The sequence below is a fragment of the Lycium barbarum genome, chromosome 2 (assembly GCF_019175385.1).
Source record: "Lycium barbarum isolate Lr01 chromosome 2, ASM1917538v2, whole genome shotgun sequence".
Taxonomy (NCBI): domain Eukaryota; kingdom Viridiplantae; phylum Streptophyta; class Magnoliopsida; order Solanales; family Solanaceae; genus Lycium; species Lycium barbarum.
In genome coordinates, this window is record NC_083338.1 from 150,335,731 (window position 1) to 150,407,819 (window position 72,089).

Sequence of the window (72,089 nt, forward strand, 5' to 3'; positions counted from 1 at the left end):
CTTATCCACCTAAAAAAGAAGAAAAAAATAAACTATCTTAAATATTCAAAAGAGGAAGGAATATGCTAAAAGAAATAAAGATAAGAATAAAGACTTAATTGGAGAAAAAAAAAAGAATAAACAGATAGACGAGTTAATGTCATTTCTCGTGATTCATTTGTTGTATGAGGTATTGGTGAACTACTTTTGATTTTTGAATACGTTTTGCGTCATTAAATATTGATTGTTTCATTTATTAATTTCTTTTTTGTCCCTGTTTTCATTTATTAATTTCTTCATTGTCCCTTTTCATTTATTCAACTGTATTCTACACTATTTCTTTCAAATCTAAACATTTACTCCCTCCGTCCACTTTTATTTGTCCAGTATGAACTTTACACATCCCTTAAGAAATCATAAATGAAGTGCATAATTGACTATAATACCCATATTAATTGGTGCATAGTTTTAATGAACTTGAACAATGATTTAAAATGAGTAATTAATACTATGGGTAAAATAAAAAAAAAAATTGTCTTCTCTTCTCTTGATATGCTAAAAGTGACAAGTAAAAGTGAAAATTCATTTTTAATATAGCGGACAAGTAAAAATAAACTGAGGGAGTAATACAATAAATAGAAAATTCATCTTCAACTCAATAGAGGTTATAGATGTGAATGTAATAAATAAAGGAATGACAAAACAGCTATAGCTCTGCATTTACCAATAACAATCTTGGTGAAGTGACAAATACTTCTTCTCGAGTTTTGACGCGAATCAAAATTTACTCTTCAATGCGAACTTTTGGCGCGAATACAAATTTAATTAAACCCCGCTACAAATATCAAAAACCGAATTAAAAAGAAAAATACAGGTCTAAAGTTGGATTTTTAAATGGGATAATTTTTGTCTTCAAGTCTCAACGGAAATATATATATATTCAATATCTTTTTCCCTTTAATTTTCGTTTATAAAGAGACTACTAATGGGACCTGTAAAAAAAGGAAAAGCAGAAGCTACGGACCTCAAACTGCAAAAGTAAGCTAGATTTTAGGAGAGTGTTGAGGTCCGTGTTCATTAAAAAAAAAATAAATTATTTTTCATTTTTCATTTTTTTTAACTTTTAATTTTTATTATTATCAGCTCATCTCAGGTACAATTTCCAACAAATATAGAATATCTACTACTACTAGCAACAACAGTGGAACAAGAAAGGCTATACAAGACTGGTCAATCAGCTGAGTGAAAGAAGAAAAAAGAATGGGAAAATCAACAGCTTCTTCTTGTTTCAAGATCATTACTTGTGGTAGTGATTCTGTTGATCATGATGAACTTGAAGTTCCTTCTGAGGTAAAAATGAAAAATCTACAACCCCTTCTTGTTAGATCAAACTTTTAGCTGTTTTTTTCCATTGCAAAATTGATATTGTATCTTGAAAATTGAATCTTTTTTGTGAGATAATGGTTTCAACTGAATCTTGGATCAACCCCTTCTTTTTTTTTTTTCTTTACAAATTTGTTAAGTTTTTGAGGTTATGGAGTTTTCTGTGAGTTGAGATAGTTATCTTCTTGAATAAAGGAGGTTTCTTTGTGGAAGGTATGTAGGGAAGTTTTAAACTTTAGCACTGGATCTTTATTAGGGGTGCAATATTGTTAAATGTAGAGTGATTAGGTTTGGATTTGATTTGTAGTTTGCTTGAAAACTTGTTAGATTTGTTCATATCAAGGTTAAATGTATTTGTGTGAATTATGTACTTTCATTTTGGATGTTGTTTTTTATTCAACACCAAGGAAAGGGTTGATGTTGGTTAGTGCATATAAACCATTTACTCCATGAAGCTGTTAGCTGCATACTGTATGGATTCAATGCGTCTCGAAAATGGAAATGAATTGAATTACTATTCTAAGTGGCTCTCTTTCATTTAGAGGGGAATGAAAAAAATATTGATGTAATTTACCAATCAAAAGGAAAAGAAAATTGATTCGATTTGTGACCGCCAATGAGGGCTCTGTTTTTCCTAAGGTAAATGCTAGCCTAAGTTCTCAATTCTGGTGTTCGTGCCTCTTGTGACGACCTGATATATAACTGACGCTGACAGTAAATTTTACATACGAGTTCGCTGGACCTGTCAATCAATCAACTTTGCCTACAACAACAACAACAACAAAACCTAGCGTGATCCCACAAGTGGGGTCTGGGAGGGTAGGATGTATGCAGACCTTACCTTTACCTTTTTGGGGATAGAGAGGCTGTCAGATTGTGTTGCATTGTTTGTCAAAATTTAGTTTCGCTATTGAGTTGTTATACTTGCTCTTAGTATTGTCTTTTCAAACATCTAGATTATAATGTCAAGTTGAGTACGTAAAATTATAACGTTAACTTAATCTTTTTGAGGACGCAACATGAAACCCCAATGCAAACGCTACTTGTTTCCAAATGCTTTATGCCAAATATATGATGTCTTCCTTCATACATCATTATGGCCTTGCTGCTGTTTTTTTTTCAGTAATATAGGTTTAGCTGATGATTCCAGCTATTAGACTTCACATTACCTACTCCCCCATTGGTGGAGCGCTTAAGTATGAAAAAAACACATCAAGTGCTAAACCACCAACATACCTGTGACAAAACATGATTATGAAGAGACGCTTGTTTATGATTTCATTTCTTATCTATGGCTTCTGCATGGGAGGTGGCTTTTTTTTTTTTTTTTTTTTTGGGGGGGGGGGGGGGGTGGGGGAGGGGTTGGGGGTTAAGAGGAAGGCAGAAAAAAGAAAAAAAACATCATTTCTTCCAAAAGTGAGTAGATATGATAAAGAAGATCTTGTTGTCAATGGTTTCGTATTCCTATCAGAGGCCTCTGGGCATATTAATTTTTCTTACTATTAGAAGCTTCATTTTCAGATCTTCCTACTATATGCATCATGACTCATCTACCTATGTGTGTAACTTGATTCTATAAATGCTCAATCTACAATCTGCACGTCGCCGTCTCTTTCTATGTATACTTTATGGGTAAAGAGAGAAATTGACAGAAATGTAGGGGTTGCTAAACTCTGCTACTTGCAATAAAACTTTATATCGTATTAGATATCCAGTTAAATATCTTACACAATTCTAATAAAAGTTTTTTTTTTTCAGAATTTTACTTCTGCTTTTACCATCGTCTTTATTCTTTGTTGGATGAATTATTTGATGCATTTTCCCAGAGTAAGAGCTCAAGCGACAAACGTGGATGGAGTTTCCGCAAGAAATCTGCCAGGCATCGTGTGTTAAGCAACACAGTAGTTTCAGAAACACCATCTGGGAACAAGGACTGGCCAGAATCTGCTAACGCCAACTCGCAAAGGCAATCTAACTCTACCATTCCAGAGAAGGCATCTGTCATCCAATGGGCAGATGAGAAACCCCAGTTTTCAACTATCGAGAAGTCCCAAGTCTCAGTAGACGAGAAACCCCAGGGCCAGGCAGACGAGAAGTCTCAGGTCCCGGAAGACGAGAAGCCCCAGGGATCGGAAGAGGAGAAGCCCCAGGGCCCGGAAGATGAGAAGCCCCAGGGCCTGGAAGATGCAAAGCCTCAGGTCTCCGCAGACGAGAAGCCACAGCTAGTGGAGGTCTCAGTGGATGAGAAGGCCTTGGTCTCCGAAGACGAGAAGCCCAGCATCTCTTCAGATGAGCAGGTCCACATCTCATCAGACGAGAAACCCATGGTCTCAGCCTTGGTGGAAACAAAGCTATCAGAGCCAGTAACAAATAGAGTCGATGATGGTAAAAGAGACATCATTCCGGATGAACGTATTGTTGTTATCCAGACTGCAGTCAGAGCATTTCTGGTACCTCAATTTTGTGTTCTCTTCTTTCAATTGACTTGAGTTTTTGGGAATTATAAAGTTAATTTTGTATTTAATGGTTTCTTCTCCTAGGCACGAAGAGCTCAACTGAAGCAAAAACATATAACTAAATTGCAAGCTGCTGTACGTGGACATTTAGTTCGCAGGCATGCAGTAGGAACTCTGCGATGTGTCCAAGCTATTGTCAAAATGCAAGCTCTTGTTCGAGAACGTCACGCTAATCGCACTGCAGAAGGATCTTATATCAAGGAGAAGCTAAATGTAAGTATTGGAAAGATGAAAAGCATGAAACTATATTGGTAATATTTCTTGCTCAAGCTTAAATCTGAAGGTTTTTTTCTTTCAGGGAAAGGAGAACTCAGGGACGAAATCAGAGTTCACATATACTTCTATTTCAAAGCTACTGAGCAATAGCTTTGCTCGACAGGTATATATCCGTTATTTTCCGCTAATATGAAATGAAATATGCGACAATCTTTTTGAAAGTGTATCACTTCCCATCCAAACTGATTTGTTATTTCTCCTTTGGTGCAAGCTCCTTGAATCAACTCCAAAGACCAAAAGTATTAATATTAAGTGTGACCCTTCCAAATCCGATTCTGCCTGGAAATGGTTAGAGAGGTGGATGTCTGTTTCATCACCAGGAAATCAACCGTCACCACAGTCAGAATTATCTGTGGAGCAGCAGGAAAAGGAAACTAGTGAACACCCCAGTAACCTTGTGGAAAGTAAAGTTCAGCTTGATTCTGAGCCAATGGAATCGTTATCTGCAGTGCCATCTGAAAGTGATGAAAATTTGATCACTTATGATGCAGACAGCTTAGAGTTGCAAACTGACAATCCATCACTATCTCCTCGGACTCAGAATGTTGATGATAAAATTTCAAGAGATGACATTTTCTATTCTCTTCCTACCAATTTTGAGGTCCCTGAGATGGAGCCCGATTCTTTTTCTGCAAAGACTGAAGTTGAGAGAGAGGATACACATTCTCTTGAACCTCTAGACACAGAGAGCAAGAAGGTTTTACATGGATCAAGAAAGGCAAGTAATCCTGCATTTATTGCTGCTCAGACAAAGTTTGAGGAACTCACTTCAGTAGCTAAACCAACCAAAGTGTCTGGTTTGTCCAATCATAAAGCTGAAGATGAATCTAAAGAAGATACGTTTTCTTCTATCACTGATCATTCATTTGGGGCAAGGGAAACTGCTCTGTCAGAAAAGTCCGTTCCTCATAGTACAAGAGCTCAAGTTGGTGGTTCTTCGGAATGTGGCACGGAGCTTTCTATTTCTTCTACCCTTGATTCACCAGATAGGTCTGAAGTCGGAGCTCATGTATTTGAAACTGAACATCATAAGAACAATGGATATCCTCACATTGAAGATGATAGCACAAATGACTTATCACAGTCCGACTATGTTCAGGCAGGGAGAGAGGATCCTACTGATGATGCTAAGCATGCAGATGTTATGGTCAGTTCAGATCTATCACCCGAAGAGCAGAAGCCTGAGAACAATTCAGTTAACGTTCAAATAGAGCAAGAAGCTAAGACGGATCGGCTATACAACGCATCACCAAACGCATCTCCAAGGAGCCATATAACTGTCCCTGAATCTGAAGGGACACCTTCTAGTCAAGTGTCAGTGAATCCTAAGAAGACAAAAAGTAGTGAAAAAAGTGGATCAATTCCCAAGTGCCGTTCTACTGCCCCTGCTGGCAAAAAGTCTCCTTCAAAATTAAACCATGCTCCAGGTACAACTAGTTTGGAACAATTACCTAAGGATCATAAAAATGGGAAACGACGGAACTCGTTCGGTTCAACAAAAGCTGGACAAGTTGATCAGGAGGCTAGAGATAGCAGTAGTAGCAGTACTCTCCCAAGTTACATGCAAGCAACAGAGTCTGCAAGAGCCAAAGCAGCTATCCCAAATAGCTCTCCAAGATCTAGTCCAGATGTCCACAATAAAGATGAATACATCAAAAAGAGACACTCTCTCCCTGGTTCAAATGGTAGGCAGGGTTCACCTCGTATCCAGCGGTCTCTCTCAAATGCACAGCAGGGTCCAAAGGGAAATGGAACTCAATCTCCACAGGGTATTTCCTAAACCTTCATACGCCTTGCATACATTCTATTGCTATTGGATAATGCAAGAGAACTAACATGAGCTTCTGACTGGAGTTATGACCCCACACTCCCAACTCATGTCCTACCTAGTACCTCCTTCCCCCAGGATAGAATCAAGTATGATATCCATAGTCACCTGAAAACTATTAACACTCTGCTGATATGGCGTCACAATGATATAGATGAGTAAATGACCTCAGGGGTTGTTTGGTTGCTGGTTAGAGTTTTTCAAGTATTAGTAAGTATTAGTAATGCAGGGTTAGTTATTCCATCTTCTACCCTGCATAAAATAATGCATAAATTTCCTCATAATTTATACATGTATTAGTTATGAGGGATTGTAAACTGGTAACCAAACACCGTACTTTGTGTTGAATATACATAGCCAACTAAAATGCTACCAAGCATGGTATTAGTTTTGCTGGTTTTACTACATGAATAATTATTCCTAACCAGCAACCAAAAGACTCGTAAGTGTTTTGACCACTAACAAATGGTATGAACTACCTTTTTGAACCCGGCATGTTCGTCAATTGCAGCACTGTTTGTGCAAACCAAATCTTTCATATCACACATCAATCACCTGGCATTTATTCTTCCCCTTGAACTCTGGCATTTCTGGTTTTATATGATACCAAAATTAGACTACTTTCATCGACGCCAAAATTGATAATTGTGAACCATGCTTGTGTGTCCCCTAGAGGTCCTCTTATCCGTGAGCTTTTTCGCGCAAAATTTCGTGAAAATTTATTGGCATTTTATATGATGACAATTTTGGCTCACCAAGAATCCTTAACACTTGAGCTGGTTTTTTTTCTTTCTTCCAATTCTGAGCTTTATGTAATTCTCATGTGTGTAATGTTTTGTCGATCTCTAATGTGTTTTTTCAGAGAGGAAATGGCAGAGATGAGTAGAGTTCCTCTGTGACACTACTAACGGATGGCGTATGATGGGTGTGGCTTATCGGCACTTCCTTTGGATGAATGATGATCATCTGCTCTTAGGAATTCCACAGCAAAGCCATGCCCTGGACTATTATTTATTTGTGAAGAGAAATGTAGAAAGAGATATTTTTCTTGTAAATTTACTATATGCTCATGCCTACTCAAACCCCCCTTTTCTTTTTCAAGGATTTTGTTTGGGATGCTTGTTTCTTCTTTTTCCTTTACATCACCATTTGTGTGTATCTTTATATTGTGTGCTTTTCTGGCTGATGTATTTCTGACTGCTAATGAGAAGTTTGGGAGAGTTTCTTTCAGCTGAAGGTGCTGGTATCCAAGTTTATTTGATTCTTTTGATATTAGGTGAAATTTGCCTTTAATAATATTGAATCAGAGTTAAGTACCCTTTAGCAAGGATCTTGAACAATAAATGTAACCACAGAATATTGTAAAAATGGGTTAAAGGGTATAAACTGTTAGATTAAAGATGTAATCTTCTTTTGAGAATAAAAGAATGACTTGAAAGTAAATTGCCTTGCCTCTCTTCTTTAAACTAATATTATCGCTGTATAGAGAATACTACTCTTGTCCCTCACGAGCAAGTGAAAAACTACTCGGTTCTTCTTCGTTTTCACCGAGTTTTTGCTTCATCCATTTAAGGCATTCTTTAGCAGTACCAGAAGGAAGATGTTCAAGCTGCCACACTAGCAATCTTTGTTGCCATTCTTTAACAACTGATCCTCCACTTCTAATCTTCAAAACCTCCATAATTTCCTTTCCATCAACCTGTGGTTTCATTTCCCAATCCTTCTCCGAACATAGAGTAGTTGTAATTGCATCCTCTACTGTCTTAAATAAACCGCTTCTCTTGTCGATGTTTTCAACAGAATGCATCAAAAGCATAGATAGAAGAAGAGCGACAGGCCAAAATTCTTTAATTTCTCGAATTAGTAGTCCAACTTCTACAACTACAAGTAATGGAATTAAGGTAACAAACCTGTTAGCTGCATTATGCAAGCTTATGATTGTTTGTGCGTCACTGGCCTTCAACTTGAGAGAATCGCGAACAATATAATTGACGATTGGAATCTCTCTCTTTGGCTCGGTTATTCTTCTCTTTGTAAATGTAAATTCCCTCTCTCAATGGCAGAAATAAAGCAGCATACTGGCAAAGTCTCTTTTGATCATTAGAAAATGAAGAAGATCCAATTAAATCCAAAAGTCTCAAAGCTGAATGCAAGTAAGCAACACACTGCCTTACAAATCCCTCAGAATTTGATGGTTTTGCATCACATGGAACACTAAATACATTCCAAAATAATTTCAAGTCAGCAATATAAGCCATTGCTTGTATTGGATTTTTCGCTTGTTTTCCAGATATCATAAGATCAATTTCATGTCCAACGCGTTCTCTGCTAATTTTATCAATAAGAGCAGTTCTCACATCCTTATCTTTAGCTGCCTTCTTTAATTCTTCATCTAACATAAACCCAAACCTTGCACCAAAATGAATAGCTCGAAGGACTCTTAAAGGATCATCCATAAAAGTTTGCTTTGGATTTAATGGAGTGGCAATTCTTTTAGACTTCAAATCTTCCAAACCCCTTTTTGTAAAATCTTCGATTGAATTTGTTTGAATGTTGTAAAACAAGCTATTAATTGTCAAGTCCCTACGATATGCATCCTCTAATGCAGTGCCAAGTTGTTGTAGCCTTGTAGGAATACGACTATTGTTGTTACTATAATCTTCTGATCTTAAGTTGACAAAATCAATCAATACGTAACGTCCAGATTTAAGGTGCATGCGCATCTTTGTTGTTTCCAAGTGTTTTGACTGATCAAGTTTGGACTTTATGACAGTAACTTTGTTAGGATCATAACATAGTTCTTCGTTTTTTTTTTTTTTTTATACTGCTCCACTTTCTCGTAGAATTGTTGTCCTGTCATATTGTCTATAGCAATATCGATATCGTTGGACTGTAAGCCTAGAAGCTTATCGCGAACCCAGCCACCAGCAACACGAAGATGTGTATCGAGATTAAAATGCTTGACAACTTTGAGAAGAAGATCGAATATCTCCTTCTCGTCTCGAGTCAGATCAATAAGGATTGACGACGATGAAGGTGGAGATGCTGACTCCGCCATTGTTGAAACTTCGCCAAAAAAACGCTAGCTTGAGTATCATGCTATTTTATAGAGGAGATATAAGCTTTGTACACATTCTATAAGAGTGTTCTAAGTAATGTTTGGTTGTTGGTTAAAATTTTATGCAAGTCTTGATAGGATTTAGTTATACAAAAATATTTTTAGAATAATCGATCGGGTTGTCGGTTTTATTTAAAAATAAAAATAAATTATTTTTGAGAAACTCACCAGTTCAATCCGATTTTGGTCAAAACTCCATTTAAACTATGTAAATAAATCGACAGAGTTTAGTCGATTTTTTATTTTTCTCCTTTTTGGCGCAAAAAGAGACCGAGCTCAATCAATTTTATTTAAAGAAAGTTGGGATCAAATCGATTGAGTCGGTCGTTCGTTCGATTTTTTTTTTTCAATCTCTTTTTGCCGTATTTTTTTCTAGTCACCATTATTTAAGGCCATTTTATTAGTTGGACTAAAGGTGCTCAACTTCATCAAATTTAAGGAACTAAAGGCTCAAAACTATATTTGAAGGACCAAAATAAACCTGTTCGGATAAAATTTTGACTAAGAACTCCAATAATTTAAATAAATAAAATAAAAACCAAAATATATAGTGGAAACTGGAAAGAGTGGCAATCAGAAATTAGCTGCGCAAAAGAGAAGGAGAAAATGTTGAAATTCTTGTCAAAGGTGAAAATCGAATTCAATGCCTTAGACCCACGTATAGCTTCATGTATGGAGTTTTTAGCTCAATGTAATGCTCCTAAAGCCAAAGAATCAAACCCAAGTTGTCAAGTACAGGTCAAGCGCCGCACAGATGACCACCCACCTCAAATTACTGTCACATTCGTTAATGGAGTCGAGCAATCCTATGATGCCACGTCGACACCGGCACAGAATATAAGGACTATGATTCTTGAAAAGGGACAGTATCTTGAGACTGAACAGATGTTTCGTGAAGCTGGTGAGAAATGGCCTGTTATTATTCCTGATCATGAGCTCAAACAACCATTTCTTGGAATAAAGGTGAGTGTGTTTTTACTGGTTTTGGTTATGATTTCGTTGAGGCATTTCGTCGAACATGTTGAGAGTGATTTTACTACAATTCGTTTGAGGCATTTCGTCGAACATATTGAGTGTATAGCTTTTAGAACTGCTTATGTTTCTCTTTTCGTTTGTTTGGGGCGCAGTGGCGAAATCAGGATTTTTGATTCAAAATATAAACAAACACGAAGAAGCAAAGAGGAATAAATAAAATGATTTTGATCCTGTTTATACAGTTGTAATTTGCAAGCAAATGGGGTTAGAATGATCCCCTTGTGCCCCCATAGCTCCGCTCATGGAGGGGGGGGGGGGGGGGGGGGGGGTTGAGCTGGAGAGATTATGATATCTTTCTATAATTTTCTTGAAATTTGGTGCTTTTTGTATACCAGACCCCACTTTGTCGGATTTCACTGGGTATGTTGTTGGTACTTCTCTGTATAGAGACCTTCTCGAAGGATGATAGAAGTGTTGTATTCATAACTGGCCTGTTTAAATTGGATGATGAAATGAGAACTCTTTTGTTGTGCTAGAGGTGTTGCATTCATTGTTACTGTGGTTATGTTGTTGCTCGTCCTGTACATTGGAATCTGGAGAACCCTTGTGAATATTTGCTATTTTGTATGTTCCGTCCTGATTGAGTTGTTATTTGTCCATTTATTGTTCTTAGCTGATGTCTATATTTTCAACGTCTTGGAACTTTTGTTTTCTAATCTTAAACGAATTCGTGTGGATTTTCTGGTTTGTTAGCATCTGGTACTGTCTATCAATATCAACTAAAACATGAAAACTAAATAAGATCCCTTCCAATTGCATAAACTTGAGCAGAATAGTAAGATGCCCTCTTGTAATAGTTAGTGGCTATCAGTTTACCTAACTATTTTCATATGACTTAAGTTTTAAGGTCCGTTGTATAATGATTCGTAGACAAAGAATAACAGGTCGATGTTCTTAAGAACACTTGCAGATATCCTTGATATTAAAAGCTAAATATTACATTTACCAGCTCTACTATATATGCCTATGTGTATGGCCTTGTGTGTGTGTTTATAAAAAATGATACGCGAGACAACACTTCCTAGATAGCTGAAAGCATGTTTATCATGTGGGAGTAGCCCACGATCATAAAGAAGGGATCTTTATATCATGATAGGAGATGCAATCAAGGTATTAGCCTTTCTAGGCGCCAATATGGATCTAAAATTGCATTAACCAGTTATCCCAACAAGATCAGTGGAATCTAGACAATGGCCAAAGTTGTGATTAGAGGTGCTGTGATAAAGGGGTTCAATGTCTCACTTATCACTTTCAACAGAAAATGGAGTGGTTTTGAGGAGCTTTATGGATTGGTCAGACTCTTCGAAAAATTATGTTAAAGAGTAATAGTATAAGAGACTTTGAGGAGCTTTTGTTTCAAGAGGATCATTGATAAGAGCAAGAATATAGTTCTTGGTAGTTGATACTGATTTAGTTGACATTGAAGAGTCACTCTTGTTGGCATGCTTCAAAATCAATTGCTAGTTATTAGTCTAGGAAGGAAATGTAGTTTGGGAGCACTTCCTTCTTCGTAATAAAATGAACTTCTCTATATGTCCATAAAGTGGTTGATTAGGCTAAGTTGCCTGAGGTCTTTCTGAGAAGAAAAAAAAAAAAGGCAAGTTACCAAGTAGAAGACAAGAGTCCTGAAGGAAAGGCAATAGGAAGTGTTAGTTAGGAAGAGAGATCTGAGCTTTTAGATGTTGAAACCTATGAAACATGGACACCAAATTAAACTCTGACAGCCTATCAATTGCTTTTAGGTCTTGAACGTGCCTTACAAACTAGCCTGATCTGTGTTTATTTTCCTATGTTTCTGTACTTTTGGTCTTCTTGTCCTACATTTGTACAATTTGCATACCGAGTTTGGCTATCGCTATGGGGTTTCATCATCGTTTTCCTCTTGTTCCCTCCTCTTCATTTTCCTTCTGTCTTCTTATCCTGAAACTGTGCTTCTTCGACTTGAGTATGAAAGAAATTTGGACATTTAGAATCATCTGCATTTTGTTCCAGATATATGAATCATAAATCTCGCTCTATCCTTTTTCTTTTCAGAATAAATTTTAGCTTTTACATATAATGTTCTGCTGCCCAAAAGTTTGAAATTACTTTTTGGTGCTGCTTAGGTTTAAGAACTTGTTGAAACTGTTGCCTTTGAGAGAGATAGAGAGAGAGAGAGAGAGAGAGAGAGAGAGAGAGAGAGATAGAGGGTTCTGAAAATCCAGAAAATTTGCTGAATCTTTTACTAGCTACTTGCTCCGACAATGAGTGTGTGACTGGGAGTATTTTGTTATTCTTACTTAGTTATTTGGTTAGTCTTTTAACTGTATTCATCTACAAATTTTCAGCCAAAGAAAGCAGAAGAGAAGAAGCAGTAATCACAGCCCGTCACACCAAGCTTGTTATTGGGGCATTTTTTTCAGCGTTAGATCAACTACATGACATTACAGAGTTCTAAACCACAGAAATGGATCTTTAAATAGGGGGAAAGCTAGCTTTTCTTGTTGGATGTATGTTAACAAGAATATTAGATTTGTTCTAGATCATAAATTTGCCGTCCATTGTGTTGTGAGACTTTGAGATGCCTTCCCAATCCCCATTTCATTTACCCTTTATCCCTGCAAAAGAATAATCCTTCCTTCCTAAAGATTTGATTTCATATTTCCTTCCTAATATTTTGTCCTTGAAGTAACCATGGTATGGGGATTCAAGGGCCATCTTTAAGTTTTTACCAGACAGTAAACGTTTAGTAGCTCTGTTGGAAAGTGACGGTCTCTGTTCTATAGCATATTAAGTTGCACATTTTCTTTTAGATGTTCACTGCATCCACCCCAAATATTAGTCGTTTGGCAAACTAGATTTGCACATCTCTTAAGAAAATACTAACTCTTAAATAAAAATATGTAATTTGATTAAATTGCCCTAATAAAATAGGTATTGAGATTTGATCACATAACAATTAATACAGATAAATTTGCAAAACTAAGATTAATTCTTTCTTGATTTGATAAGTGGACATTCTTTTTGGCCTAAGAAAAAAAGGCTAAGTGGACATTTTTTTGATCTGTTTTAGATAAACAAGGTCATTTATTACTTTATGCAAACTGTTCCAATTAGGGGAGCATCAATCGAGGAGGAGATAAATGGTAATTTAGATAAATACTCTCATAACTAAAGCTAGGATCGTGCAAAAATCTTAAAAAACGGATAATATCGACCACAGAGAGTATCTCAAATCTTGTATACATCTACATCCTTCATGAAAATGCATTATGTTTCTGTACTACATAAACTTTCCCACTTTGACACTAGTGTCTGCAGAGAGTGTAAAATAGAGACATATGAAGCCAAACATACAAATCTTATTCCAAAGTGAAGTAGCAAATAAAATTTGAAACATTTCCCTATATACATATGATAAAAGTTCTGGATCATGTGAAAATCTCTTCTAGTGGAGAATTAGTTCATCGTTCTTCCCGACGAACTCTGTTGGGGTCAGAAACCATATCCATCATTATTTTCTCAGGAGAATCTTCCCAATTTCCAAATGAATTCAAGTCAACCTGCAAATAAGATAGATAATGAAAAAAGAGGAACCAACTTTATATCATGCTCATAACTTGATGAAACAGTGAACAATGTTCACTGAAGTCATTTACCTTTCGTTTTTGCGCAGTAAAGAGTTCCTCCCTCTTCTTATACGATGATTGAATATCTCTAGCCCTTTTTCCTCCCAATCCCAAAACCTCCACATCCATAATCAAAGATTCAACTGGCAAGTACCCCTGAATATGGCATTGAGATGATCGGGAACATCAGAAGAGAAACAATAAGAATTTCTAAAGAGCAATGGTCAGCATTTGAAGTATTACCAGTATTACCATTTACTACAAAAGGAATTCTCCTCCTTGGGACTTGTACAAAAAGAAATAAAAGATACCGCTACTCATGTCACAAGTACATTAAACAAATGTATGCGAGATGGAGAGTTCATATGAAGATTTGTGTTTTTACCCCATATCCATGTGTTGCGGACTCCAAGGTTTTGCAAATTTATCACACTTCTATATATCAATCCTCTAAAATTAAAGCATGGGGCTTTGTTTGACTAACAGTGGCAGGAAAGGAAACAAACAATATGCAGAAAGCCTATAATACACTATGCTATTTTATAGAAAATCGAAGTATTTTCACACCTCTGTCACATATATGCATCTAAATGACTAATTAGCTAACCTGATCAGGGTAAAGAGGACCATGATGGTAAGTTTTGTCACAAGCATGATGACGAACTGTAACTTTAGCAAAATCTTCATCCACAGATATTCTTTCATTGCCAGAGGATCCTCCAAAAGCAAGTCCGACAGGCTTCGGATGAGCGTCATATTTAACTGTCGCATGCAAGTGGCTGTAAACAAAGTTTTTCTCCTTCCCTGCCAAATGAACAGCTTATTACCCTTATTGTACATCATTCATGTTTCTTTTCTTTAAGGAACTCTATGAGCTGGTGAAACCAGATACGGTACCTGAAGGTGTGAACACATTAAAAACCGGACTAATGGAGTATAAACTACCAGACGTCCCATAGAATTTGTCATGATTTTCTAAACCCTGCTCAATGAGAACACCAATTATCCATCTCTTTGCATCGTTATTGACCTCATGAGCAGAGATAAGAATTAGCAATGGACCATTATATCCTTCAACATTTGACCAAAATCTATTCAGACCTTTTCCATGAAGGGAAGACCTATAAGGTTGGGAGAAAATGACCATCAATTCAGAAAGTATAGAAAGTAATACAAGTTCCAGAAATAGAAGGCCAGATAAAGTACAAACCGATAAAGTAGGTAATCATCTACTTCCTCTGCAGCACTTGGAAAGCATGCCTTTGACATCTCTTCACTTAAAGTGCCCCTCAATGTAAGTGAGAGAGCCCAGGCCCTTCCAGAATTAAGGAGACGGCCAACGGTCATTTCCTTTGCAGAAATATCATGCGAGAAAAGGTCCGCTTGCTCAAGTTTTTCCTGTTATTAGTTCATATTCAAAATTAGTAATGGCAGAATTCCAATTTATTGATCACAGCATCGTAAGTGTTCATATGTAATATGGCCTCAAGGGCGACAAAAAATAAACAATTGTGAAACTTGTATAACCGCCTATTTTCATCTTCTATCAAGAAGATAATGAAACAATCTGCCAGAATATGAAATTTCCAGTTTATTTGTAATAGATTCTCATGAAAAGGAAGTTGAACTCCAATAACAATTCGGTTATAGGTCTTTGTAAGATGTCAAAATCAAACTAGATTCTACTTGGACAACAAGCTTTAAAATAATCTTGAGCGACGAGAAGGTGTTCTCTGCTGGTTCATAGCTGACTTGTTTTTCTTCCCTCATCTCATCCATTCTTCTGCCACCGTCTTTTTATGTCAAAGACATGGTCACGAAGCGGAAGACATGTTAGTCTTGAGAGATAAAAAAAAAGGTGGGAAATAGATGTTACAAGACACCATATTCAAACGACGGAAAATACAGACGTAAAGGCAACCTTAAGATGGTTATGCAAGACAAAATATATATCACATAAAGAGACTGCCGATTGATAGCAAATTAGCAAGAAAAAATAAACAGAACAACTGCAGTTCCTCTTCTTAAGTAAAAGATTATATTCATATGAGCACAAATAAAGTGCCACGATATACAGAAAAGGGAGTCAATGGAACCCATGCCAATACCACATTATAGGGGTTCTCTTAGCATGTGAGAAAACTATGAGGCGTAACATGCATGTATAAAATTGAAATGGAAAACAACTTGCACTAGAAGTATGTTTTTCCCTAGTAAAATATACATAAAAGCAAATCTATACCTCAGGACTATGCTTCATGTCATTTCTTTTGTTCTTGTGCCCCCCCACCCCGGGCCCCGCCCCAATAGCACTAAGTCCTGAACCTAGCAGTGAGACCACCAAGAGATGTGAATGTTTTTTAAAAGGAAGACAAGCGACTGAAATTGAACTGAGGACACTAGTTTTAGATTAGGACTATGAGAACATGCTATATCCAACAATGAAAGTAAACTCCAAAATATTTATAAAGAAGATTTTTTTTTTTCCCGAAAAAGAACTGTCATATATATATATATGCTTCTGATAAAGAATACTACCTATACCGTCATTTGTATTGTACTTCATTGGAAACATTGTTTCCCTCATTAGTTCTTCACAAGAACAGGCAAGTTGTGAATACATCCAAGTGTCCCTTACAAGAGGCAAGTCGTCCTCCTATACAACAAATGTGCCGTCCAAACTACTGAAGAATAAGTATATTACTCTTATATGAAGAGGGACTCCACTTGTAAGGTTTCACAATAACAGTTAAAAAATAGCTTAAACTAGGAAACCTAGATGGAAGACTTCTCCAGTTAAATCAGTGCAACCAGCCTACACCTTATCACTTCCCCAAATAAATATGAAAACTGTAAGCATCGCTCAGCAGAAACATTGCAGTGACTGAACTTAGAAATATAACCATTACATTAACAAAGGGAAGCATCAAGTGAACGCCACCCTTTGATAACAGAACTAATTACTCTTGCATTTCAGAAGACTCATATTGACTAGTGTAGCCATCGGTGAAACATAGCCCATTGTAAATATTCAGTAACTGACTTCTAAGAAAGAGATTAGCTTATCAAACACGTGTAACGAGCAGAAACTCCACAGTAAAAACACTTAATTGTTTGTCTTGGTTTCAGTTTAAAAAAATAAAGAAGACTCTTGAATCTTGTGGTTTCAGTTTAAACTAAAGATGTGTGTAATGTACCAAAATATCCTTAAAATCTCGTGGTATCAAAATGTCCCCGTACCCGCGCATAGCGGGAGCTTAGTGCACCGGGCTGCCTTTTTAATCTTGTGGTATTTAATATGCCATGTAAGATGTTGGGTGTTAAGAGTTGCTAAATATAAAAAGTGACATTCTTTTTTAAAAAGACTAAAAAGGAAAGTAAGACAAACAAATTGAAACGGAGGGAGAGTGGCATTTTCTCTTATCCCACAAGAATTTAGTCTTGCAAAATCCTTTGGACATATTGAAACACCTACTTTACCCTGTTTCTTAATGCACAATTAGCAATGTATCTTTATGATATCAAAAAAATCAATCAACACAAAACACACATCCAAGATTTTTTAAATTAAAAAGAGCGCACCTTGTGAGCAGCTAGGTAACAAAGTCTCGCATGGACGAATTGTCCGAAGCAATCCGCGAGGCTTGGCACTGTTTTCAAAGCCCACATTATAATCTTTGCAACAGGAAGTTGTATATCCAAGTCTAAAATGCTGCTGTTCTCCCATAAATCCAATTTTTTATCAGCTTCAGCACAAGAGTCTACAGCTGACAAAACCAAATGTGTAACATCTGGAAGACCAGAATCACCTAAACTAGACGAAGCCCTCAACTTTTTTGAATCCCACCACATGATCCAACACATTGAAAGAAGCATCTGCAAATCAACAGGCGATAAAAATCCACTGATCTTGCTATCTTCCTCATCAAAAACGACCTGCATTTTTTCTGGAAGACCTGCCTTGACAGATATTGTCCCAAATAACCTTAACAAACTATTGAGTGAAGCTGAACTAACTGTCCTTCCAGAACACTTTATATAGCCTTTTAGGAACTCAATCCAACTTATACCTCCCTTTTCAGACAAGAAAAACAAGTCAACTATTGAAGAACTCAAATGACTCAGCAAAACTGGAAATTCCTTTGGTATTGTCAGCTCTTCATTTGTTGATCCCTCACAAGAGAACTCAAAACATTTCTGTAAATAACACCACAAATTAATCACAGTACAGTTCAAACCAATAACTGAAGACAGAAAATTCAAGAAAGTCCAGCTTTTGCTACAAAAGCACCTGTGGGTGATGCAAAATAAGGGTCTTTCAAAGGTAAAGATCATAGTACAGCCAAAAAAACTCAAACAATGAAATGGGAAATCCAGCAATTCCAATAAAATCCCAACTTCTGCTAGAAAGCCACTTGTTTGAGGGTAAGTTCAAAATAGTCCCTTAAGTATGCAGTTAACAGTTTTGGTCCTTTAAGTTTGCCAAAAGTTTAACACTTTTAAACTGTACGTCTGTTAGATTTGACGGGAACTATGAAAAAGATATTAGCAGAACTCACATGCACACTTAGAGGTACAATTTCTGTAGTTTCTGCTACTTTTGATTTATTTCTAGAGTCTCGCACAACTTCTTAGGGGTAATTTCTGCTATTTTTTTTAATATCTTTTTAGTGTCTAGTATAGCTTTTTGTGTTACATCTTTTATGATTTGATGAGACTTTCTTGGTGTTGATAATTGATCCTTTTTTATCCCACTGTTTCTGGCAAATTTAACCAACAGAGTCCGATAAATAGTTTACGGAGACTAAAAGTGTTAACTTTTGGCGATCAGAACTGTTAAGTATATACTTAAGGTACTATTTTGAACCTACCCTCAAACATAACGGGCTATTTTCGTCATTTTCTCAGGCAAAAATCACCAAAATGCAAATTGAACGCAGATAAGCAAAAGGGTAAAGTTCTGTGAGTTTGAGGCAGTAAAAATGTAAATTAAGCTCATATAAGCATAAGGGCCAAGTTTGAGAAATCAGGAAAATTCCAACTTTTTGCTAGAAACCCACTTATGGGTGTCCCCAATAAAGTCACCAAAATGTAAATTGTGCACAGATAAGCATAAAGATTAAAGCTTTATAAAAAAAAAAAACAAGAATTACCTGAAGGGAATGAAGGGGAATGGAGTTAGTTTGAGGATCAGAAAGAAGAGAAAAAGCTTTTTGAAGATTAGTTAGAGCACCAGTTGATGCTGCTATTGATTCTGCTTCTCTTTGCTCAGGTGACATTTGTTCGGTCGATGAAGATTGTCCCATTTTGTCTCTTTTTTTTGATCGACTGAAATGCTTAATGTTGGAGTTTTTGTTTTGCCGATTGAAGTTTAAGAATATCAAGCAAGTGTAGAGACAAGACACGTATGTTGAGATTTATATACATTTCGATTATGTGGCTCTTCAAGTCACCCAAAAGCCAATATAATATTTGTGCATGTATTATTATTGAAAGATTGATAACTAGTACTACTACTATGTCCCATGTCAACTTATTTTTTTGAAGAAAAATATCAACTGTGGTCGACCTCATTTTCAGTTTAGAGTAGATATTAGTACTAATTGAGTTTATGCCACGTGTTGTCCACGAGAATTCGAAATTTAGAGGGGCTTTGAATTTTTAATACATGAAATCAACTGAATTCGAGATAGATTAGTTATATATATTTTAAGTAAAATTTTAGCTAAAATTATTGGATTCTGTTACATCCGTAACTTCAATGATAAATTTTTCCCTGTATATTATATGGACAACTCGAAGGAGGGTTACACGTGAAAGTATGACTAAATATATATTTTTAAGCTATTTTTATTTAAGTTCAACCTTTAAAAAATTAATGGTTAATGTAAAAACTTTTTACGTTATCGGATCACTTTAAAAACTAGTACATACATGTTATTTTGTAACAAGCATGATTTGGTAATTTATAAATTACGGTAAATGACATATTACAACAAGTAAAACGATATTCATAGTGCAAAAAACTATTTATGATATCATTGCATTAAGTTAAATCTCTTTTACTCTCTTATCAACATTGATCTCTTATCAAATTTAATTCTTGAATCGATAGGTTGTGGCTCTACACTGGGTTGTTGTTATTTGTTGTTGATAGGTCAGAGTAAATGCTCACCATTACACAGTCGTTCGCTAGAAATAGGTATGTTCATTGTAAAAAGTTAAGTGGACTTAAATGAGAGTTTGTCCTATTTGTCAAATTAAAAAGGTGAACCTAAGCTTATACAATTTGATATGAGTAAATGAGATCTCTTGCCCTCTTACAATTTGAATATAAGAAAATGACTTTTTCAGATCTCTTATGTGTAAAAAATAAAGATGTCTTGTAAAATGGTTATAAAACTAGAAAAAGTTTGTAAATGACTAAAAAACTATTTCGATGGTATAATAAACAAACGAATGAACGTGGCACAACTAGTTAATGATTCTTTAAATATCATAATTTATTTTGCAAGTTTATGGAAAGCGATTGAATTTATTAAGAATCAATACAATTATTGGATATCAATCTATAGCGCAATGACACCCTCAACATTTTGTTGACAGCAAAACTAAAGATGTTCTTTTTTTTTTTGTTCTTTAATAGAAAATGATCGTCTTTTTCTTGTCTTCTGCCTGGCTTGGACCAGTAATTCACTTCCTTGATTTATCTTTAGCAAAATAAACTGTGACTTACTTGGCACTTTTTCTTGCCTAGTTATGAAGAGTCTCATAACCACTCATTATATCAAAACAACCAGCAGAGTCTATTCAATTTCTTAGCATTCAAACAAAGCTAAATTCTCACAAGCAAGACCACTCCAACTATAACTTTTTTCCCTAATATCCTGCCAGAGTGAATCAGGAAAAGATTGTAAACCAACCTTTGTAATAGTCTTGGCAAAGCACCTTGTTCTTGGCAAAGGCTCACAGCCTTGTAAAACCAGATTATGGTCAGTCTTACAATCATCTGGACAGGGTCCACTGATCTTGCTATTCATGAACTGAGACCGCAAATCAAGAAATTTCTCACATGAATGTCCAGCAGAAGCACACCATTTCAGATCCCAGTTCTTGAATGTTTACACAGAGGAAGATACACAAGAATGGTCAAATGGTGCATGCTACATGAAGGTTTGTAAAGATCAATGCTTTGATTAGAGCACCACCTGCATAGATTAGGCATTCTAGCCCGTTTTAGTGGGAGGGGCGCGGCTATTTGAAAATGAGTGTTATTTTTGTCATTTAATCTGCATAGATTGATAAGAGTAACTAAAATATTTTGGACTGCGGAAAAGCTGTAGCTTTGGCCTTGAATTTTTTGGTTTTGGTGATCACAGGAAATATTTCAAAAGGAGCTTTTCTGGCGAATTCCTAGTATATAAGTAATCTCTTTTAGTTTTGTTCTTCATTTCCAAAGCAACTTTCTTCATTAAGAAACAGCATTTTAGGACAAACAAGATGCAGCTAAAAACAACTCCAACATGTGGAAGGCAAAGTTCAATATGCTAAAGCTGTTTCTTACAGGGTCAACACTCACAAATTACAAATCCAACTCTGCAAAAGCAGAAGCTAATAACAGAAACCTAGTAAATCATCGTCTTCTTAAGTTGCTCAACAACATTACTTTGCATTTTAGTGATCAATCACTGTGAACTCATAGATCACTTGTTTTGAGCTCAGTTTGGAAATTCTGATGTGCCATTTATGCCCTGCAGTCCGGCAGAGTTCAATAGCTGCATCCCTTCCTCTCCCATCTGCTGGACTTCTGTAGGCGATAAAATTCTAATGCATCGAACACATCCAACAAATTCCCTGCAAGACCATTCCAAAGATTTTAGTTGAACATCAAGAAAGTTTGTTTCTGGATTATGCATCGTAAAATTATTAATCTATGTAGTTAATATGTCAAGTGAAAGTGCAGTGGAAAAATGCATGTTAAAGAGGCAGAGAAATAAAGGGATATCTATCAACTAATGAGGACATAGTATGAGCTGCATCCCCTCCAAGCGAATATGAGAGATATTTTGTAAAAGCGAGAACTTACTCCCAAGGATCATCACCAACAAGAAGTACATCATTCTCAAAATCCACATACACCAGCTTCCAGCCTGAGCCTCGTGAGTCATTCAGCAATCCCTCAAGTCCAAACATTCTTTCAATTTCAGACCGCAGTTCATCGTAATTTTTAAAACCGGAGACATCAATTGATCTGCCTACAGATCCAGCCTTTTGTATCTGTACACACAGTAAATTTAGTAAGAACAATTTACAGCAGTTAGCAACCACATAACCTAACATATAAAGTGCTTACCTTTGTGTATGTCCGTACACGTGGAGCGACTTGCTGCCATGAGCTATTCTGCAAAAGATTGCATTCATCGAAATTTACATTGCTTGATGATGCGCCACCCGAGTTGTCAGCAAAATCTTGTACTACAGAGAAATTCTGAGATTCTGCAAGGCTAGCTGATGTAATCTGAGATTGAACATCTTGACTAGAACTGATGTTGCCTAATAGAAAATCTGAAGGATTCTGGAAATCAGTATGTTTCAAAGTGCAGAACTCGTCTAATACTGTGCTCGAAACAGAATTGTCGATCACTGTGCTCCCACTGTTACTATCAAAATTAAGACAACTATATATATCACTTTGATTATGGCTCTCCTCTGATAAGTCTTTAAAACCATATGAATCAGGTAGGAACTGCATGTTAGTTATGTCTAGTGGACCCTGAAGGTTTGTCTGGGAAAAGCACTTCACGTCATTCAACTGATGATCCCACAAATCCTGACCTACTGACGCTAGTCCGGGACCCACAGTATCAGGCAACATCAAAGAACGGTCATGCTTCGTCAAAGTGGGCAGATTCCACTCATTATTATTGGAGCATTGAAGGATATTATTGGAACCAGCAGACACAATTTGAGAGTTATATGGAATTTGTGACTCCAACTGTGCCTGGACGAGCCACGGACTAGCTTGCAATTGAGATAAGCTGTTCTGGTGGGAAGCTGTTGCATCAGTTGAAGGATTATGTGGACTTGCGGGCTTTATAGGCACTTTGTCTAGGGACTGAAACTGATCTAACTTATCTGATGAAGCACTAGTTTCTTTTTTTAGCTCAGAACTTACTCCTACAGTGTCAGTTCCTACTTTTTGTGGTAGTCGAGACTTTTCCTGCATAGTTGCTTGTAGTGAAGATATAGAGTTGACGACAGTAGGTTGATTGAGGATGACTTGAGAATTTGTTTCACTTTGTGCACATGTATCTTCTACAGTACTTAACTCGCGCTTCGGGTTTCCTGCTGCCTGTATTACATTCGGAGCTTCTTGAGGTAGCGCAACCTTAACGTCTTGTATTGTGGGGACCACAGATTGAAGACCGGAAACGCCAGGAGGTCTTATAAGCATCTTCATTAGCTGTTCTGACCATAAGTTTGAGATCGAGGAACTTTGAAGATCGCCATATACATTTTCAGGAACACGCATGAAGGGGCGGTGCATCAAACTGTCCCACTCAGTTTGTGCTCCTGTTTTAATCGAAAGTTAAAATGTCAGGAAATCTGAATAAGTCAAATGACAGAAAGCAGTAAGGACCAACTTACCTAAAAAGGTAGACTGGTAAGGTCGTTTGAGGCCTGCGGTTAGGGAAGGAAATATGAAGAGACTTTCTGGTGTCTCAACTTCCCATGGACTAACTCTATTCTGCTTGTCTCCACATCCAGGTTCATCCCACTCTACCTGTTAATACAAGACCATGAAGGGCCAATTAGCTCACATTGACCAAAGTGTCTGTCAGATTTGAAGGAAACTATGAGGGGAAAAAAAAAAGAAGAGGAAATTAGTGGGTATTCACATTTAGAGGTACAGTTTTTGTATTTTATTTCTAGTGTCTGGTGCCCCTTCTTGAGGTGCAATTTTCTGCTATTTTTATACCTTTTTAGTGTCTACTGCAATTTTTTGTGTTGCATTTTTAGGATTTGACGGGACTTTCTTGATGTTTATGGTTAATCTTTTTTCCACTGTTTCTGTCGAGTCTAATGAACATAAATTGTTATATATTTGATGAAGACTAAAAGTGTTAAAACTTTTGGCAAACTTAAAAGGACCAAAACTATTCAATGCATACTTAAGGGACTATTTTGAACCTACTCTCAAACATAAGGGACCATTTTTGTCATTTTCTCACTGTAATTAGTGCAAAAATTTAATTACCTGAAGACACCGCCACTTGGAACCAGGCCATCTCAGTGGATCCAAGTCACTAATGCCACTAATAGTGCCCATATATCTGAAAAGGGGGACAATAGGACTTCAAAGTCAAATGAATGGAAGAAGAAGATTGATTATAAGAATCTAATTTCTCCCATGTGATCCCATGAATCCAGAAGCAAACTTACCTGCGTTTACCCGATTCCTCAGTTTCAAACATCATTCCAAACCTCATACCAACTGATAGTTGTGTGTTATAAACAGATTTTCTATATTTGGCCAAAGGAATAACAAATTCTGAAGGACATGCCCTGTAGAAAAGTAAGTTCCTCGTTATAAGCAAATATATAAGCAAGTGGCTAAGCTAAAAGTCAAACGGAAGCTGGCTTTTTAGACATACCTGGGATTATAGAATATTGTAAATGTGCTTATATTAGCAGCAGCGTGGGCAGCAGCAGCAAGTACTCCAATATGCATACTATCAGCAGACAGAACTGAAGACGGCAATGAAGTTTGCTGACGGTTAGCACGCCTCACTCCCAATAATAACTGCGACTTCTCATCCCTAAAAAAGTAAAATTCAAAATATCAATCAGCTGTAAGCGAACTAGCGGGTACTTTCTTGCTTGAATAATTAGCATTGGCACATATTTCTCAAGATTGAATAATTCATGCAGCTGCACTTCCATTACTTTTTTTGCAATACCTGATAAATAGAACAGAATCACCAGCTCTAAGGCGTTTTGCTCCAACAAACATGCTCCATCCGGTTGTGAGAAGATGTCGCTTTGGCTGCCCTACACAAAAAGACAAACAGGTGGAAAAAAACATTAAACTGACAGACAAATGAATCATGAACACAAACAACTACAGAATAGAATTTGGTAAAATCCAATTTCAGCATGCTCACCGCGGTATATGTGACGGAACGTCCAAGTATTATCATGCAAGTCTCGTACAACAAGCTCTTGAGTTGGAGGTTGCATTGAGTAATCCTAAAAGAGCAAGTAAATACAACACAGAAAGCCAGGGCAACTTTTAAGTCTTTTTTTCTTCTGTTTTAACACATTCAACAAAAAATGAGTCTCACCAAGGGTGGAAACAGCTTTTCTGCTGCTCTCCTAGGAACTGAGAATCCACCATGTGTGCTTGTATCACTGGCAGTCAAAGTTTTGCAAAAGAACTCAGTTGGATGCTTACTAGGCCTCAGTCCAAAATCTGGAATGGGGAAGACATCTTTCTCCTGATCAAGAACAGGTATGAGCAAAGAATTTCAATAAGTTTTCAGTTGTAAAAATTTGCATCTGTAATAAATTTTAGATTAGTAAACTTACAGAATTCACAGGTTGGAGGCTCATTTGGGCATAGATTTCATCTGTCTCTTTATCTGCCTATAAATGACAGGACAAGCAAACCACGGTATGATATGAGACCAACTGCAGATAGTACTCTTATATTAAGGGCATATATCTTAAAAGCACATACATGTAGGGTGACATTGTGAACTTGGCACAACAACTGAGAAGCAAGATTTGGATAATTAGGTATCTGTGAAGTTGCTGTTCGATTTGTGGAAACTGCTACCTGTTTCAACAAGTTAGATTTTTATTAGCTGCTCTCAGAGATAGTATTAATTATGTTAACTGGTCGAAGCACAAGCCGCGAAAGAACAGAAGAAATGATTATTGGCAACTAATTTTCATAACAAATATTTAAGCACGTTCCTAATAGGTTTGAACTCTGTAATAGACGGAGGCCTTGATCTTTCTTGGTTTTCCTAACTACACAAACAGAACTACCCGGAAAACTTTTTTCAGGGTATCCATAGTTGCTAATTTAGAAAAAAGTCTTAGATGTTGAAACAGAGAAAGGAAAATTCTTCACTAAGAAATCAGCATAAAATACTCTCAGCCATAACTACAGATTATTCAACTTTAAATTCAACAGCTACAGATTTACAAAAGAAAAGCAACTCAGAACAAAACAGTTCTCCTGAGAACATTTGCTTGAACCAGCAGGATTAGAGAGAGATTCTTGGACATAATAAACAAACTCATATATCTGTAGGAAACTTTCAAAAAAGACTTGCATATCAAGGACATTTTTTTCTCTGTTTCACTCGGAAAACACCAGTTAAGCTGTTTGAAGAACTACAATAGAATGATTTCTTCTTACATCCCAAAAAGTTTCAAATACTGACAATTTTGAGTTCTTGAATTAAGGAGATATTCTTGCCTAATAGTGTGCAAGCGGATAATGCACAATTTCGAAAGAAATGCCAATAAAATGTGGTACCAAACAACAATAACAAGAAAAAGATTAAACCTGTTCGCTGTGCCCCTGTGGGAAGTAATACACAAGACTTCCAACTTGAGGCAATGTTACAAGTGGCCCAGCACAAGCATGCCATAACTCTGAATTTATTAGCTTCCTTGCTCCTATATTGCGTCAAGATTCAGTTTTCATTACAAGAGAACAAAAAAATCCATCCTTTATTTCAAAGATTCAGTTTTTACTTTTTACAAGAGAACAAAAAAAATACAATTTTTATTTCAAGATTCAATTTTTAACTTTTTCCTAGTCTGAGCCTAGCCCGTATACTGCTCCAAAGCCTTCATATTTATGCAATGAACAAGAAAAAAATCAAGAATTGACAAGGAAAAACTGACCAGTATGATCCTGCATTTCTTTCAATAATTTCATTTCTTCAAGTAGAGTATGTGCTCCACTAACCAAACTTCCAGGCTTGATCTTTTCTTCAACAGAACCCATAAAAAACCTCTAAAATTTCCTTTACATTAACCCCAAACACAAAACCAAAGAACCCATCTTTAAAAGAATAATCCCACTACCCACCAATCAGTAGTCAACAAGATGACATCTTTCTTAGTTCACACAACTAAAAACTAACATAACTACCAACCCACCAAAGGACATAACATTCCTCATTATGATTCTTCAGAGGAATGAAAACATACTAAAGGACACCATAAAACTAAAGAAACAAAGCTGAGGGAAGAGAATCTAAGTTAATATACAAGAAAACAATCTAATTGGACAGAGAACATGCCCAAATAATCCAAAACCAAAGAACAAACACCACCCTGCAAAAAGGGTCTGAAAAATCTAAGTGGGCCTTACTATAACAACCCCATCAAACCAAATATATTTTCAAAAAAAGAAAACAAATTTGCAAATTATAAGTAAAAAAGAATGAACCCCATCAAAGCACGCGTATCAAAGCATGAGGGGTCTTAGCTATAATTTTTCTTTTTTTTGCATCAAAAGAAACCGACCTTTCAATGAAAGTGGTCATCATAAAAAAAAAAAATACCCCTTTTTCTCTCTTTCTTTTAAAAAAATTTAAAAATAGTCTGCAAATATTACTGTTTCTTGAAAGTGGAAAGAGTGTTGCATGCTCTTATATCCTGTGCACACACTTTCTCTATGTATGTATTTTGGTTGATTCCGTAGCAGCTTTCTCAGACAAGTTTTGTAGTTAAAGAAATTAAAAAGAAAACAAAAGGAAAGCTAAGCTAGCACGAAATGGTACTAAATATAGATAAAGAAATGAGAAAACGTACATTGCTTGCTAGCTTTCACATAATAGTACTACTACAGTGTTACAAGACATAAATAACTGAACAGTGAACCCCATAGTAATCAAACGAGGAATTAATTAATTAACAAAGAAAAGAAAATACTTATAGAGCCCGTTTGGATGGGCTTATAAGCTGTTTTCAGCTTTTTTGAGTGTTTGACTGGTCAGCTTAAAGTCATTTTATGCTTAAAATAAGCTCAAAAAATTAATTGAGCCCATTTAACTTAGTTTATCTAAAACAGCTTATAAGCTGTTTCAGCTTATAAGCCAAAAAAAATAAGTTAGACTACCTCAACTTATTTTTTTTAGCTTATAAACTGTTTGCAGTTTATAGACATAAGTTCATCCAAACAGGCTCATACTAGTAGCAATAGTATAATATAATATCATAAATAATGTATATATCCTAATCTCTCTTTTCTTTCTTTTTTTAAATAGAGGAAAGGATATAATTATGAATTTATGATCCCCATTTGTTTCATAGCCGCACTAATCTGATACTTTGGATACGAATATTTCATACATATAATTTGTTACATAAATTTTTGCTAATCTTTCGTTTCAAAGTTAGTCTTCTATTCAACATTAATTTGCTTAACACTATCTTTCGTTTCAAAGTTAATCTTCTATTCAACATTCATTTTCTTAACACTATTTCAGAGTCAGCCATATTATTGTTCTTGGTTTACTATTTGGGTCTTTTATTATGTTATTCACCTTCAAGATGTACGGTCTTGGATATGTTTCGAAGTGTCTTCTTATATGGTAGTCAATTTTCTATCTCACAACCTAACTTACGTAATTAAGCTATTCAGCGTTCATTTTGAAAATACTTTCATAAGATGATACGCAATTATTACTAATGCAAAACTTTACGTCAATTATTTTCTTAGATTTGGATAGAAAAACAAACAAGTCATAAGGGTGGTAGTTATGAGGAATTTACACTCTTTTTTCTCATGTGGAAAGAAGAAAAAGAAAGGGTGCCTTAAGAAAGAAAATGACAAAGGGAAAAAGGCATGCTCCCTCCGTTTCAATCTATATGGACTCATTTGATTGGACACGATATTTAAGAAAGAGGAAAGACTTTTAAAATTTGTGGTTCAAAATAAGTCTTGAAAATTTGTGTGACTATAAATCATTCATAAAGTGAATTTATTTCCAAATTAGAAAATAGGTCATTCATTTTAGCACAAACTAAAACAAAAATAGGTTCAAATAAATTGATACAATGGGAGTATTTTAGTACGTGGATTACGAGGATATAGCTAAGCTCAAAGGTGATGTTTTTTTGGGTATAAAACCCAACAAGAAGAAATAATTTTCGACGTGGGGTTTTCATTTTCTATCTTTTTTCAGTCGTAAGGGGAATTTACTTTATCCGCTGGACTTTTCCACAGCTTGATATTTGACCATTCATAACGCGTGCGGTACACGGCGTCGGCGCATGTTAGCATGATCGTTGAATTTAAAAAGTGTTCATTTTGAGACTTGGAAAGTGCTTTGGAGGATTCACTGAGAAAATACAGTATTTTTTTCGTTAAGAAAGTCACAAAATGTTAGAGATATGTCACATCAGGTCTATGGTACGTTTTGGTTAAACGGACTTGACGAATTTAATTTTTGGATTAGCCGTCATCAAACAAATAAGAATTTTTATATGAATATGTCTCGTAAAACTCAATTCTTTTCTCTCACACTAAAACACTTCGGAATGAATTTGCATAGATTATAACACGCACACTCTCTTTGAAAACTTAACGGTCTAGATGTTTGTCAATTTTTTTCTTCTATTCGCCCTTCGTTATGATAGTCCTAAAACACCCCTTTCAAATAGTTTTTAAAGTTCTTTTTGGAGAAAGGTTTCTCTAGAAAAGAAAATTGTATTTGATTGATGATCGATTTTCTTAAATTGAATGTAAAACGGATTTTTCATTAAAAATGTTTGAAGATATTCCTTCACTCAATTTCCTTGAACAATGTTATCCAAATTTGAGAAATTTTTGTTCCCAATTTTTAACTCGAAGCTTTTGCCTTAACTTGCTTGTATTCTAACTGTTTGAATTATAATCCAAAATAATTAAGTGTACAGTCTATTTTTCACAAAATTCACGAGTTAGGTCTAATAGGAGAATAAACCCTACCCCAAAATTAGTATGTTCCAAGTTAATCACTATTCTTTTGATTTTCATAACCAACAAGTATGTGCAATTATTTAATTTTTTTCTAAATATGCTTAGTGGTTAACTACTTACCCTCATTGGTTACTATCTTCAACATTAATCGCATTTAAATGGAAAAGGGTTTGAGCGGAAAGAAACATGCCTAAAATAATTTTATCAATCTCAAGTCTGAACAAATTGACTAAATTATATTTGCGTTCCGTTTATAAAACCTTTGCTAGTAATGTATTCTTTTGGTTGCCAGATTGTACATTCAACAAACCTTCGGAGAAAGTAGTAGCAATATATTTAATTTTCATAGTCGTTCTTAATTATATGTGCAGTAGACATTAAAATTCTAGATGAAATAGTACGTACGAAATAGATAAATAGTAGTGCCTTAATTTATTTATTTATAGCTAAGGACGACCTCAAGTACGCGATAGAGTAACAGACCATGGAGAGTAATGACTTTGGGTTTGGCGTAATGAAAGGGCCATGCCACTTGCGTGACTAAAATACTCCCAATTAAGGATATCAAAAGATTAGTTGCTACTATTGCTCTTTAATTTATTCACAAAATATATACTCACATAGTCACATTAGACTATGTTTATACCGACTCAATAAATACATAAAGCGAGAATACAGAAGAAAAATAAAATAACAAAGTTTAATTGCGGGTAGAGAAAAGAGAATCATGTCGATGGGATTTGATGATCAGGAGAAGCAGAGCTTAATTAGGATATGGCCGAAAGAAGCAGCTATATTACCATGAACGGTTACCCATCGAATGAAAAAAAAAAATCTAAATCACTTCATACCTGCGAGGCCTTCAAGCATTAGAAAATACATTGGGAAAAAATGATATAGCTTTTCTGTCTTTCTAATAGAAAATGATGACTTGTTCAACTTCTTTATCAAAAGAAGTCGTTCCAACCGCCCATAAATATTTAACCATAACTAATTCATGCACATTTTTGCCTTATTTCTTGTAAATAATTATGATAGACTAAGATAATCTAATGTAAACATCGAATGTGTGTTAAAAAATATTAGTTACCCACAATAGATTGATATTATTAGGTCGATAAAAAAGGTAAGAAATTAGGGAAGCCTAAAATGAGGCGCCGAAGAAGAGAGAACGCAAAAGGCATTCACACGGCTGACCTCTATGTGTGCGTGTGTTGTTTAGTTCTCAATCTCAAAGCTAGAGCATATGTCTTGTTTAAATAGTTTAAATATATAGGCACAAAATTATATGTCTTCAACATGTAATAACATTTTTGCGACGTAGTTTTAAACTGTCACAATTGTGTGATCATAAAAACTTGACATAATATATGAACAGACCCTCAAATTTGGCTTCAGCTAGCAAGTATACCCTCCAACTTTGAATGTGCACAAGTAGGCACTTCAACTTGTCTTCACTTTGTTAGTTGAACACTCCAACTTACAAAATGATCATCTAGATACCTCCAAATTTATGTGGTCACGCCAGCATTTGTGTTTACGTGTTCAATTTCATACAAGTTGAGGTGCCTACTTGTGCACACCCAAAGTTGAAGAGCATACTTGTCAACTGAGGCCAAGTTTGAGGGTTGGTTTATGTATTATGCCTAAAAACTTCTTATTGAGGCGAAGTAAAGTTAAATATACTATTTTTAAATTTAGAAGTGTTTAATTCATTATGAAACTAACTAAAAAATATATATGACATATAAACTGAATAGATAAATATATTTTTCTACGTAAGTATTGATGATTGATCATGACCAGGGGCGGAGTCAGGATTCCGACGAAGGGTGTTCATATTTTAGGACAGGGGATGTGTAAGCGATAGTTTGCACACCCTTAGCCGCTAGGCTATCCTTCGTTTCTATGTCAAGGTTGTTCATTACTAGTATATATCCACAAAATTGTATATTTAACATAGACATTCGATATTTTTTTTCGACGAAGGGTATTCATATGAACACCCTTCAATGGGTGTGGCTCCGCCACTGATCATGACATGGAAGCTACATAAAGAAGTAGACAAACCCAAAGCATACATAGTATGGGTTATCTAGAGTGTGAGAAAAGCCATGTTTTGCGTGATTTCGAATGGTGACATTTACTAATACCAACTTTGTTTGCAATTTCTAATTCCTCTTAAAGATTCTTTTAGAGGAAAAAAAATGGCCCACATAAAGTCGTCCCTCTTAAGTCTTATCTACACATACAAATATCATATAATAATGGCTGTGCAAGACAAATTATTAATAGTACATGATTTTTAAGGCGCTCTAAAATACAAAATATATTGCATAAAATGTTTCTTACAAGGACAGAGAGAACATCACAATATTTACTTTATTCTGCACAGGGTACATTCTCTTTATCTATAGCCATAAATTATATAGCCATAAATTATGGTTACTCCAAGTACTCAAAAGTCAAAACCAGCGAGCCATACTGCAATACTGTATAAATTGAAAGGTAAAATAGTAAGCAACCAATTAATAAGTCTTTAAAAGAGACCACCTAATATTTAGGGTATCGGATGATTTAAAATTAAAACAAACACCATGTACGTACGTAAGATCTAAGTTATAATTCAATTAATTATTAAATAGAAGAAAAGTATCATATTAGTGTATTTTATTTCAAGCTCAAATTAGACAATTAAGAGCCTGTTTGGAAGAGTATAACTTATGATTTCTTTTTGTTATTATGACTTAACAACATGAGCCTAAAGTCATTTTTTTTATCTTATCCAAACACTACAAAAGTACTTAAAAGTTATGTTGACCTAATTAAAATCATCTAAAATTAGTCAATCCAATCAGGCTCTAACATTATGTGAAAGACTTAAAAGATATTTGGCTAAGCATATAAGTTGGTCAAAATAATTTATAAGTCAGTAAACATCAGAGTTCTTCTAAGTGAAAAGCTTATAAGTCAAAATTAGTTAAACGCCTTGAGCGTTTTTGCTTTCATCAAGTCTTTTATATTTTATCCCCCAATACCTTCTATAATCTCTAAAAATACTATTCCTTAAACGTATAATATATAATTTTCTATATTCTATTCATTCATCCTTTTATGTAAAAATACTTTATATTTATATTTTATGTAAAGAGATTTAAAATATTCCAGTCAGCTTAACTTAAAAAGTGTTCATCAGCGTAGTTTTACCTAGCACACCAATTATTTATTATTTAGTTCAACACTTTTATTCAAACATGTTTATTTTTCGTTTTAAAGTTTCTTTCAACACTTATATTTATCAGCTAAATCAAACATCATAAATATTGATTTAGTGCATTAATTAGCTACCACTTGAATATTTTTCAGGTACAGTAGTAATTTTGGGGCAAGATTAGAGACTGTAGCACAGGTAAGGAACAGGAGGAAAATGCAGTAATCCCGGAATTAGGCACGTGAAAATATGCATGAGGACCACGAATTATCATGCACGCATGCATTATAACTAACTCTCGACCGTCCAAAATGGAGTTCATTGAGATTTGGGCCCAATAGCACGCCCAAAATTGCAGAATTCTGAAGTCTTTGTGTAAGTAGGGCCCAGCCCATTAAGCGCAACTTTCTATGGTCCTTTGGAACTTAAACTCGCCGCATTTCCCTGTGTACATTATATTCCTTCTTCATAGTATTTATATTTTCAACATCTCAGTTTTCCCTAAACCGTTGATTGGCAGCCACGTGTCGAACATCAAAACCAAGAAACTTACTTGTGGGTCCCTATGAATATTTGGTCATGGATTTAGGCGGTGCATCGATGACGCATATTGATTTTGTGACGTGGAAATTAACCTGATGTTGAATATTTATTTCTCTGTCTTAATCTAAGTGATAGTAGTACTGATTAATTATGCACAAAGTTTAAGATGAGAAAGATACTCTCCCAGTCCATTTTTACTTGTCTAATATAATATTAAATTTATTTGTTCAGTTAAGAAATTAAATAATAATTTATCATTTCATACTTATTTTATCCTTATTACTTTCTATTCTCAATTTATGTAAAACTTTTTATTTTTTGAATTCAAAATGTATGAACTTTGATCAACATTAAAAGATGTCTTTGTTCACTAAATTAATATGAGAAAAGTTGCAAATTATAGTACTTTATATGTATTTTTTAAATATATAAATTTTAATTTTAAAATAAAAAGTTAATCTAATCCAATGTAGCTTCATTGATTCTCGAAATGCGAAAAGTGCCACATAAATTGGGACGGATGGAGCATTAACTATTGGGTTGAAAATTTCGAGGAATTGTTAGTGGCTGCACAACTTCTAAAATATTTTTGATTGATTTAATAGAACAAATTTAAATTATTTTAAATGATTAATAATAATGAGAGGTGATATAATAAAATTGTCATTTTATTAATTGATTTTTAAAGGATGTGTCAAGTCAAATAAGAACAAGTAAAAATGGACGGAGGGAGTAGAATTTTAAAATTTATTCTCTAAATTTTAGATATTTGTACAGTTGTAAAATTCCGGCTCAAAGCTTATTCTCGAGGCACTCTTTCTCTTGAAGCAGAATTCCCCTTCACTTGCCAAACCTTCTTTTTCCTAATCATATCGATTTAGACATCGTATACCTGATCTTGATGAATTTGCCCGTTAGGCAGGAGTGCAAAATGAACACAAGCTGGAAAACTTGCAACGCCGTCAAGTTTCTTGTCGATGTGGACGAATTTTACCGACCAAAACATCTTATTAAGAATAAAATTAAAATGTTAAGATTAAATTATTTTTAAACATATAAAGAAAATATTTTTTGAAAAACTAAAACGAAATGTGTAACATAAATTGGGTAAAGAGGGAGCACACTCTTTTTGGAGCTACGTTTTCAGCTTTTCACCAAAATAATAAATTTCTCTAACGCGAGATTCGCAAAAGCTGACCTTTTTTCTTCTTCAAGCAAACGTTACCTAAGGAGCCGTTTAGAAATGATTTGAAACTATGAGATGAAACTATGATTTGAAATCATGTTTGGACATGCAATTTAGATTTCTTAAGTCGTATTTTTTCTTATAGACATAAAACCTCTACAAGTGTGAAAACTATCAAAATATTCTCAATTCTTATACAATCTTACCAAATGAGCAAGTCATAATTCATAATAAAATTAATACGCTACAAGAATACCTTTCTAAAAAATACAACATCAATTGATCAAATTTTAGTTCAATAAAAAAGAAAATTTAACATAAATAGTAATGTAACTACTCTTTAATATAATCCTCACACATGGTAGACATAAATAAAGATTGGCAAATGGTTGGCGGAGTAATTATTAAAATATATCTTCCAACTTATGGGTCAAAATATAAACTTATGCGTCAAATTTTACCTTTAAAATTTTTGAAACCCCAAATCATGCCTTTTTGGATGATTTGGGATTTAAAACCATGAGATGAAATGCATCTCCAAACGCTGATTTCATCTCGTGGTTTCAAATCGCATGTCCAAACGCATACTAAGTTTCTTGTACGCATTCGCAATTTTTTTATTTTTTATTTTTTCTAAACAAAACATGGTAAGATTTACTCGATGAAGTTAATTAATTATAATATTTGAACTGATTGACAATTCGTCATAAAATATTTGTCGACTCTTAAGATACAAATAATAACACGTAAATCTAGATGGGTAGAGTAATAAATTTGTACTCCTATCTTATATGTAGTTAAAAAAAATCAGTTTAGTATAGTAGTACAAGTTTAGGAGGACGGGTAATTTGGCAGTCAAGAAGTTACCGAGTTACAACTATGGGCTTAACTAACCTTCGTATGTTAATTTTGTGAAAGAAAAAAAATTTAACAAGAGTGTAGTCAGTTGTATTGTTATATTATTTAAGAATTTATATTTTTCTTTCTTAAAATTTTTGTCCACTACAAGCCTACAATGCTCCATTTATAATTTAGATCATATGACTAAGAAATTGTCAATATTTGACTATATAATGATGATTTTATCTTAATTAATATAACAGTGAAAAGTAAAAAGAAAAGAATAGTACTAGCAGCCAAAACTAAAAGTGAAGTAAAACTAATTAAGTTAATAATGGTGCTGAGAAAGAAGTGATCCCATAATTGACCACAATAATTTTATCCTTAGTCTTATTGCACCAAACATTGAGGTTAATTTAGCATGCTCAATTATTGAATCTTTTTAAACAATTAGGGGCCGAAACTCTAGCTGAAAAAGGACGAGAAAAGACAAAATTTCTTCTAGAAAAAAAAAGGAAAAATATATATTAGAGAGTGCACTGAAAACACATTAAAAAATGAAACTCAATTATTACCGAGTCAAATTGTATCAGACAAGAGGACATTTTTTTCCAATAACAAATAAGATTTGCACCGAAAGTAGTAAAAACTAATCCACTCGTCCAGCAAAATGGGTATCAATTAAACAGGAAAATATCTAATAAGAGCAAAAATACATACTATTATTTAACAATAATTAAGTGATAAAAGCATGTAAGCAAGATGTGTCTCTTGCATTCATTTTGCTTGGTGCAAATAAGTTTTTTCACCTCTACACCCTTAGGGGCCTTAAATTTATTATGTATTTGGACGAGAGTATTATCTAAAATCGGATCAAACTTTATACCACAATCATTGAATTATTTATTCCATATAAAAGGTGGGATTGATAATCCTAATTATAATTCCAGAATAACATGCAATTTTGACCCGAACATCCCCTTAATCCAATAGCTAAAATATGGTGTACTTTGAGAAAGTTTTGATATTTGACTTTATTTTTCACCCATTAAATTATAATAGTATACTATAATCTCAAAACATAGAAATTATATTTCAACCATCGCTATGATTGGAAGAAATGGCACCCCACTATGTTATCAGTAGAAGTACATAAAGATGAACCTTTTTTCACCAAAAAGAAAAAGAATGAGTTATTGGAGAAAAAAAGATGAAGAAAAAAGAAGTAATTATAAGTCCAGCTTGCTGGCTAAATCATAAATCAACTAATCATGTAATGCTCTTTTTCTTTGACCTTAGATTGCTTCTATTAAAGCAAAAGCACTTTCTTAAAGTGTGAGATACGTATCAAGAAAGAAAAAAAAAAGTGAGAGTGGAGAGTCAATTATCACCATCTGAATATATCTTATCCTATTTTTTTTCCCTTAAGGAAAAACAAAATAAGCATATATAATTGGTGTTTGGTCAATCTTGAATAATTTGAGATTGTTGAATGATGAAAAAAGATTGATGATTAATTATTGTCCATCTTGTCTTTTTCTTATAATTGATTATTATACCGAACGCAAAATCATCGGCCTGCATGCGTAGCTGCACAAATTTTTTGTTGCCATTCATAAATATTTTTTTGAACCATATTTTACATACCATAAAAAGGGTAATATTTTTTCTAATTTTCTTTTTACAGAACATAATAGTACATATTTCATCCTGATGTTTATAATTAATTTGTTAATCAAGTGAAGTTATCGGTTGATTGTGTTTCACTGGCCAAACAAAATATACGTTATGAACAAACCAAAAGGAATCAAACAAAAAGTATTATAGATAATAAAATTACAAATATGAAGCTTCAAGATAATTGTTAAGAATTCTTGGATCCATCTCAAAGAAAGAAGAATTTTTTCTTTTTTCTTTTCAACTCCTCGAGATCTGTAATATGTTTGTGTCAATGTTCTCCGGCTATTTGTGATGTCCATGACGGAAGGCGATTTGATGAGAGAGGGTCAAAGAGAAGGACTGACAGGCTTCTACCCTAATAAGCTTATGAAGAATGAGTGCACATGACGTCTTAGGCGAAATCACATTGAAATGAAAAAAGAAAGTGAAGAGTTTAGTAAAATATAATACTAGTTCACATGGTGCGCGCGATTTTAAACTCAATAAGAATGTGATCCAAAATACAAATTCATAAGATCTATTGAGCCACAATGAATAATACATACCACGTATTTGGCCTGTGACAAATATATATTGGATCTGAATTCTCCTTTTTCCTCAATAGATTTAGTGAAAAAGAAAGAAGGGCAAAAATTCATAGAGAAATGAAAAGCTATACTTATTATTTTGTCACACTAATAAAACATATAGTTGAGAAATTAACTAAGGAGCCGTTTGGACATGGTTTGAAACCAGAGGCGGGCCCACATGAAAGGGTGGGAGTGCACTTCGGAAAAAATTATGTATATAATGTGTATATACCTTGAGAAAGTAGTATATATTTAATTGTGCACTCTAACAAATGAAATTGTCTTGGGGCACGTTGGTTGCAACTGTTGCTTCCTTTACATGTCACTCCGGATCGAACCCGAATGTCACTTTTAATTATTTTTTTGAGCCTATTTTTAGGAAAACAATAAGCGTTAAATGAGCTCACCCAGATTCAAACCTGCACTGTCACCACATGTTGCACAGCCTTAGCCACTAAGCTATCTCTTTCATTCGCTTCACTGTATTAAATTTTATTTATTACACATATTTGACCTATATACTTGTATTTTCGCCACTGCTACGCTATAAATGATCGGTCCGACACGATATTATCCCTCAGTCGTCATTAAATTTTTTGTTGGCGTTTATGTTAAGATAATGGTGCCCCCTCTGTCTTAAAATTCTGGGTCCGCCTCTGTTTGAAACCATGATTTGAAATCATGTTTGGACATGCAATTTGGATTTCTTAAGTTGTATTTTTTCTTATAGACATAAAACCCTCCAAAAGTTGTGAAAACTATCAAAATATTCTCAATTCTTATACAATCTTATCAAATGAGCAAGTCATAGTTCATAACAAAATTAATACGCTACTAGAAGACCTTTCTAAAAAATACAATATCAATTGACCAAACTTTAGTTCAATAACAAAGAAAATTTAACATGAATAGTAATTTAACTACTCTTTAATATAATCCTCCCACATGGTAGACATAAATAAAGGTTGGTAAATGGTTGGTGTGAGTAATTATTAAAAATATCTAGCAACTTATGAGTTTTTTTTTACAAAATATAACGTATGGATCAAGTTTTATATTTAAATTTTTTAAAACAATGGTTTGAAACCTCAAATCATGCCTTTTTGGATGATTTGAAATTTCAAACTATGATTCGAAAAAATGAGATAAAATACCTGTCCAAACGCTGATTACATCTCATAATTTCAAATCGCATGTCCATTTACTAAGTGGACTCAGCACGAAAAGGAAAAAAAGATCAAGAAAGAAAGCGAGAGGAGATCAAGTATATGAATCGGATATGCACTCCATAGATTAGTCAACTAAGTGCTTGAACTTTATGGCACAGGCAAATGATTAAGATCATCATTATATAAATAATAAGATTTCATTAAGATAATCACCAAAGGTGAAAAAAATAAAAAGAAGAATAGTAGTACTATCATAGTAGGAGTAATAGATTATATTGATAAATATAAAGTGCATTGTTCCATTGGCATGGGGAGGTGAAAAAAATGGGGTCCACAAGTGATGATTGAAAGTGAAAGAACTTAGGGAAAAATTGAAATTGGGCGTGCTGCGAGGGGAACACAAGAACAGTATAGAGTGTAGGGAAGTGAGGAAACATTTCTTGTTTGTGTTCTCTGTTTTATGTTCATTTTGTCCCTCTCATAACTCAGTTCTCCTTTTATTCTCTATTTATGCAATCTTCACTTGGTCCTTTTCTTGTTGTGGGCCTTAATTTTATTCCTCCTAGAAATAAGAAAGTACGTAAAAATTGTGGTATTTAATCACTTTTTAATAGAGTAGTGATCTATGTTATTGCACGATCCAAGTTCATGATATATAGTGATGTCTAAAACCATTATCGACCACAATGGATAAATCTGTGAGGCTTGCTAGATCAATGAGGACAACACGTATCATGAGTTTGAGTTTGTGACAAATAGTGATAGAGTAGTGTGTTGTGTTATTGTCATGATCCAAGTCCATGATACATATTATCTGTTTTAACTCAACATGTCTCATGGATCTATCCATTGGACCATGCCATCATCGAACATGGTGAGATAATTTGTGAGGCATGTTGGGCCGAACCGGACAAAACTTATCATAGTATGGATCGTGACAAATATTGGTATCAGAGTTGAATACTCCCTTAATACGGTGGTGGGGTAAACTTCAACGAGCATGCTGAGTTCCTAAGGGGAGTGTATGTAACATCCATAACAGAGGGCGGCCAACCAGGGCAAGTCACGGAAAAAACATTGACAAATTTCTAGACTGACAAGTTTTCAAAAAAGGGTGCACATGATACATTAAACGTATCTCACATGAAAATAAGAGAGGAAAGTGAAGAGTTACCTAAGCTATAAGCTATAATACAAATTATAGGTAGTTTAATTTCAATATATAGCAATAGCATAATAGAATGTGTAACCGTAACTTAAGTAAAATATTGTTATTTTGTTGTAATAGCACTACCTTTAAAAGTTATTATCATATAGATCCTGGTTTTAATGATTCAATTTGAAATTGTGTGACAATTTATTGAGTCCTCAACTTATACTCTATTTTTTTTTTTTGTGGCAACATCAAAACCTTACAACATATTAATAAGCCACAACATGGGCAGACGATAAAGGTAAACAAGAAAATACAGCGAGGAAAAAAGGTAAAAGATGAAAGCTCAATGATGTTGGATTGTTGATAATTCCAGTGTTTCCAACGATTGAGTTAGACATGAACTATTCAGTATAATTTTTATAAAATAAAGGGAGGTTCAAAAGTTGGATATATACAATGATAATATAATGTTATGTAATATAGTTATTAGAGAGTTTCACATATTATGATAGATTTAGACTAAAACATTTTGTATAGTTGGAGAAGTCTACGTATCCACACTAATAAGGGAGTTTGACATTCATGCTTAGCTTCTTCTTTAATCAACTTCTATAGAACTATATGTATAAACATATATATTTTAGATACGAGGAAACGCATATTTGTGGGCAATTTACAGAATGGGCCTTCGTACAAAGCCCAAATTGCTGAGGTCCGAAATGTAATCACACTATCACACAAATAGACAACAACTTATCCCTTCTTGAAGTGATTATATTAATTGTAAACCAATAGTTTTAGTGAATCCATTAAACTGTGCTTCGTCCATGTTTTTTTTTTCTTTTCTTTTTAAAATAAAAGGCACCAAGTTGGCTACGTTGTTATTTTTCGAGGAAGATAAGAGACAAATATGAAACAGGACTTAAATTCAAGATTGCTTTCTCAAATATCTCTTCTGCCGTGTTAAAGTCTTGACAAGTTAATAAGCCCAGATGAAATATGAAGTGGGCAATCTGCATAATTGCCCTTCATACGGACTGGTCTTTAATTTTTGTCCCTCAATTTGCTGGTCTTTAATTTTTGTCCTTTGCTTAAAAAGGTGGCTGAAAATATCCCGAGGTTTTGGGTTTGAAACCGCAGAGTCGAAAATAATAATAATTTCGCAATGTCTATTCTGGCGAAGTTACATAGAACCTATGTCAGAGACGACAGACTATGCCTTATAAGGCAAACTTTTAGTTATGCCTTGAGGCATAACTAAAAGTCCGGCAGATTTTGCCTTATAGGGCGGACTTTTAGTTATGCCTTAAGGCAAAGTCTGCCGCATAAGTGATAACAACCTAAATGAAAACTCTAAGAAAAGTAAACAAAAACAAAGCGGAAATTAAAGGATAGATGAGAATTGGGGATGAGAGGATTAGAGGATAAAAGGTAGACCCAATTGATAATGAATTCTATAGGCAAACTTAGGTATGTTAAAACCTAAACCCTCCTAATTGAAATTCAACCAAAAGAACCTAAGTTACTTGAATTCAAAGAAGACTCAATTTGGGAAATCACAAATGAGCAATTCCAATGGGGATTCAATGGAAATGCAATTCAATTAGCAACTAAGAAATGACACTCAATTAACCAAACAAACTATGATTAATAAGTAGCTAAACAATCTCTCAACTCACAAGTTTCATCAATATTCAAGGTGAGTGTAAATGAAGACTAAAGGGTCCATTTATACTAAAGCTTATTACAACAAAGGCCCAAAAGTGGCACTTTGCGTAAACAACCCCCAACACGAGGCCTTCATTCCACAAGTCTGACTTGCAATTATAACCCCAAATTGCATCCTTAGCCTTGAATTGCATCCTTAGCGAAGAGTTGCAACTGTTAGCCATAATTTGCATTTTTAACCCTCTTGCACTTCTAGCCACTTTGTGTAGTAGCCTCCTCATCCGCTTGCCAAGCTATCTTCCAAATGCCATATGCCCTGTTATGTGGGTCCACAAGAGGCTTCAACTACCCTCTTACTATCCTTGAGACATTTGTGCCATTTAGGATCATATCAATAAGGCACACTTTTTGCAAAAGCCTTGCCTTGCGAAATCTTTTTTTTTACTGAGCGGGAGTTCGAACCCAGAACCTCGGCTAATTTCGGCCACCTTTTTCAGTGAAGGCTAAAAATTAAAGACCAGCAATTTGAGGGTCAAAAATTAAAGACCACCTCAAAAGAAAGCTAATATGCGCAAAAAAATACGTTAAAAGAAGAGACTAATATAGGGCCTCCACAAATGGATTTACATCTCATAAGTTGTATCGGGGGTTGACTTGGTCACCGAGACCTCCGTTGGGAATTCCGAGGCCACGAGTGCATTCGTAGCGTGTTTTTATGTGTGTCTACATATGTGGTATGTGAGCAGATAGCCTCGGGTGATAGTCAGGATTTCAGTTTGAGATTGTGATTTTTGGTTCTGGTGCCTCGCTGTAGCGACATTAGTACCGCAGCAGCGGCACCGCTATACCGGTGGCCATGCCTAGAAGCGGCCCAGTACATTGATTGGCTGACCACCACAGCGGTCTGAGGGAATGCCTAAGCGAGACCGCCGCAGTGGTCTTATGGTCGCAGGAGAGCCCTAAGTCCCTCAATCTTTATTATTTCGACTTTAGAGTTATTGGGAGCATTTCGAGGTGATTCTTGGGGGAGAATCTTTGTGGTAAGTCCTTCTATCTTCTTGCTATTCCATTTTCCATAATCACCTCAAGATTCCATTATCATGCTAGTTCACTAAGAGTTTAAGATTTAAAGAGATGGTTCGATGAGTTCTTTATTTTAATCTATAAAACCTTGAATTATTGATTGGGTTAGCTTCATTAAGCATGGATTTGATGATTAGAATCTATTATTGCGTGATTCCTTCCTAATTAGTGGCTAATTTATTGAATTGGAAGTTAGGGTTCCTATCCAAATTTGGGGGCTTTACCTAGAATCGGAATTTAAGTAATTTGTTAGTTCTTTTAGCTTATAATTGATGGGAATTGATTACCTAGAACATTAATTTCATGTTGAGACCTATAGATTCATTATTTCATCTTCCTAGTTCATAATACCCATTCCATAGGTTGAGATCTGGGTTTTGAATAGAATTAAGGGTTAACTGATGTCTCTTTTTTATTCTAATTCCATATTTCAGATATGATTAGACTTCCATTATCGCGAGGATCAAAGGAAAGGAAAGACTAAAGTGTGATTGGTAGAGACTTTGATGTTCGGCCTTCTAGGTAGGTTACAGTTTACCCTATGGTGAGACTTTGATTAACGAAGCATATATTTTGACGATATTGTCGGAGAACGCACGTAAACCTTCGGTGTAACATCCCGTATTTTCGTACGTCGGAAAGCGTGCGAGTTAAATGATATTAGTAACGGACACGAGGTTATCCCCCAAGCTTATAGGTGGTTAAAGTGATGGTACACATGTACCGTAAGGATTTGAAGTTAAACAAATCTAAGAAAATAAGTTTTGTCGAGGATCGAAATTTATTTGATGAAATACGGTCCAAGCTATAATACCCCGTATTTTTGGATTAGGAAATTAGACCGTCCAATATGAGAAAATTTACTCGAGGTTGGAAGATTTAGTCACATTCAAGCATGAAAATCAAAAACTCGGTGTATACAAGAATGAAGTCCCGAAATGATTTAAGATGGGAGAGTATGACGATGATAGTTGAAAATAATATTTTATGTGGTGCAAACAAGGATATGGGCTAGTGCTATACCACATGATTATGATAACGAGTATATAAAGTGTGCTTAAAATGATCATTATTTAAGTGAATTGAGATTAAAAAATTAATTATGCGTAAATGGTTAATTGATGAACTTAGTGGGAAGTTAATTATTTAATTATGGATTAAGTGGGTGAATTGTTTTGGGTGTCACCCCCTAACGTGGCAGCACCTTGGATGACAAATTATATATATTGCTATGTGGCATTTTAGGGAAGTCTTCTTTTGGAAGTTTATCTTTAAGAGTGGGACCCACGGTCCACTAAAAGAATGTAAACATTTCCTATATCACTAAAGTGAATATATTTGTGGGCAGCAACCATTCTTAACTTTGGAAAAGAATTCACCTGAAGGATCCAAATGAACACCATTTCATTTCACGTTGGGATTCAATTTGGAAGCAAAAAAAAAAAAGGGTACAACGACGTTTTTCTTTGAAGATTCATTATGAAGAGCCAAACAAACATTCAACAACCATTTGATTTAACCATGGGAAACAATTCATTTGATGGAAGCAAAGGCAGCAACCTCACGTCCCATTTCAATTAAGTTATTGTAGTCTTTTGGTTGCAGTAAGCTCATAATAGAACGAACTGGGTACAGTTGTTCAAGACTAAGGTGGAAGAAGATTCAAGAAATAAGAGAAGGAGAAAAACAAAAGAAGAAAAAGGTAAGATTTTATTCCTTTTGGCTTGAAAGAAATATATATATATATGTGTTGTAGAATGTGGAAAGGAATGTAAAGTGTGAAAATTGTGTGTTATGGGTATGTGCATGTGTGGCCGAAAATAGTGTTGGTGAAGAGGGATTATTAAAATTTTATTTGTTATGTTAATTGTGTTGTTGAAGCCTTGTGATGGAAATGGAAGAAAAATGGTTCAAGTTGGCATGAAAAATTGTTGAAAATGATTATAGGAACTTATGTGATTTTAATGTAATTTTTATGTAATTATGGAAATGGAGTTCTAAATGTGAATTATTATGTTGATTGGTGAATTTGGAAGGATGCTAGTCCATATTGACATGAAAGATTGGTTGGTAAGTTGTTATGGGAAGTTTGGTGATTTTATGGTAGATTTATATAATGATGAAAATGAAATTGTTAAGGTGCGAATTATGATTATTGTTAATGAAATTGGAAGATGAAAATGTGTTATGAATATTTATGTCGAAGATTAGAGGTTTCGGATGAATTATGGTTTTGGTGGAATTTTTGTATATTTTGTAAATATTTCATAGAATGATATGAAATGCTTCCGAATTGTATTGGAATGATCTTGATTAGTAAATGAATATGAAAACATTGATATTGGTTTGGAAGTGCGAAGTTAGATTGGAAGTTGTCGCACTATGTAGAAAGAATACTATTCATGCTAGAATGCGTTTTAATTCGATTGTTGATGTTGTTGGTATTGTTTGTTGGTATGGTTGTTGACATTTGGAGCCGAGTTAAATCTCGGGGATGCTGTATGTATAGGGGAGATGCTGCCTAAATTTCTGTAGACAAGTATGAGTTAAGATTGAATTCCTAAAGGCTTGTAATTGATATTTGGTAATTGTGACCAATTGTAGATTTTGGAGGAAACGGGAATTGAGTTTGGAGAGGCGTAAGGAGTGAATAAGGTATGTAAAGCTTTACCTTTCCTTCTCTTGGCATGTCTTAGACATAATAGGTTTGGATACGAGCCTCGGGGACGACTCTACTCTTAAGAATTCGCGCCTAAATTTGCCCCTTTTTTCATTCAGTAGAATTGAATTAAATATTTTATGAATAGTTGGAAGTATTGCCTAAACATCTAGAACTTGCATAAATAGGACCCGACTACCTTAAAACTCTCACAAGTGACGTCATGAAATGTAACGTACGTAAATTGTGTACGCTACCTCATTTGACCCGAGGCGGGCCCACTTTCCCCGATTCCTCTCCTATTGTGTATTGACTTATTTTCGAACGATTTTAAAGGAAACATTTTAACTACTCGTCTAACTACTAAATGACAATTGTTGTAAATATTCCGCTGAGTCTTATAAACTGTTTTGGAACATGGAAACGATCCCAGAAAAATTATTTTTACGTAATCTATTGTGACATCCGAACTACACACACTAAGATTATCGTCCGATTTCACTATTATGATTTGTTATTCGAGATGTCCCATCGAGCCTTTGTAAATGTATTATGTTTTATATTGCATTTAGTTTCCCACTACTTCACTCGTGGATGCCTTAATGCTTCTTTCACTGAGCCCGGGCCAGGATATGTTATCACGCGTATTCCTCTGCATTGTTCGCCGTGCCCCGATGTGAGGGGGCAGGTATGACATGTACATGGGTTTTGGAGTTATGCTGTGCCATGTACGTACATTCTGATATTTGATGATATGACATGATATGGCCATCTGATATGTTATGATATGTTACAGAGCTATTCCCTTCTCTGGAGTTATGTTGTGTTGTGGCGCCAGTGATGGGGTGGCGACTACGTTCTGTTCACTTAGTCCCTTAATGGGGCCGGATATGGCATATGATTTCGCATACACCATCTGTGTTTTGCAAATATGCATTTGACATTTTGGGCATTACGCTCACTTTCTGTACATTCAATTTCGATTATGATTTTATTACTGTACTTCAGGCTTTACATATTAAGTACATATTCCGTACTAACCCCCTTTCTTCGGGGGGGGGGGGGGGTGCGTTTCATGCCACGCAGGTACAGACGCCCGATTTGCTGACCCGTCCGCTTAGGATTTTACTCAGTTGTCTTGGAGTGCTCTCTTGTCCGGAGCCTACCTTTTGGTATAGAGTTTTTATATTGTACATATATGTGTTATTCAGGGGTATGACGGGGCCCTGTCCCGTCTTATGTTTCTGCTACTATTCGTAGAGGTCTATAGACATACATGTGGGTTGTGTATATGTTTTGGGTTGATATGTTCTGCGATAGCCTTATCGGCTTCTCCGTGTTATATATGTTTATCTGTGGTAATTAGTAACGTTGTTCGTCGTCTATATCTGTATATTCTGTTTATATGCTAGTTTGGTTGCTGGGTACGTATGGGTGTCCAGTGCAGACACTAGTCACGGCCTACAGGGTTGGGTCGTGACAAAAGTGGTATCAGAGCAGTTTGTCCTCGGAATGTCTACAGGCCGTGTCTAGTAGAGTCTTGTTTATCGGTGTGTTGTGCACCACATCTATAAACAGGAGGCTACAGGACATTTAGGATGTTACCTTTCTTTCATATCTAAGATCGTGCGATAGAGCCCAGCCATAGGAAATGAAATTCCTTATACTAATTTTTGATTTCAGCTGAAGAACGATATCGACAGAAGAAAGCGACCGATGATATTGGCAGTTACAAGGTACACAGGTAAGTTACGGTGCGAAAGAGCCATGTCGGATAAAGTAAGAATATTGGAATATGATTGAAATGTAAAGTTGAAGGATGAAAAAGAAGGTGGATAGGAAGGTATAACAGGACAGATCGTTAAAGGATCAGGTACGCCTCGAGGTGTAATATGTGAGGTAAGTCCCGATACCCTTATACTTTTTTTGGAAATTGGGAGCCCTGTGTGGCTATGATATGATACGATATATGCGTATATATGTTGGCCCTGTGAGGCATTGTTGGTATTTCCTGCGTGCAGGTTTTGAGATAGTAAGAAATACAGAGGAAACTCTGCCAAAATTTTCCTAGAAATTAATTAAAACTGTGAGATAAATATTAATTGGACAAATGCCCTGTAAGTTATCGACATGTGACAATGAGGTCCCATAATTTAAGACAGAAAAGTATGCCGATGATGATTGGAGATAATATTGATGTGTGCATTAAGTGGCTATGGACTAATGTTACAACACATGATTATGATAATGAGTACACGAAGTGTGTTAGAAGTGATTCATTATTTAAGTAAATTGAGATCATGAGATTAATTATGTGTGTAACGGGTTAAATGGGGATGAATAATTAATTACCAAATTATTATGGGAGACAAAGTGGATGAGTGTAAATCCACGTGGCATCATGATGTTTATATCAATATATAATTATTGTTAGGTGTTAATTTATTTAGTGGACACGTTTGGAAGAGAATGCTTTGTAACCATGAAAGTGTCAATTATGTGGGCCCATTTAAATCTCTACATATATGATCTTACCATTTCATTGTTGATGGGACCAATATGGTCAGATTTTTCCCACAAATAATCCACAAATTCTCAAAGTGAAGGGACAACAAGGTTGGAAATTGATTACTAAAGCATGCCATGTTTCCACGTTTTGGTCTTATCACTGTGGAATTTTTATATTTTAAGTGGATCCAAGATGAATAAGCATTATTAGTGATTATATGAACCTTTTTCTTATCCTTTACATGGAAAATTTGCAAAAACAATCTGTAGCTTCTCACATTTTTTTTCCGTTAAGAGCTCCAAGAACAAATTCTAATGCTATCAAAGAATACAAATCAAAATCTTCAAGCAAACCAGAGATCTGTTGGAAATGAATTAAGATTGAAGCAGAATAATTCTTGGTATATGAGGTAAGAATTCCCCTTTACTAAATATATTTAAATTCATCCAGGTCATAATTAAATTGTGAGACGGGAACTACGAAATTAATTATGGGGGTGAATGATTATGATTGGATTATTATGGGAGTAGCCAAATTATGACCACTTTCCTTGGAAATTCAATACTAACTGATGTCAGGAGGACAGTGGTATTAAGTTAAGCAAGGAGAGACACGGCATGATAGAAGAGTAATTGCTTCGTCATGGGGCCACCATAACCAGTATACTTATATAGGACTTGTTTAACATTCGCGGACGAATGTTCTAAAGGGGGGAAGGATGTAACATCCTGTATTTTCGTACGTCGGAAAGCGTGCGAGTTAAATGATATTAGTAACGGACACGAGGTTATCCCCCAAGCTTATAGGTGGTTAAATTGATGGTACACATGTACCGTAAGGATTTGAAGTTAAACAAATCTAAGAAAATAAGTTTTGTCGAGGATCGAAATTTATTTGATGAAATACGGTCCAAGCTATAATACCCCCTATTTTTGGATTAGGAAATTGGAAGATGAAAATGTGTTATGAATATTTATGTCGAAGATTAGAGGTTTCGGATGAATTATGGTTTTGGTGGAATTTTTGTATATTTTGTAAATATTTCATAGAATGATATGAAATGCTTCCGAATTGTATTGGAATGATCTTGATTAGTAAATGAATATGAAAACATTGATATTGGTTTGGAAGTGCGAAGTTAGATTGGAAGTTGTCGCACTATGTAGAAAGAATACTATTCATGCTAGAATGCATTTTAATTCGATTGTTGATGTTGTTGGTATTGTTGTTGGTATGGTTGTTGACATTTGGAGCCGAGTTAAATCTCGGGGATGCTGTATGTATAGGGGAGATGCTGCCCAAATTTCTGTAGACAAGTATGAGTTAAGATTGAATTCCTAAAGGCTTGTAATTGATATTTGGTAATTGTGACCAATTGTAGATTTTGGAGGAAACAGGAATTGAGTTTGGAGAGGCGTAAGGAGCGAATAAGGTATGTAAAGCTTTACCTTTCCTTCTCTTGGCATGTCTTAGACATAATAGGTTTGGATACGAGCCTCGGGGACGACTCTACTCTTAAGAATTCGCGCCTAAATTTGCCCCTTTTTCATTCAGTAGAATTGAATTAAATATTTTATGAATAGTTGGAAGTATTGCCTAAACATCTAGAACTTGCATAAATAGGACCCGACTACCTTAAAACTCTCACAAGTGACGTCATGAAATGTAACGTACGTAAATTGTGTACGCTACCTCATTTGACCCGAGGCGGGCCCACTTTCCCCGATTCCTCTCCTATTGTGTATTGACTTATTTTCGAACGATTTTAAAGGAAACATTTTAACTACTCGTCTAACTACTAAATGACAATTGTTGTAAATATTCCGCTGAGTCTTATAAACTGTTTTGGAACATGGAAACGATCCTAGAAAAATTATTTTTACGTAATCTATTGTGACATCCGAACTACACACACTAAGATTATCGTCCGATTTCACTATTATGATTTGTTATTCGAGATGTCCCATCGAGCCTTTGTAAATGTATTATGTTTTATATTGCATTTAGTTTCCCACTACTTCACTCGTGGATGCCTTAATGCTTCTTTCACTGAGCCCGGGCCAGGATATGTTATCACGCGTATTCCTCTGCATTGTTCGCCGTTCCCCGATGTGAGGGGGAAGGTATGACATGTACATGGGTTTTGGAGTTATGCTGTGCCATGTACCTACATTCTGATATTTGATGATATGACATGATATGGCCATCTGATATGTTATGATATGTTACGGAGCTATTCCCTTCTCTGGAGTTATGTTGTGTTGTGGCGCCAGTGATGGGGTGGCGACCACGTTCTGTTCACTTAGTCCCTTAATGGGGCCGGATATGGCATATGATTTCGCATACACCATCTATGTTTTGCAAATATGCATTTGACATTTTGGGCATTACGCTCACTTTCTGTACATTCGATTTCGATTATGATTTTATTACTGTACTTCAGGACTTACATATTCAGTACATATTCCGTACTGACCCCCTTTCTTCCGGGGGGGGGGTGCGTTTCATGCCACGCAGGTACAGACGCTCGATTTGCTGACCCGTCCGCTTAGGATTTTACTCAGCTGTCTTGGAGTGCTCTCTTGTCCGGAGCCTACCTTTTGGTATAGATTTTTTCTATTGTACATATATGTGTTATTCAGGGGTATGACAGGGCCCTGTCCCGTCTTATGTTTCTGCTACTATTCGTAGAGGTCTGTAGACATACATGTGGGTTGTGTATATGTGTTGGGTTGATATGTTCTGCGATAGCCTTATCGGCTTCCTCGCGTTATATCTGTTTATCTGTGGTAATTAGTAACGCTGTTCGCCGTCTATATCTGTATATTCTGTTTATATGCTAGTTTGGTTGCTGGGTACGTATGGGTGTCCAGTGCAGACACTAGTCACGGCCTACGGGGTTGGGTCGTGACATTCGGGCTTGAAGTTGGATTGGATATTGTCTTAGGTTGGGCCTTGTTGTGTGATTTGGAACTAGCCACCCTGTTGCGTTGTGAGTTATCTTGTTCTATTTGTTGTTTGCTCGTTGCCACGTGGAGATAGTAGATATTGGTGACTAGTGATATATCTTGATGATAATATTGTAGCACCTTACTTGTTCCTATTTTGAGACGAGGATTGTGATTTTATTGTGGCTTATTGTGTAGCCTTTTTATTAATATTGTTGGTGTGCCCATGTGTGGTACTATTGAGATTGATTTGATTATGGATATTGAATTTATATATTGCATGCATTCTCATCCTTCATGATATATTGTTGATATGTTGATGATATACAAGGAAACACACTGTTATGAGCTGGGCTCAGTTGGATGAGAGTGACGTGAGGATCAATGTCCGATGTTTATTCCAGAATCGAGGTATGAGTGCTAGTAGCGATTGCCGAGATCTTTGCCGGAATCATGAGGATTGGTACATGGACTTCGCGGGTCCCCCATAGGTTGTGCTGCCGAGATATGATGTTCTATCATCGGAGTACATGTGTATCGGTGCATATGCATTGCATCCATATTTCATACATTATTGTATTGCATTGTACCTTTAGCTTCATGAGATATTCTTGTGATATAGTTGTGATATACAAATTCGGATTGGATGTACTGAGACTTGGTACAATTGGGTTTAGATGCAATAACATAGGTGATGACTTGTACTTGGTTACTGGCTCGTGTTGACTTATACCTTGTTGATTTACCTGTTTGTCTTACTTTATTGCCTTGATATATATTAGCTAATCTTAGTGATATAGTTGCATCCATATATCACGAGACATATGCATTGCATCCATATTTCATACATTATTGCATTGCATTGTACCTTTGGTTTGATGAGATATTCTTGTGATATAGTTGTGATATACAGATTCAGATTGGATGTACTGAGACTTAGCACAGTTAGGTTTAGATGCTATAACATAGGTGATGACTTGTACTTGGTTACTAGCTCGTGTTGACTTAGACCTTGTTGATACTTGTTTATCTTACTTTATTGCCTTGATATATGTTAGCTAATTTTAGTTGACCTATGATACCTACCAGTACGTGTTGTTTGTACTGACCTACACTTGTTGTATTCTTTAATGAATGCAGAGTCTCACGTGGGATCGACGTCTACCCCTCGTGGCTGAGAGTTCAAGGCTGCTGATTCGAGTCTGTTGGTGTGAGCATGTGGACGCTTTGCTACCTGAAGACTCTTTTCTATTATGTCTTACTGTGCTATTCGAAGAGATTATTGAGATTATTGATGTATTATTATTACTTCAAGACTTATAGATTTTAGTTAGATGCTCTTGTATGACCAGACCAGATACTGGAGTGGTTTTTGATTTACTTCCACACTTCTTATATATATTTATATGTCAGACTTACGTTACTATCTTCTTCTGCTATTTATACTGTGTTTGTGAATATTGGGTTAAGGGTTCGCCTACCAAGGTGAGTTAGGTAGGTGCCCGTGCAACTTGTGAAATTGGGTCGTCACAAGGCTCAACGGAATTTTTGGGTCTCCTGAATGGCCCAAGATGTCATATTCATTTGGTTTAGTAGGCCCATCTCGAAATTGTGCACATTTTGATTTACACAAATATTCCTTTTTTTTTTAACCATCATTTAGAATTTGTCCCAATTTGTAAGCATTATTCAAAATGGCCTTTCTAAATTACCACTCAAGACAACGCTAAACTGTGGCTAAAGTTTGCAATATCTTACAAAATTTCAGAATATGGTGTAACCTTTTTTTGTAAGAATTTCAGTTTACTGGAAAAAAAGGGGTCCTTAAATTATACCAAACTCTATTTAATAAATAATAAATAGAATTTGGATAATGAATTATTTTTACCTGTCATTAGTAATAGAACACTTGCCTTTATCTACTGAATAGTAAGATTTGCGAATGCAGATTAAAAAAAATATATCTTAGTTTTTCTTACTTAGACATATTCCATTTAAAATCTTAATTCTGTCACGAAAACCTACATCTTTGAGATTTTCCTCCTTCGATATGTGCAGTCTTGTAAGGCAAAATAAGAAACATATGTGAAATTTTCGTTGGTTGTCCCTTTTTGGAACAACTACTTAGAAAATGACTCTCTTTTATTTTTCTTGCAACTCATGGACCTTTTAGACTACTGCCTAATTTTTGCCATAAGAATTTTTCACTTTTTCCCAGAACTTTTTCACTTTATTTGAAAATCAGCATTTGGCCATGAAAATTCCAAATGAGTGTATTTGAAAAACACCTAAAACCCTGTTTTCACTTTCTATAGATTCAAACAACTAAATATTCTTTGCAAAAACTATAACTAAACACAATTCCATTTTCAACTCTAACTTTAAAATTTCAAATATAAATAAAGCGAAAATAGTTGGTTTTAATGACCAAACGCCTACTAAGTTTGAATAGTTTATTCATTTGTTACGGTAAAGTATGGGTGTCAAGGGGCCAGATCAAGCAGGGCCGATCTACCAAAAATACAATCTGGCTTGTTCGGGCCCCTAATTGAATACCAGGTTGGGAGCTAATAATTGATAGGAATTTAAGAGAAAAATGGACGAAGTACAATTGGGGTAAAAGGTCTGCATACAATACTAAAGCTATTGTCTATCTAGAGTGTAACTATCAAGATCAAGAAAGTGTTCAAGGGGTTATCAGTACTATTGTCAAGTTGATGCAAGTAAAGAGTTATGGTAATTTGTTTTAGAAGTTGTGTACCGTAATAGAGAGTAGTTATAATTTAAGAAATTTTTAAGCAAATGATTTATGGTCACTAAAATTTCTATAGCTTATCTTAGGCCACGACTTTCCAAAAACAAGTTTTCCTTAAATATTGTGCCCAAACAAGTACTTTTACATAAATTGAGACAAAGCGAGAAGTAAAAAATACTACCAATAGAAGTCTTTATCAAGTAGGTATATATAAAGACTATGGCATGATGTACAATTACACTAGTGTCATTATGAAAGTGTAATCGACTTTAGTTGCTTTTAGCAAATAGGTGTCCTGCCGGGTATTATTCGTATTTATTTATCAAATCTTCCCTCTCTTAACATATTTATATTAGTTATATTTTTTGGTAAACTTCTCTATCTTTGCAATCATGATTTTTTTTCCACAAAAGTTCTATTTGCTGCATTTTTTTTATTGGATTGATTTTCTTGATCCTAAAATTTCTACGCTCAAGGAGAAGGTACAATGCCAACTTCAATTTTCAAATAGAGAATATACTAAAATTAAAAAAAAAAAAAAGAATCTTTTGACTTTGTTTCGATTTTTTCGTTCTTATTTACTTTCTATTTATTTTTCGGTTCATTCCCTTCTTTTTTTTTTCTAAAGAAAATTCTGTAAGCTTAATTCACTATGATTCAGATGATAGGGATGGTGTTTCGTAAAAAAAAAATGGTAAACATGGCAGTTGTAGAGGTATATGAGCTTTTAAATCTTTCTTTAGATGAAAATTTTAGATTTGGGTCTTGTTTTCTAATAGATTAATGTTAGTATCTCATGCATCTACCTTCTTCTATATTATGTTTGTTCTCTGTCAAAATGTTCATTACCCATCTCTCCCTTTCTTGTACCGCTTTCTTGTTTCTGCCATTAAAAAAAAAAAGATGGGATACCTCGTTGATAGCTTTTTTGTATAAATGCAGCCTCAATCTCCTTCCCAATTTCAAAATGATAATCAGTCTCCTTGATTTTTTTCTTATTGCCCCCCTCCCCCTCCACCCCCTGACCGACAAAAAAGAAACTACAACATTTACCTTTGAATAAATATAAACTACTAGTACTTGGTCTTTAGCTTCAGTTTGTGTTTAAGATTCTGTACAACGTTCAAAGAAAACGAAAGAGAGGAGAGAGTTATTTACGTGACTTCCCTATGTAGCATACACATGCACTTTTTTTTTTCTGCAAAACATAAATAAATGTACAAGACTCAAATTTACTTATCTCCTCCTTTCTCTGATACAAATATTGTACAAGACTTTGAAGAACTCTCAAATTTTTTGTTTTTTAACTACGTTTTTAGTTGAAATAATTTTTTTTGGCCGATATGATTTTCATTTTGAAAATGGCTGTACATTTTACAGGTAAATTTAATCTTTTTTGTATCTCTTTTTATGGATTTTTTTTTCTTTCGTTCTAGTTTCTTCACTGATTTTTCATCTTCTTACGCTCCATATCCCCCATTTCATCTCTTCTATATTTCACTTCTAGAATTCTTGCCTAAACCCAAAGATTAGTGACAATAAGTCTAAATTATCACCTTAGTGTTAGCTCTCTTCCACCAACAAAACCCCCTCCTCCAAAGCTCTTCCCAGCCATACCTCTGAGTTATTTATTTCTTGGTTTATTCTGCATTTTTATGTTTTGTTTTCACCGTTCTTCAAGCTGTTACAACATATTTTTTGTATTTAAAAGAAAATCACAGACATAAGCTACAGATGAGGCCATTTTTTGTTTAACTTGGCTATAGAATCTAGAGTTGTCTTAAGTGTCATTGCCAACAAACTTCTCCTTTCTCAAATTCAAATATTGTACAAGACTTTGTCTCTTTACATGGCAACACCAAAAATGGTCACAAAGATTTTTGAAGAACTCTTAAATTTTTTGTTTTTAACTACATTCCTAGTTGAAATAAAAAAAATTGGCTGATGTAGTGCTCATTTTAAAATGGGTGTACTTCATTTTAAAGTAATTTTATTCCTTTTTGTATTTCTTTTTATGGAATTTTTTGTTTCGTATTCTTCATTGATTTTTCATCTTTTTAAAGATCAGTGATAATGAGTCTAAATTATCACTTCAGTTTTATCTCTCTTCCACTAACAAACCCTCCTCCTCCAAATCTCTTCCCCAGTCATACCTCTAAGTTATTTATCTCTTGGCTTATTCCTGCATTTTTACGTTTTGTTTTCACTGTTCTTTAAGTTGTTGCAATATATTTTGTATATAAAAAAAAATTACAAACATAAGCTACAGATCTTCAATGAGGCCATTTTTTTTTTGTTCAACTTGGCTATAGAATCTAGAGTTGCCTTAAGGTGTCAATTCCCAACAAACTCCTCCTTTGTCAATTCTGCTTTAATAATGTTGAGGGGGCCAATACGATCCCGTGTAGAATAAGTGTTTAGTTAGTAATTTTTTTTGCTGATATGGTGCTCATTCTGAAAATGGGTGTACTCCGTTTTACAGGTAAATTTAATCTTTTTTGGATCTCTTTTTATGATTTTTTTTTTCGTTCTAGTTTCTTCACTGATTTTTCATCTTTTTAAGATTCATATATCTCATTTCATCTCTTCTACATTTCACTTCCAGAATCAGAGAATAAATAGCAAAAAACGAAGTACAGGTAGTCAAAATACTATGAATCTTTAGTAATTTGGAGGTTTTTGGAAATTGACACCTTAAAGCAACTCTGGATTCTATAGCCAAGTTAATTGAAAAAACTACCTTATTGAAAATCTGTAGCTTATGACTGTGATTTTTTCTTTTTTAAATAGAAAATGTTGCCCAAGCTTGAATAAGAGTGAAAATTACACCTACAAGTTAAATACTATGAATCTGGGATTCGGAATCTCAACCCTTGTGTGATCATACCACTATCATATTTGATATGTGGAGTACAACGTTGAGAGTCGAAAGAATGAATTTCTTGGTTAACTTGTGGCAAATAAGACCACATAATGTGGATACAAATTGGACTATACCATCTCTTGACTTTGCTCTTCTTTATTTTTCTTTGAATAATAAAGATTTTCGTGAAAATATCTCCACAGTGAGTATTTCAATTATATTTTTAAATTTTATCACTTTTGTGTATTCTTGTAACTAATTTTTATGTTATTTTGCAGCCGGGTATATTTTTGAGATGTCATGCTCCAAATGTTCCAATTATTTTAGTTGGAATAGTACCAAGTAAGAATTTAACTTGCAGTTGTATTTATGTTTTTCTTTTTTCTTTTTATTTTTCTATTAACTGATTTTATTATGTTGTAGCTCAAGGCAATCATGTTGTTACTGACGATGAGGTAAAAAATTATTTTCCTTTTTTGGTTTATTTTGCAAATTGATTTTTGTCTATATTAAATTTGAATCTATTCTTTTCTTCAATTTCAGGCTAAAGATTGTTCAAATAAGGCAGAAGCAAATTGCTTATAGGAAATGCGACACTCTTAATGAAGCCGATTGTCAAAATTTAATGAACTTTGTTGTTGAGTTAATGTAAAATTTATGCTTTGTTTTTTCACTTTTGTCTTTTGTATTTTAATGAAAGTGTAATGATGCTTCAAAGCATTATTTATGTTATCTTTTTCTCAAGTTTTGAACTTTTCTGTAGTATTTCAATCGAAGATTTAATGATGACGCTTCCATGTTGTGCAATTTGGTTTTCGTTTTGGTGAGACCCTAATGAGGTTTCTATGCCGAACGGATGGCCATTCCTTCATTTCTTTGTGGTTCATCCAGAACGATCTTTCCATCTTACCTGTTATTAGCTATTGCTTCTTGTGCTGTAATGATGATGTTTCAATGCATCTTATTTAAATTCTCTTGATGATTAGACTATCAATATATTTGCTAAGTTTATTCAATGGATTCTTTTCTTTTTAAAATAAAAAGGCACCAGTTTGGCCACATCTGCAAGAACTGAAATATACAAAAGTACATCAGATATACCATTATGTTTAAAAATTTAATAATATTTAAAACAAAAGTCACCAATTTAAAAATACTTTATAGTTTGAATACAATATATTAAGGACATTATATTATCTATCCCATATCAACTAGTATGTCAAGAATTTAATATGAATATTATTAGACTACTGTGCCAATAGTTATCCAATGCCAAAAAGGTAACTGCTGCCAATTCATTGATGGAGGATCAAGATTCTCGGCCATATACTTCGTTAAGTTCAGCAAGCCGCGGAGAGTTATAATTTTGTTAACATGACAGTAAGATTTATTTGGCTATTAGTTGATATACTATTAGATTTAGTGCTAGAAATATGTGATGTTTTATTTTGCATAGTTATAAAACTCTATTATTTGTCGAAAGAGATATAAGAGACAAGAAGTGACAAATGACTTATTTAATTCAAGATTTCTTCCTCAAATATCACTACTGCAATGTTAATATTATTACAAGCTAATAAGCCCAAATGAAATATAATGTGTGAACCGTATATAGTGAAATTGCATCTCACAGATTTTTATGGGCTCAACTTCATTGTTGGGTCTCTTGAATGGCCCATGAAATCATTATTCATTTGATATAGTATTGTCTTGTTAATAGAGGCCCATCTCGGGCCTTGTACAAAATTTGATTTACATAATTTTTTTTTCTAGGGCATCATTCAGATTTCGTTCCTATTTGTAAAAATTATTCAAATATGACCTTTGTAAATTTACCACTCAAGATAATGTAAATTGGGTTTGCTCACTTTTTGGCGTGCTTTACAGACAAACATTAGATTTTGGTGTAATATTTATAATAACTTACAAAATTTCAAACTGTGATCTAATATTTTCTTGTAAGGTGCAAAAGAAAAGAAAAAAAACAGTGGAATAAAGGTCTAAGAGTTGCAAGAAAAATAAAAAAAGGTCATTTACTAAGCAGTTATTACAAAAAAACACAACCGAAGAAAATTTCAGGCATATTTGGCATTTTGCCTTCCAAGACTTCACATATCGAAGGAGGAAAATCTCAAAGATGTTGGTTTTCGTGACAAGAGTAAATTTTTTAACATTTTCAGTATAGTTTAGTCTGTGATATTTATGTATTAAAGGTCATAAAGAATAAAAATTTACTTGTAAATGATTTTATATTTGACATGATTGTGTAAGCACAGGACTTAAACACTCAAAATATGATGCGATATCTTCTTGATAGCTTTCTTGTAAAAATGCTGCCCCGATCTCCGCCCCAATTTCAAAAAGATAATCAGCCTTCTTGATTTTTTCTTATTCCCCCAACCCCTCTCCCCCCCCCCCCCGCCCTCGCCCCACCCCGACCCCCTGATTGACAAAAAAGAAACTTACCTTTGAATAAATATAAACTATTAGTACTTGGGCTTTGGATTCAGTTTGTGTTTAAGGTTTTGTACAACGTTCAAAGAAAATGAAGGAGAGGAGAGAGTTATTTACGTTGACCTCCCTCTAAAACACACACATGCACTTTCTTTTTCTGCAAAAAAAAAAAATATACAAGATTTAAATTTGCTCATATCCTCCTTTCTTTGATACAAATATTGTACAAGACTTGTCTCTTTACCTGGCAACACCGAAAATGGCCACAAAGATTTTTGAAGAACTCTCATTTTTTTTTGTTTTTTAAGTACATTCTCAGCTGAAATCAAAAAAATTGGCTGATATGGTGCTCATTCTGAAAATGAGTGTACTCCATTTTACAGGTAAATTTTGATCTTTTTTGTATCTCTTTTTATGAAAGTCTTTGTTTCGTTCTAGTTTCTTCACTGATTTTTCATCCTTTTAAGCTTCATATCCCCCATTTCATCTCTTCTACATTTCAATTCCAGAATTCCTACCAAAACCCAAATATCAGCGACAATGAGAGTCTAAATTATCACCTTAGTTTTAGCTCTCTTCCACCAACAAACCCCCCTCCTCGAAAGCTCTTCCCCAACCATACCTCTGAGTTATTTATTTCTTAGCTTATTACTGCCATTTTTAGGTTTTGTTTTCAATGTTGTGCAAGTTTTTGCAACATATTCTGTATTTAAAAAAAAAATCTCAAACATAAGCTACAGCTTTTCAATGAGGCCATTTTTTTTGTTTAACTTGGATATAGAATCTGGAGTTGCCTTAAGGTGTCAATCCCAACAAACTGTAATGTACTCATGATACATAGTATCTTGGCTATATGTATTTCGTTTTTTATTATTTCTCTGTTTTTGGACATTTATTTCAAAATTAAAAACAAAATACCAATTCTACCTCATGCATATAGAGAAATTCATTGTTGTATCGACTTTTCTGTATTCACTGATGCATTATCTCATGCTTAATGTATCCAAACTAGGCTGCACTTGTACATTTTGGTTTCATTTTGGTGAGACGTTAATGAGGTTTCTATGCCGAACGGATGGCTATTCCTTTATTCCTTTATGGTTCATTGTGAATGATTTTTCCATCTTGCCTGTTCTATTAGCTATGCTTCTTGTGTGTAAGATTACTATTGATTATAAATAAGAATCCGCCCACTATTGATATTTTGGTCTTGGGTGATACTGAAAGCCCACATGTTGTGAATGTTGTGGCTGGACAACCAGCTCCATAAGGAAATGCACAATCAGTACCATCACCTTTGCTAGCTTGGATTCGAAATCTCAACCCTAATGTGGTATATATTAAAATTTCATTCAAGTTTAATGTTTTCGTATTCATTTATTAATTTTTGATGTTTTTTTTTAAGGATCATACCACCGCATCTTTGATATGTGGAGTAAAAGGTTGAGAGCCAAAAAAATGAATTTTACCGTTAACATGTGGCATTTAAGACAAATCTAAATAATGTGGCAACAGTTTGAAATTTACCATTTGTTGATTTTTCTCTCTTCTTTATTTTTCTTTAAATAATGAAGATTATCACAAAAATGTCTTACCACACTTAGTATTTCCTTTGCCTTTTTTTTTTTTTTCCTTTCAATTTTATCATTTTAGTGTACTCTTGTCACTAAATGTTTTTGGTTATTTTGCAGTGGGGTAATTTTTTGAGACGTTATGCTCCGGATGTTCCAATTATTTTAGTTGGAATACTACCAAGTAGGAATTTAACTTACAATTATTTTTATTATTTTCTTTTTTTATTAACTGCTTTTATTATGTTGTAGCTCAAGGCAATCATCTTGTTACTGATGCCCAGATAAAAAAAATTATTTATCCATATTTGTTTTAGGCCAAATACACAGACAACCCCTTAAATTTGTCCAAATATTCCATCTAGGCACCTAATCTAAACCTATGACCATTTGAACACTTAAATTGTATTCAAACTGTGTAACTTAGACATTTCTAGCTGAGGTGTGATAAAGCGTGAGCAACACAGGTTTTAAGTGGGTGAATATTGACAAAAAAAGTCACAAATACTGCATCACACCCTTAGCTCCGGCGATTTCTCCATCCCCACCAATTATCTCTCCATAACTGAACAAATGTTCTGTCAGCACCATCACTGCCTCCACCAGACCATCATCATCCAAAACCAATCAATATTTATCCATAAAAAAACACAACCCAGCTTTCCTTTTTTTTTTTTTCTACAATCACCATCATCTTTTACCAAAAAACAACACTTGTCAACCGTCACTCTTCAACATCACATAGAGAACATCAAGAAACCCCATAAAATAAAGTATTCTTTTTAATTTAGGACGTTTTTAGTAAATAATTAGGAGGACCCGGTGGTATTTGGTTAAATTGAAGATAAGATAAGCGGCAAGAACAATCTTCTCTTTTGATAAAATGAGCAATCAAGAGCTTTATAAGTGTGAAAATCATGGAATCTTTGAGCTAAATAGTGATGTAAAATTGTTCAGTTATCTCATAAATTTGCTTTTAAATTGTTCTAGAGAAGGGTACTTTGTTTTAAATTTGAGGTTGTGAAGGTGTAAAGAATATTTTGGTGATGATGGAGATAAAAAAAACAGTGTGATTTGTAAAAGGGTATGGCACCAATAAGCGGGGAAACTAATGTATGGATTATGTGTGAGAAATTATAATTGGATGATGAGATTTCTTTCCGTTGAGAATGGAGAAATGCCAGTGACGGTGAAAGTGCACAAATGGGCCTGGTGGTAGAAAGAAGATGAAGAATTTTGTGAACTGAGTTGTTTTGGGGTACCAAAAATTATTTATTTATTTTGAATCAAAGCCACATGGCATTGTTTAGTTAGTGTTTGAATTGCACGAATTCTAGTTTGCTAATTGTTTGATAAAAAGTGTTTAAGTGGCACAATTTGAATAGAGTTTAGGTGTTCAAATGATCATAGGTTTAGTTTAGGTGCTTAGATGGAATATTTGGACAAATTTAAGGGGCTGCATATGTATTTGGCCTTAGTTTTATTTTGCAAATCGATTTTGGTATAGTTTTAAATTTGAATTTGTTTTTCATTTTTCAGGCTAAAGATCTTGCAAATAGTGCAGAAAAGCAATTCCCAACTCGCAATGCAGAACATTTTCAAAGTATCATGAACACTGTTGCAGAATTATATGTAGGATGTATGGTTAGTTTTGGATTTTTTTCTAGTATTTTTAATCATGCAGTAATGATGCTTCCATGCACATTACATTATTTATGTTATCTCTCAAGTTTTTGGACTTTTTTGTACTTAGTATTTTTAATCAAGGTTATATGATTCTTCCATGCACATTACATTAGAGAATCATAATACCCGTTTTATTAATAACTTGAGTAAAATCTTACCACCTAGTATGGCTAGGTGAAATGGAATACCACTATCACACAAATAGACAACAAATTATCCCTTCTTGAAGTTTAATTTGTAAGCCAATAATTTCAGCGAATCCAATAAACTTGTTTATGGATTCTTTTCTTTTTAAAATAAAAAGGCACCAGGTTGGCTACATTATTATTTATCAAAAAAGATATAAAGGACTAAAAGTGAAACTGGACTTATTTAATTAAAGATTTCTTCCTCAAATATCTCTGCTGCAATGTTAAAATCTTGAAAAGCTAATATGCCCAAATGGAGTATAATGTGTGGATCGTATATAGTGAATTCACATCTCAGAGATTTTATGGACTCAACGGTGTTGTTGGGTCTCTTGAATGGCCCAAGAAATCATATGCATTTGATATAATACTATTTTGTTAATAGAGGCCCATCTCGGACTTGTGGACAAGAGCATCATTTAGATTTTATCACTATTTGTAAAAATTATTCAAATATGACCGTTGTAAAATTACCACTCGAGAATGTAGATTGGGTTTGCCCACTTTTTATCAGATTTACAGACAAACATTAGACTGTGATGTACTATTTGCAACAGATTACAAAATTTCAGATTGTGGTCTAATGTTTTCTTGTAAGGTGCAAAAAAAAAAAAAAAAAAACCAGTGGAATAAAGGTCCACGAGTTGCAAGAAAAATAAAAAAAGGTCATTTACTAAGCAGTTGTTAAAAAAAAAAACGAAGAAAATTTCACGCATATTTCTCATTTTGCCTTGCAAAACTTCACATATCGAAGGAGGAAAATCTCAAAGATGTTGGTTTTTGTGACAATAAATTTTTTAACATTTTCTGTACAGTTTAATCTATGATATTAATGTATTTTATATTTGATATAATTGTGTAAGTATAGAACTTAAACACTCAAAATATTTTTTTGTGCACTCAAAAATGCCATAGTAAGATCATGTTCTTTTGGTGGATGCAAGTACATTGTACATAATGATTAGTCAAGAGAGTGGGAGAAATTAAAATGGAAACAAATTTCACTGCTACTATACAGGGAGTCAATTAGTTATTGGGTTTCTTTTAAGAACACCCCATATTCCTTAATGGGCCCCCAAGATATTTAATGTGCATAATGGGGCCATCCACAAAATCCAGATGAAAATGAAAGCTCTAAAGCAAAACAATAATACTTTTAATAATAAATGATAGCATGCATGAGTCGCTATCAATTGGTGGTGGAATAAAAACATTATATAAGAAAATTTAATAAATATAAGAATATCACACTGGAAATTTTGAACACTAATCAAGGAATTTTTTAGCTCTCTTTGCCACTTATAACAAAAAAATAAAAAAAAAAAAAAAAAAAAAAAAATTACCCTTCTTGTGCAGTATGCTTTTTTAACAAACGAGATTTTATTGAATCTCTTTCTTCAACCTAATTTTGTCCTGCCGCTGATTGCACTAAAGGGTGCGATTTAGTGGTTATTAAAATTGGATAAAAATCATGAAATATTAGGATCGGATCAACATTTTAGCAAGAGGAAAATTGTTAGGTGACTTCTCCCACCTGCTTAATTTTGGTGGGTAAAGTTACTTGGTACTTGTGCTAATAGCTGTAGTGCCGATAGGATTTTCGTCAAGAAAATTCATCATCTTCTATATACACGTTAAAAAAATTGACCTTGCCTATGCGTATGTAATTTTTCGGTAAAAGAGGTTTGGCTGAACCTTTTTCGCCCGTAATTGGTGGGAGATAGTAGGTATCCATTGGAATACTTGATGTGTACTGGCTAGTGCAAACACTATGGTTAAAAATAAAATAAATGCGTGATCTAGAAAAGGAAGGAAAAAGTAGCTATAGTACATTTTATTTGTGGTTTGGTAAATGATGCATTTTCCTCCAATGTGAGAGCTGAATTTTTTTAATCAGAAAAAGAAGAAGAGAAAAAACAAGAATCTCCGTTTAATGCGGACTCCTAACATGCTTCCATGCTCATTTATGTTCTCTCTCTCAATGATCAGAGAATCAAAATAGCCCATATCTTTCTATTTCTTGATAGGTTTAGTTAATTAATTTAACAAGTAGTAGTATTTGATTTTTATTCTTTTTTAATAAGAGGGTAATCATAAGAAGTTAGTATACAATATTATTTCACTTTCAAATGAGAATAGAGTTGTATAGTTAAGCCTCTTTTCGAATCTTTGTTTGGTTTGGCTTACAAGTTTGAGAATTTTGACCCACACTTGTTAGTTCTGACACTATCGTAATGACCACAGATCCTAAAGATCTTTGCAGATGTGAATTATGGCAGATTTCAATTATTTAAGAATAATCCCAATATATATAGATTAAATCTTCGATAGATGTGATCTGCAAATGATTTTTGGTAATTACTAGTGTTGTGACAATAAATGGTAGCTTTGGTTTTCGCATTTTTTTAGCTTTATACAATCAGTAGTTTGATTTGGTTGAATCTCTTGTTTCTATTATGGAACAGTCAGTGAGTAGTTTATATTTGGTGGTAATAGTAATCAACTTTGAGTGTGACGCTATCTTAACAATGTAAAAATGAAATGTAATTCACAATGTCTAGGTTAATTGATTTCATTCGATTATTAGAGTTGTGAACTAATTTCTTCTTTTTATCATCAGAAAACCGACGAATAAATGCATATTCACACTCGTACTAGGTCATAACATGTACTAGATAAATTCACACTCGATATTTAAATATAAGTTGAGCATCTAAAGAATATAAAATCCGAATTTCCATGAAGACAATAATAAATACATAAGCAGTCCGCTAAATTCAATAAACCAAGTTCCTATTTTCAGTGAAAATACTCTTTGCTCAGTTGTTTTACTAATGGTTCTTAAAGAATAAATAGAAAGATAACTGCAAATTAATGCATGCAAACTAAACTAGGATGAAAATCTCTAAGCTCTATATCTCATTCAGCTACGCGATTAAATATAATAAGCCATTATTAAATAATCTATCTTTCTATAGCAACCATATATATATATGGTGAATCAATCATTTTCAATCATTTGCATCCGTTAAAAGAATCCGAAATATTAAAAATGATTGACATTTGAGACTAATTAAAGTCTTAACATCCTACCCACCAAGCTTGTTGGTTATTAATTAAACAATTTCATGATCACTAGTGTCACATTAAAGGTCGTTTAGTTGCATCATTATGTCCCTTAATCACGTCAATGAGTCGCTTAAAAAGATTATTATACTGTTAACAGCTAACTGTATTACTCAATTTGTTCACTTTTTTCCCTCTTTCTTTTTGAGAAACAAAAAGTGGACACAAAAGTAAAAGAGGAAATAATTAGAGACAAGGAAAAAAAATAGAGAATTAACATAAATAGGCACTCATAAAAAAATAGTGGCCGAGCAACCAACTTCCCCAACAGAATATAATTCTTATTTAATCCTATATGATAGAATCAATTTTAATTTGTAGCCTTTCGCTTGAGGTATTTCCCCTGTTCTTTTTATGTTAGTGTTTTGATCTGCTGTCATATCATAATTTTGCAGATTAGGTAAAAACATACTAGTGTAACATGTTCAATCAAATAATTAACAAGAAAAATCCATAGATAAATAACATGAAAATCAAATTTAATAAACAACTTTATTCAAAATCTTTCTAAATTCTAAGGCATTTTATTTTTGCATCTTTTATTTTTATTTTACGGCATATTTTGTTTACTTCAAAAATATATCTTCATTTTTCATTATCTTTTTTTTTTTGGTTTGAAATCAGGATAAATGATGATCTTTTACTTTTGTATATTTCTAATTAAAGATGAACATCCGTAAAGGCATGCAAATTCACTATCCTACGCGTGAATTTTCACTAGTTTTTATATACAATCTGACCTTTTTACAACAGTCATCCTCTATAATAATAATTCATTGTTAAAATTATATTTTTTTGTGAAACGAACGATCTTTCATGTTATGTTATATTAAATGTTCTCTATAATAACATTTCGCTATAACAACAAGAAAAATATCATAATAAACGATGTTGTTATGGAGAAGTTTATATGTAATCATTAAGATGGTTTAGACATATGTTTTTTTGTAGAATAGCTTTTCACTAGTTATTATAATTTGGAGTTCACAAAAAATTTGATAGGTTACGTTCCACGGAGAGGCGGATGTAGAGACAGAGTGTAATTACTGGATTCAACATATATAGGTTAAAAGTCACTACTAAATAAGTATAAATAATTGATTTCGGATCCAATAAATTAAATAAATTATGATAAAATTCAAAACTTGAACTAATAAAATTCAAATCCTGAACCTCCTTTTGATTTTTATGTCTTGAAGAACCGAGAAGTATGGTAAGGGGCGTGTGCGCAAATGAATGCTGTGGGCTGCGCAACATGCTCTATATTATGGGAACTAAATAAATATGGATGCATAGACCAATATCAAATCCTCAATACTATTATTTTCCTTGGGAACTAGCAACTTAATTATTTACACATACTATATATATATATATATATGTTTGAATTTCATGAGAGCAAGCTAAGCTATGTGTGTGTTGTTGTTATAGAAGCTTCGATATTATTTAGCATGTTGTTGAACGTGGATAGATAAACGATGTTACAGCGAAATGACAATATTATTCAAGCTTGGCCTTCAATTCCAATATGCAAACCAGGGAGGATTACTTAAGAGTGCCAACAACAACGATAAGCTAAGATAATACTACTAATTTTCCAATTTGCCAATTTGGATCGTGTGTCCTGTCAAAATATCTCTTACATGTGAATCTGCTATTTCCCTTGACATATCCAGCCAATAACTTCAAACAGAGGGCACGATTTTTCACTTAAGTACAAGGTTCCCTTGCCCTTTCAACAAGGAAGACTTTAACGTACTTCAAAAATCTACATCAAGAATTAATGAAAAAAAATACATGTACCCCCATTTCATATATTTATAAACAGCTCTACTTAGGTAGTACCGGAATCAAAATTTTCACTAATTAAAAAAATTCAAAATATAAAGAAATAAACATATGAATTAAGAAACCAAAAAATTCAATATCTACTATGTATATATATAAAAAAATTATTTTAACCAAGAGGGTTAATTCGGGAGAATTCCTTGTGGTACCCTAGCTTTGCCATGTATGTGTTCACATACGTAACCAACAAAATGTGTCATATATAGGTCAAAATCACAATAGTTCCTCGATTTCAAACCACATATATATGTACGTCTTCAAGTTTCTGTCAGAAATCCAGTTCACCTTAATCATTGCCTCTAAATTTCTAATATTCTAGTGGTACGGTATATTATAAGGAGATGGTAATTCTAATTTGTTAACTAATACTTCATCTGTTTTAATTTATGTGAATCTATTTCTTTTTTAATTCATATCAAAATGAATAACTTCTTTCCTAATTTGAAAATAAATTTACTTTATGAAATGATTTACATGCACACAAATATTCAAAACTTAATTTTGAACCACAAATTTCAAAAGTCTTTACTCTTTCTTAAATATCATGCCCAGTCAAATGGGTTCATATAAATTGAAATAGATGGAGTATTTGAATCTGTTGGCTGCAACCATTTGATCATGAGCCAGGCTTTATTATTAGCCTATACATAGATATAGATTCTCATCTCACCGTCCAAAATTATGGGGTGTTGACGTGGGCTCTTATAAAGCTGCTTAAATGGCTTTGCTAGCTTTCTGTTTTCAGCGTGGGGCTTAAAATTATACAATAGTACTATATTGTTTTATAGGAAAATACCACTCTCTCCTTATCGTTTAGGAAAAGCGATCAAATTTATCTCTATACTATTCGAAAATATTTAAATTTATCTTTTGCGATATTATTTGGATAAAAAAGCTCTCCAAATCACCTAAAGGTAAAAAAGTATCCCTTTCTGCTAACGTTCATCCAAATGTTAGTATCATTAATTTTTAAACCAACTTGTCGATTAATTTAACTATTTATAACAGGTTATTATTTTATTTTCCAAATTATTTTATCTCGCTTAATGGGAAGAATTACTTCCATATATAGAGACATAATAAAAATGTGTGACCATATAATAAGCATCGATGTCTAGCCCAGAAATCCATCTATGTGACCTCCGATTCGGTTGGTGCGAAGACAGATCAACTATCATGGAAAGACCCATGATGAAGGCCATAACGTCTTTTTCGGCAAGGTAAAAAGGTCCAATAATGAATCTAATATGAAAAACGTTCATTGTGCTTTATAAGGCACTTAATAAGCTTTGAAAGAAGGTTTTCGTGAAGGATTACAGGATAGCATTCTCGGACTATCCCAACTCTCTATGGGCAAGAATATTGTAATTGTACATCAAGCTACATAACTTGATTGAATAAAAATCAATGCACCGTGCCACCGTCAAAACTTAAAATTCATATAAACCGTTTACGTAAGGAATCTGGTAATGTTTGGAAAAAGGAGTAGGAGGATGATGGGTACGTACGTGTTAGTGCAACTCTATCTGTACTGTCTTCAACCTTTTTGGTTGGAAATTTACAACACATTCTTGCACTAACTATTTTGGTTTTTAATTTATGTATTTTTTTTTTTTATAATTAGCTTAGCTGGTTTTCAATTCATACATTCAAAATATATATAACTAGAATTTTGGGTCGTACGGTCTGTTAGGCAAATAAAATAAGTACCAAAAGGTATTGTTCGTGACTGGTGGTGGATCTATAGAAAGTGTGGTGCACCTATATTCCATTTCCAGTTCATGATTTTATCAACTCCATCACCTATATATTCTAGCTATGCATAACCACTTCTATGGATTACAGTATTATTTATTTTATATGTTGAGTCTGTTATAGCAACATTACTGGAAAAATCCCCTCTCTATTTTCATACGTACGTATTTCTTTCGCATATTTCATGCATGCGTGCTTCCAAATCAACTATGAAAGAAAAAAGAAAAATAAAGAGATATCTACTATTCGTATTATTGAAGTGTGTGATCATCTTATTAAAAATATAAATTATTATAGAGGGTACATTCTATTTGCTTAATTATATTTTTCAAACGTTCTTTCAAGTGGGGCCTGACTTTATTCATAGGCTGAGTACGTAGAGTATCTGATAATGGGTTACATGAAACTTGAACCTCTAACCTATACATGCATGTTTGCTTTTAGAATCGTGCGACCACGTATCACCATCCCATCTAAAATATTTGGAAGATCAAAAAATTAGTTAAGAAGATTTGTCAGGGTACGCGATCATCATGCTAGATTAAATTTGTAGAAACATGAGCTTGTGACATAGTTACTAGAACCAAAATCTATGCCGGTTATTTGAAAAAAAACTATAATTAAGGATCAAATCACGGTTTTGAATAAATAAAAGATCGTCCATGCATAGTCTAAGCAGACCCCTTTATTTTTATTGAACAATGAAATTGGCGATCATTTATAATTAAGCAGATTATAAATTTATAATCGCATATAAGGTCAACCAATTAGTAAAAAGTAGCAGAACTCTTCTATGTCGTAGTTCCTTATGGCTTACAGTAGCTTATATCAGTTCTATTTTAAAAAAATTCATTCGGTCACTTTCAATGACAAATAAAGTCAAGTTACATGGTAGAACTTAATATAATGAACTTTCATATCATGATTGGGTAATCAAAAACGTGTGAAACAGCTAAATTAAGCTTTTGTTAGTGGTCAGAATTTTAGATTAAGTAAGCGCAAAATTTCGCATATTTGTTGTAAATTAAAGACAATATAGTTTAAACTCACGAAGTAAACTGACCAAAAAAAATAAACAGAAACTGTGAGCATTTGTAACTATGATCTTAGATGACTTATTTTGACTGTTGACAAATAAAGTTTTAATTTGAGGCATTTTATATATGTTAACTTATATTTGCAAATTTGAGTTATTAACTATATATCGAGTTTTATGAAGCAAATATTCCACAGTTATAACAGTGATAAAAGTAGTTAGACGGTAAAAAATGGTTTATGTAATTACATAAAAAACAAAATTGTAGTAAAAGGCACCCCTGTTAAGACTCAATACAAAAGGTAATACACTACACTTAGAGTGCATAAAATAACATTTAATTTATATATACTGACAGTGTATGTCTTTTTTACACCATCAGTTTAACTTACTTAGTTCGTTAGAACATATTATTTACCTTTTACTCTAAGTTACAAATAAATATTATGAAATAAAGTTACCTAAAATTACCTTTTAAGTTATTGGATTATATATAAATATATTTTATATCATCAGTACAGAAAAAAGATAAACCCAATAATTTGACCTCTTATCCTTGCTTTGTCTATTTCTGTCACATTCAATTTAAGTTCCCTATTATTAATCTCTTCAATTTTCTAATAAAACCAAACGTGTAAATCCCTTGAACTTGCTTGATTAAGTACAGCAAAATTATGCATATATATATATATATATTTTTAAAATAGATGGTCAAAGATTATAAATGTACATGATTTAGTCAATATATTCTTATCACATCTAACTAATGAACAAAGCACATATAGTCCGTCACACAGCTGTGAGACTTCGATGTTTTTTTTTTCCTGGATAAAATGTCATCATTTATGAATATTTTTGCTTCTTCTCTTTGGCTAATTAAAATTCTAAGTCTCCTTCATTAATCATTACTTTAAAGATAATTTAAAAAATTAAACAAATATTTTGGCTTTAGCTATAGTTTTAAGACACGTTAGGAGTCTTCTTAGTACGCGAACTGAAGTGCATGTGCACCCCAAGAGTATCTTATACATGCAAACAAAATACATGATTATTTAATGGCTTTGTGATATTAATTAAGGTTTATCATATTTTAATTAAGTCGTTAGTTAACGACAAAATAGCTTAAAAGTTTGCAGTTCAATGAATTAGAATACAAATAAGAAAAGTAATGACGATAAGCTTAGTTAATTTCCAGAAGAGGAAACTTTATTGCATGTTGTTAATTAATTCATATGCTAAAGGAAAAACATTAATGTGCTCACTCCGAACTCACAAACTTTAAGTTTTGGTTATGCCTATGTATGAATAGTTACTTTTCAAGTCCGATAAAAATTTACGTTTTTCCTTGCTAATGAAATACTCCTATTTATTTTGAGATTTGAGGTATTTGGCCAATATATGAAGTATTTTTTAGCAGTAGTAACAAAAAGTGTTTTTTTATCATTGAAAAATAGTTATGAACTTTTGCTTTTTTCCAGAAGCATAGCGTTAAATTAATTAATCAAGACAAACTTATTCTTAGCGTAAATTTATATTACAAATATATCCCTAGCTCATTAATTAATTTATGGCATTTATTTATCTTTCAATTAAACACAAACTCTTTTTTCAACAACAACGACATATTCAATGTAATCGCACAAGTGGATGTAGGGAGAATAGGATCTGACCTCTGTCTTTATAGGATAGAGAGGTTGTTTCGGTAGACAAACAAAAACTGTTTTGTCCTTTTTCTTTGTTATTTTTACCATGCATTTTGCTTCTTCTTCCCCCCCCCCCCCCCCCCCCCCCCCCTATTTTCCTATTCCTCGTTGAAATAGTCCATCAACTATAAAATGTGAGTTACCTTCCC

At 34.1% G+C, this 72,089-nt stretch overlaps 4 protein-coding genes, 1 long non-coding RNA gene and 1 pseudogene across 6 annotated transcripts; 3 read left to right on the forward strand and 3 right to left on the reverse strand.

The window, feature by feature from the left end:
- Nucleotides 1-1,084: 1,084 nt before the first annotated feature.
- Nucleotides 1,085-7,218, forward strand: LOC132628098 (protein IQ-DOMAIN 32). The gene is made up of 6 exons (XM_060343811.1): nt 1,085-1,329; nt 3,189-3,812; nt 3,903-4,091; nt 4,177-4,257; nt 4,366-5,923; nt 6,845-7,218. Exons 1-6 carry the CDS (start codon nt 1,240-1,242, stop codon nt 6,862-6,864), a joined length of 2,562 nt encoding a protein of 853 aa, XP_060199794.1. The 5' UTR covers nt 1,085-1,239; the 3' UTR covers nt 6,865-7,218.
- Nucleotides 7,219-7,474: 256 nt separating this feature from the next.
- LOC132629152 (tRNA nucleotidyltransferase cca2-like) lies at nt 7,475-9,040 on the reverse strand (annotated as a pseudogene).
- A 608-nt stretch (nt 9,041-9,648) lies between these two features.
- LOC132628099 (uncharacterized) lies at nt 9,649-12,775 on the forward strand. Its single transcript, XM_060343812.1, has 2 exons — nt 9,649-10,063; nt 12,463-12,775. The coding sequence occupies exons 1-2, from the start codon at nt 9,707-9,709 to the stop codon at nt 12,490-12,492; spliced, it is 387 nt and encodes a 128-aa protein (XP_060199795.1). The 5' UTR covers nt 9,649-9,706; the 3' UTR covers nt 12,493-12,775.
- Nucleotides 12,776-13,327: 552 nt separating this feature from the next.
- LOC132628100 (uncharacterized) lies at nt 13,328-19,151 on the reverse strand. Its single transcript, XM_060343814.1, has 7 exons — nt 18,897-19,151; nt 17,326-17,940; nt 14,954-15,141; nt 14,641-14,864; nt 14,351-14,547; nt 13,774-13,899; nt 13,328-13,677 (listed from the first exon to the last, which is right to left on the reverse strand). Exons 1-7 carry the CDS (start codon nt 19,047-19,049, stop codon nt 13,579-13,581), a joined length of 1,602 nt encoding a protein of 533 aa, XP_060199797.1. The 5' UTR covers nt 19,050-19,151; the 3' UTR covers nt 13,328-13,578.
- Nucleotides 19,152-21,267: 2,116 nt separating this feature from the next.
- On the reverse strand, nt 21,268-27,513 carry LOC132628101 (auxin response factor 5). 2 transcript variants are annotated; one of them, XM_060343815.1, is made up of 14 exons: nt 26,668-27,513; nt 26,324-26,436; nt 25,484-25,582; nt 25,333-25,389; nt 25,089-25,241; nt 24,909-24,993; nt 24,705-24,795; nt 24,399-24,563; nt 24,187-24,309; nt 24,002-24,077; nt 23,392-23,527; nt 22,097-23,316; nt 21,830-22,020; nt 21,268-21,597 (listed from the first exon to the last, which is right to left on the reverse strand). In XM_060343815.1, exons 1-14 carry the CDS (start codon nt 26,768-26,770, stop codon nt 21,462-21,464), a joined length of 2,748 nt encoding a protein of 915 aa, XP_060199798.1. In that variant the 5' UTR covers nt 26,771-27,513; the 3' UTR covers nt 21,268-21,461. The 2 variants fall into 2 exon arrangements, with proteins under 2 accessions (XP_060199798.1, XP_060199799.1); XM_060343816.1 differs by lacking the exons at nt 25,484-25,582; nt 26,324-26,436; nt 26,668-27,513 and having other exon boundaries at nt 24,705-24,790.
- A 16,555-nt stretch (nt 27,514-44,068) lies between these two features.
- LOC132623839 (uncharacterized) lies at nt 44,069-52,362 on the forward strand. The gene is made up of 3 exons (XR_009576444.1): nt 44,069-44,541; nt 45,444-50,610; nt 52,096-52,362. It is a non-coding gene; the product is annotated as an uncharacterized LOC132623839 (long non-coding RNA).
- The last annotated feature ends 19,727 nt before the right edge of the window (nt 52,363-72,089 follow it).

Bases quoted from the DNA above. Each gene is read 5' to 3' on its own strand.
- LOC132628098 (XM_060343811.1), top strand. From the start codon at position 1,240: ATGGGAAAATCAACAGCTTCTTCTTGTTTCAAGATCATTACTTGTGGT. The intron at 1,330-3,188 runs GTAAAAATGAAA...GCATTTTCCCAG, and splicing joins AACTTGAAGTTCCTTCTGAG to AGTAAGAGCTCAAGCGACAA. The intron at 3,813-3,902 runs GTACCTCAATTT...TTCTTCTCCTAG, and splicing joins CTGCAGTCAGAGCATTTCTG to GCACGAAGAGCTCAACTGAA.
- LOC132628099 (XM_060343812.1), top strand. From the start codon at position 9,707: ATGTTGAAATTCTTGTCAAAGGTGAAAATCGAATTCAATGCCTTAGAC. The intron at 10,064-12,462 runs GTGAGTGTGTTT...ACAAATTTTCAG, and splicing joins AACCATTTCTTGGAATAAAG to CCAAAGAAAGCAGAAGAGAA.
- LOC132628100 (XM_060343814.1), bottom strand. From the start codon at position 19,049: ATGGGACAATCTTCATCGACCGAACAAATGTCACCTGAGCAAAGAGAA. The intron at 14,865-14,953 runs GTTTGTACTTTA...CCAACCTTATAG, and splicing joins GATGATTACCTACTTTATCG to GTCTTCCCTTCATGGAAAAG. The intron at 14,548-14,640 runs GTACCGTATCTG...TTCATTTGGCAG, and splicing joins TAATGTGTTCACACCTTCAG to GGAAGGAGAAAAACTTTGTT.
- LOC132628101 (XM_060343815.1), bottom strand. From the start codon at position 26,770: ATGGGTTCTGTTGAAGAAAAGATCAAGCCTGGAAGTTTGGTTAGTGGA. The intron at 24,310-24,398 runs GTATGTCTAAAA...ACTTTTCTACAG, and splicing joins ACAATATTCTATAATCCCAG to GGCATGTCCTTCAGAATTTG. The intron at 21,598-21,829 runs GTAAGTTCTCGC...ATGGTCTTGCAG, and splicing joins GTTGGTGATGATCCTTGGGA to GGAATTTGTTGGATGTGTTC.